The sequence below is a fragment of the Talpa occidentalis genome, unplaced genomic scaffold (assembly GCF_014898055.3).
Source record: "Talpa occidentalis isolate TD23 unplaced genomic scaffold, MPIMG_talOcc4v2.1 talOcc4.9, whole genome shotgun sequence".
NCBI lineage: Eukaryota > Metazoa > Chordata > Mammalia > Eulipotyphla > Talpidae > Talpa > Talpa occidentalis.
The window spans coordinates 40,820,897-40,881,923 of NW_023605305.1; the positions used below are offsets into that span (position 1 = coordinate 40,820,897).

At 37.3% G+C, this 61,027-nt stretch overlaps 1 protein-coding gene across 1 annotated transcript; it reads left to right on the forward strand.

The window, feature by feature from the left end:
* Positions 1-19,456: 19,456 nt before the first annotated feature.
* LOC119235749 (calcium-activated chloride channel regulator 4-like) lies at positions 19,457-45,199 on the forward strand. The gene is made up of 14 exons (XM_037499298.1): positions 19,457-19,615; positions 23,499-23,639; positions 23,785-23,932; positions 27,884-27,992; positions 29,635-29,812; positions 30,118-30,336; positions 30,893-31,120; positions 35,390-35,564; positions 36,796-36,902; positions 39,749-39,964; positions 40,872-41,139; positions 42,962-43,132; positions 44,040-44,282; positions 44,751-45,199. Exons 1-14 carry the CDS (start codon positions 19,457-19,459, stop codon positions 45,197-45,199), a joined length of 2,811 nt encoding a protein of 936 aa, XP_037355195.1.
* Positions 45,200-61,027: the final 15,828 nt, after the last annotated feature.

Consider the following 61,027-nt stretch of genomic DNA (forward strand, 5'->3'; position numbering starts at 1 on the left):
TCAAGACCAACTGTGAAAAGCATAATGAGAGTGGTGCCCAAGGAATCAGGTTACAGCTAGAGAAATGGAGAATTCTAGGAGCCTGTAATTATTCTTTGGGTTATAAGCTAGGAAGGTGAATTTGTCATACAGACAAATGAGGGACCAGTAAAAGAAATTGAAATGTCTATTTCTTTGCATATGTAACAACTATCCCAGAAAAAAAGTAGTGAGTAATATTTCTCTGTATAATTTTCTTGAAAGAAAATCCTAAAAATTTTCAAAAAATTGCACTTTTGTTTAAAACACTTACGTCAATCTTGTGAGCAATTCCATGAAATACCTTCTGTGTGGTGTCAGGCAACACTGCAGTGATAAAGAAAAGAAACAGGAGTCGTGCAGCAGGCTGAAGGATGCAGGATCCTCTCAAGAGCAGGAACCAGGCCTCTTTATTGATAGAGAATGGTGGGTTAAACTGAACACTAAACTATGGACTTTAGGGAGGGTGAATATACACCTGACTCCCACCCAATCTTAATAACAAGGCTTCGGCTTATCAGTCCCTTGGATGCCAAGCACATCAGTATTGCCCCAGGACAATCAAGCATCCTGCCTTGTACACTACACCCCCACTTTTGGTAAAATTTAAAACCAGTGCTAATTTTCCCAGCCTCAGAGAAGAAACAGAGAACAGTTGTTCCTCATTTTGTGTCCTGCGTTTCTCAAACATCAGGGTTCACATAAATCACTGGGTGAGCTAGTTAAAATAGATTCTGTGGCCTCCTTGGTGGCACAGGCGGTCGAGCGCCGCACTGCGAAGCAGTCCGCAGCCTCTGCAGCACAGGTTCAATCCCGGCCGGCCAGCGAGAATCCCACATGGCGTGGCCGACCTCTCCTGTCTCACCCGCTGCTCCCCTCAGCAGTGTGTTTCTGTCATCTGCCTGTTCTGTTCCCCACTCTGTCTCCAGTGAATCCTCTTACCCTCCCATGCATCTGGCCTGTACCCCGGTTCTTGTATAAATAAATAAATCTTAAAAAAAAATACAGATTCTGGTTCAGAAGGTCTTGGATCCCAAGGTTCTTTATTTCTAACAACTTCCAGATAATGCCAGAGGGCCTTAGCATGAGTGAAAAGAATTGAGACATGTTCCCCACTTCTCATATCTTTGCTATCTGACCCTGCCCTCTGGCTACTGTTGAGTCACTCAGAATGGACACTTGACTCAGAGAGATCAGTGTTTTTCTGGCTCTAGCTGATTCACTCAGAATAGGCATCCAATTTAAAACAGATTTGATAAGCTCTTCTCCAGAGCTTATCAAAGCTCTTAAGCCAGAACTAGGAAAGATGATCTATGTCCCTCTTGCAATAAAGCCATGTGTTTTGAGGCTCAGGACTAATCTCTGCCCATTTTCCTGCTGAAATAGGGAAGCTAATATGAGCTGATGAAGCCAACAGGCAAAAAACCTGGCTACATTCACATTCCTAAATTGCCCAGTCCACATAGAATCAGAGCTCTAAGGCCAACTTCACCTTTTTAGATGTACCTACTCTCCTTCTGAAACACAAACAAAAATGTAAATATCTGTATATTTAGCTAACTTATTTGAGTGGTTTCCTGTCACATGCCACGAAAAGTTCTCCCTAAAATACTTATACAATAGAAATTAATATTTCATAAAATAACTTATATTAAATCTCTTTTTTGAGCTGAATAAACCATTTATTATGACCTTATACAAAGAAATTATTTCCTAAATTTTTCTTTCTTATCAATTGCCTGAGTCTAGCACCATCATCTGGAACCTAATATTTGTTGATTATTCATTGAGCACAATTTGTAATGTATAGTGGGCACCATGCTGGAGGCTGAGACTATGTAGTCCCTGCTCTTCTAGTGCCTTGGAATTTAGTTAGGGAGACAAAGGAACTTAATGTGATGCGATTTGGTGTCATACAGTTACAGAAACTTAAAGGAGAGAGCATCTTGCAGAGGATAGTACCTCACCTAAGTTTTGGAAGACAAATAGAGATGAAGGAAATTCTAGTCAGAAAAGGCCAAATAGGCCGGGCATAGAAGTGAGCAATAAAATGTACGCAAAAATGCAAAAGTTTCCGTATGCCCAAGGGAGAAAGAAGAGAGAGCAGGAAGCTGAGATATGAGGCTATGAGGAAGTAGTTAAGCTATAATCCAGGTTGAATACAATAATAAATTGAGTAAAATGCCAAAGATCTTGGACTTTACCCTGAAAGCAATGGGGGAAGTATAAAAAGGCTGCAGCAAGATAAGATCATATTTTCTTCAGAAAGATTATCCTGCAGATGGGCCTCCCTGGTGTCACAAGGTGTCAATAAGCATAGCACTGTGAAGCTATCTGCAACCTCTGCAGCATGAGTTCAATCCCCGGCAGGCCAGGGAGCAACCCACATGGCGCAGCAGACCTCTCTTGCCTTGCCCGCTGCTCCCTTCAGCAGTGTATTTCAGTCAGTCTACCTGCTTTGTTCTCCACTCTGTCTTTGGTGGATCCTCTCACCCCTGCACCTCTGGCCTCTACCCCACTTCTTGTATGCATAAATAAATAAATTTTTTAAAAAAGATTATCCTGCAGAACATATTGGGAAGTATCAGGATAGAGACAAGAATCAGGATATAAGTTCTATTAGATCAGCGATGGCAATCTTTGTGCTAGTGAGCTACTCAAAGCTACAGTGAGGCAAAAAAAAATTTTTTTTTTCAGGGTCAACTTATATTTTCACTGCCTGTTACAAATATCCCATCTTTAGAATTGTTTTAATAGTTTCATTTTTTTCTCTTCTAACAGAAATGCCTTAACAAGACTCTTGTCTTTTGGACTTAAACACCAACTACCTGCATGTTGGATTTTCTAGAGTTTAAATTATGAATTAATAGATTGTTGTTATTGTTTATTGTGTGTTTAGGCAAGAAATTTTACTTAATTATTTACTACATTTAGCTCCCATAACTTATTGGTTTCTCTTTATACATTTTGCTTCTGGCTAAAGAACTTTAGCTTGTGTGTTAGGTGATCTGAGGCCTAATGATTACCTGTGGAGAGGTAATTACTAGTGTTCTTTGAGACTTGAAAAGGACAGTCCAAGACAAAGATGTACTGTAGATGCAAAGGCAAGCACCTGAGGGTGTTCATGTCTAAAAGCACCTAATTTCTTTGTGAAGCATGAATCAAGGATTTTGATTGACTAGTAAGCAGTTAGGTAAAATAAAAACATACATTAAAAAATTAAATCTTTAGAAGTTCCTTTAAAAAATAAAATAAAAAGACTAATATTATTGGATATTCCTTTAGATGAGACCCTAGAACAAACAAGTTTTAAGTATACAGTTGAAGTACTATATATACATGTGTGTGTGTTTATATATATATATATACATATATATTCATAACTCTTTTTTTTTAAAGATTTATTTATTTGTGCATATCAGAGCTGGGGTACAGGCCAGAGATGCGGGGGTAAGAGGATCCACCAGAGACAGAATGGGGAACAGAACAGGCAGATTGACTGAAATACACTGCTGAGGGGAGCAGCAGGTGAGACAAGAGAGGTCTGCCTCACCAGGAGGGTTTCTCCTGGCTGGCCCAGGGATCAAACTCATGCGGCAGAGGCTGAAGATTGCTTCATAGTGCTGTGCTTAACCCCTTGCACCACCAGGGAGGCGCCTATATTCATAACTCTTAAAGATAATTGAAGAAACACTATTTTCTCTTAAGTGTATTTTCATTTGTTTCTGGTGAAAGAAACTTAAACTTAAGTCCTGTTCTTGGTTGTTTCTCATCATATGGACAAGGTCAGGCTTCACAGGGGAGAATGGAAGTGGCTGAGAGAAGTAGAAAGAAAGGGAAAAAAGAGAATATTTCAGACTCTGGTTTTTGCAACTCCTGAAAACTAGCTGCATCTTGACCTTCCTACAATTCATGTTCAGTCTTTTTCATAGATTCCCTGAATCAAAAACTTCCACTTAATTCCTTAAGCCAATCTGAGGTAAATTTCTGTTTGTTAGAACCAAGAGTTCACACTAGTAAATGACTAATGGAAATAAACACAACAAATAGAAGTATTATCAGAGTTCAAAAGAGAGAGATTTACTTGAACTAGGAAGATTCTAAAGATTTTGTAATCTCTCTTGAAATGAGACAAGGCCTACATCAAGTACGGAGAGCTAGGTAAATAAGAATGATAAATTGCAGAGGTACATAAATAGTAAAAATGAATAAATGCAAAATAAATTTGAAATCTACAAATAAAAGTAAATGTGGAAGACAGAATAATGACCTTGCAAAGATATCCATGTCCTCGTCCCCACAATTGTGAATGTGTTACCTTACATGGTAAGAGGAAATTTACATTTGAAAATAAGGACCTTAAGTTGGGGAGATTATCCTGGATTTCCAGGTGAATCCATTATATACAAAGGGGTCATTTTATGGAGACAAGAAAGCCTGAGAAAGAGATGTGATGATGGAAACAAAAGGCAGAATTGGAAGGACAGATGGAGGGATGGAGATCAGGAAGGAAGGAATAGAGAGAGAGAAAGAGAGAGACAGAGAGAGACTTGAAGATGATATATGTTTGGCTTTGAAGATGGTGGAAGTGTTTACAAGACAAGACATGCAGGTGACCTACAGAAGGTAGAAAAGGCAAGACAACATTCTCCCCAAGGTCCTCCAGCAGAAACCAATCCCACTGAAACCTTACTCCAGTAAGCTCCATTTTGGACTTCTGATTTTTAAGTCAATAAATTCAGGGAATGAGTTACAACAGAAAGAAGAAACTAACTTAGAGTGACAGAAGTGACTTTATTTAAAAAAAAAAAAAAAAACTTCCCTCCTTTAATCCTAGTCGATATTGAGAATTTGAGACCTATGCCAAGATGCCACACGTATCCATAATCAATGACTGTACCTATCCAGCTTGAACAGAGTCCAATTTATCAAAGGAGATTAAGAAATGCATTTGCTGGGCCTCTCCTGGTGGCGCAGCAGTTGAGCACTGGGCTGCGAAGCTGCCCGCAGCCTCTGCAGCGCCATTTCGATCCCTGGACGCCAGCAAGGGTCCCACATGGCGCGACAGACCTCTCCTGCTGCCCGCTGCTCCCCTCAGCAGTGTGGTTCGTAAGTCTGCCTGTTCTGTTCCCAGCTCTGGCTCTGGTGAATCCTCTCTTGGATTCTTTGATCTTTTGGATTGTTTTTTTAGTTTCAATTTCATTTATTTCTGCTTTGGTTTTTCTTATTTCTTTTCTTCTACTGGCTTTGGGGTTTTTTTGTTGTTCTTTTCTAGATCTTTGAGCTTTGAGATTAGGTTGTTTCTTTGAGTTCTTTCTTGTTTCTTGATGTGAGCCTCTATTGCTATATATTTTCCTCTTATTACTGCTTTTGCTGCATCCCATACATTTAGGAAATTGGTGTCCTCATTGTCATTCAATTCAAATAATTTTTTAATTTCTTCTTTGATCTCCTCATTAGTCCAGTGGTCCTCCAGTAGTGTGGGTTTCAATCTCCATGAGGTAGGAGAGTTCTTTGCCTTCTTTTTATGGTTTATTTCTAGTTTGATGCCTTCATGGTCAGAAAAGATAGTTGGTATGATTTCAATCTTGGTGTATCTGTTGATGTTTGTCTTGTGTCCCAGTATGTGATAGATCCTGGAGAATGATCCGTGTGTGCTTGAGAAAAATGTGTACTCCATTTTTTTTGGGTTTAGTGTTCTATAGATGTCTGTTAAGCCCAAATGCTCTACGTCCTTATTTAGAGCTTTAGTGTCTTTACTTATTTTTTGTCTCATTGATCTATCCATTGTTGATAGTGGTGTGTTGAAGTCTCCCACTACGTATGTGTTTTCCTCGATGTCTGTTTTCAGAGATGACAATAGTTGTCTGATATATTTCGGTGCTCCTTCATTTGGTGAATGTATGTTAATGAGTGTTATTTCTTCTTGAAGTATTGTCGCCTTGATCATAATGTAGTGACCATTGGGGTCTCTTTTATCTTTTTGAGTTTGAAATCTGTTTTATCTGATATAAGTATAGCTGTTCCTGCTTTCTTTTTTTGGTCCATTTGCTTGTAGGATTGTTTTCCATCCTTTAACTTTGAGTCTATTTTTATTTTTTGTAGCTATTTTTTGTGTTTCCTGGAGACAGCAAAAGGTTGGGTTTTGTTTCTTAATCCAGCCTGAGACTCTGTGTCTTTTTATTGAAGAGTTTAGTCCATTTACATTTAGAGTTAATATTGATATGTTAGCATCTGTATTTGCCATTGTGTTTGTCTTTCCTTTGATTTTATTTATTTATTCTTTTAATAACTTTTTTTTGGCCTTCTTTTGTTGTTATTCATCCCTCTGAGGTTCTGGCTTTAGGACTCTTTATAGTATTTTTTGGAGTGGGGGTTTAGTTGTAATGAAATTCCAGAGTTTCTGTTTGTCTGGGAAGGTCCTTATTCTTTCTGCATAGAGGAAGGAGATCTTTGTGGGGTAGAGTATTCTTGGTGGCATCTGTTTTCTTGGAGTCTGTTGACTATGTCCCTCCACTCTCTCCTTACCTGTAGTGTTTCCTCGGAGAAGTCTGATGTCAGCCTGATTAGTTTTCCTTTGAATATTATCTGTTTCTTCCTCTTGTCAGCTTCATTATTTTTTCCTTGTCCTGGATTCTTGGGAGCTTTACTATTATGTGTCTTGCTGTATTTTTCCTTTCATCGTGCAAGTTTGGTGTTCTTCTTGCTTCTTGTATATCAATTTTCAGCTCCTTCTTCACGTTTGGGTAGTTCTCTTCAATTATCTCCTTGAATATTTTCTTTGTTCCTACATCTCTCTCCTCTCCTTCTGGGATTCCTGTAACTCTTATATTTCCTTTCCTCATGGAGTCAGATAGTTCCTGAAGTCTTTCTTCGGTCTTTTTCCTTCGTACTTCTCTTTCCTTTTCTGTTTTGGTTCTTTTTATTTCTGTGTCTTCAAGAGTTCTTCCATTTCATCTATTCTGCTTTCATTGCTTTTCCCAGAGTTCTTTAGTGCCTCCATTAATTCTTTGATCTCCTGCATTTCTTTTACTTCCCTCTTTAGGGACTCAATTTCATTCTTCTGATTGTTGATTATTTTTCCCTTATCATTGTTTTCCCTTATGACTTCTGTCAGTTTTTTTATCATGGCAATTTTAAATTCTCTTTCTGGAAGGCTCAGAAGTTCTTCCAAGTTACTGTCGTTGCAATCTGGGGGGTGGTTTTCTTTTTGTGGTGTGATTTTTTCCTGAGGAGTTGCTAGGTTGTGTGTGGTTCTTCTACTCCCTACTGTCTGTTTTCTAATTTGCCGTATGCATTGGGACACTGTGTTGCTGGGACTGGCCGGCATCTTGGGTTAACTTCTCCGCTCCCCTCTGGCTCCTCCAGGAGCCATCTGTCGGTTTCAAGCAGTCTTTACTGAAGAAAGGTCCCTGTTCTAAAATACCGATGCGGGGACACACTCCCCTGCACACCTGGTCTGCCCCACCCATGGGTGCCCGTTCCCCCTCTGGGCTCGGACTGCTGGTCAGAAGGGGCCTGGTGTGGGCAAACTTCCCAGCTCAACACTGGCTCCTCAGGGAGCCTTCTGCTGGTTTCAAGCAGTCTTTACTGAAGAAAGGTCCCTGTTCTATGGGGTGTTGGTGATTTTTTTTTTCTGGTCGCTAGGTGGCGCCAGAGATCTCTCCACATGTCCTTGGGGAACTGCTTTTTCCACCCCGTGGGACTGGGAACAGAGTGGGAGTGGTGGGGAAAGCCTCAACGGCTTTGGGGTGCTGTATCTGCCCTGTACCCCACCGTCATGGGGAACCCACGCCCCTAATTTTGTGCCCCGGGTCTCTGCTCCAAATCCCTCAGGTCAAGGACATGGGCTATAGCCCAGTCCGCAGAAATGGAGCCTTTTGCACCCCGCTCCTGTGTTTGGGCATCTGGTTTCCGAACACTCAGCGAGGGACATTCACCTCAGTGAGGGCCCCCGCATGCCTCCCCGCAAGCCTAGGTCGCAGGCATGGGGACCTGGGCAGCCACAATCTGCGTTTGCTTTTCAAGCGCTGCTTTTCAGCACAAGCTTACCAGCTGGCCTGGGGCTGTTTGTAGGTCTCTGGGAGTCTTTATTTTTATCTAATGGTGCCTGGAGAAGTTCGCGAATCCTGAAGGGTTCTCCACAGCTCCAGTTCACAGGGTGTGGTGGCTGAAATAGTTCCTTTCTACTCACAGTCCTGCTTGATGCGTAGTTTGTTCTTGTTGGTTGTTTTAGGTTTGTTTTTTTTTTTCCTCTTTTCTGTTGGCCAGAGAGTGCCAACTTTGTGGGTGGGGGAGGGTAGCAGGGTTCTGAGCTTTCCTCCCTTCTAGTCCTCTTTTATGGCAACCTTCTTCTTCAGGTAGTTTGCTGGAGTCGTCCGTTTATCTTCCGTGTCCCAGTTCTCACTGGGACCTGCCGCTTTTTCTCTCTATTAACTTTTTTTTAATGGAAGATATCTTACCGGCAGCGTTTCCTCGCCGCCATGTTGATCCGCCCCCTCTGACTTACTTATTTTAGTCTGACTACTCCCAGATCTCTGCTTCTAGGAACTCTGGCTAATTGTCAAGGTATTCTCTCTTTGTCTCTGTCTCTCACACACACGGTTCTTCATAGGTCTTTTCAGTCTAGATGAGCCTTTGACACCTCAATTTGGCCAAAACTTAGCTTCTGAGTTTCCATCTACCTCCTACTCCCTAACTTATTCTTTTTCTTATTTTCTTGTTTGAGTGAGTGGGAATAGGAATTTCCAACTCCCTACCCAGGTAGCCAAGCCAGAAACTGGGAGTCATCTAACTTTCTCTCTTCCTTCTCAGTAACCAAGTTCTAGAGAATGTATACTATAATTATCTCTCAAATTCACATACCTTTCTTCTATTCCCATCAAAACTACCTTAGTTTGGGCACTATACATGAACCAGGTAGAGCTTCTCTTAGAAGTTTTTCCAGGTTTTTCATCAACTCCATGGTTGACCCCAGAAAGCCTAACCCCGTTGCGTGTCATTTCAAGTCTTTCAGTTAAGCTCCTGAGGACTACACTGTGTCATAGTGTTATAGGGCAGCCCCAATATTGAACGGGTTGCCTGGCTGTGGGTCCTCACCCTCGATCTTAAAAGGGACTTATTAATACTCCACTACAGGCACACACACAAAAGGTTAATAAAAGGTTTATTTACAAGGGAAAAGGAAATAAGGAAAATGTACAACTCAGGGAAAAAATAGGGAAATAAAGTCTTTAATGCGTCCTACCCGATCCGCCAACCTGGAAACCCAAAGGCACTCTCAGAGCTGGCCGGACGCTGCGAGCTGGCGGAGAGCCAAAATGGGGGAACCCCTCTAAAGCCCACGTGTCTGGCTTTATACCAACCTGGCTGCTAAACCCCAACCTCAGGTCCCAGCCACCTTCCCTTTGGTGGTGATGGGATTTGGAGTTCCCAGTGTCTTTGGCTTTGGCCTGGGGTGGGGGTGGAGTCCACAAAGCCTGTATGGAATTAGCTTTAGGACATCCTTTTCCCCCTAACAATTGTTGTTACTGCAAATCCTGACACCTGGAACAGCTTCTGGCATATAGTAATTGCTAACTAATTTTTTAAATAAACCTCTCTTTTTCCAGCCTCCTCTCATGTCATTTCTCACCTTATCCTTCACACTCTGACAGCCTCTAACTAATCATTGCTCCCAGGTGGTCAAGACTATTTCACCTTTATGGCTACAGTCCTGTTTCTTTGTCAGGGGTACCTGCCCTTCGTTGTTACAAGGAAACATCATCATCTGTCAAAATCCTGCTAAGGCATTGCTGTTCCTTAAAGTTCTTCCTAACCACCTACTCCACTGACCTCAACTCTCTTTTCTGTACTTGCTCTAGGCCTCTGTTTTTCATCTATAAAATAAAAATATTTCTAAACAGTAACTATCAATAATCTCCTGGAAAGTAGATACTTGGCAGTGGAAAAAAGGAAACAGACAAAATCTCTACCTTATATTCCACTAGTGCCACTGTCCTATATGATGCTGAAGCTGGCTAGATTTAAATGAATTCACCATGTTCCATACACTTTATAATATAAACTCATTCATCTACATAATAGCCCTATAAAATAGGAACCACTTTTACTCCCATTTTACAGATGAAAAAAACAGAAGTACTGATTTAATAACTTGTTTAAAATCACACTACTGGTAAAAGTGATCAATCTAGGATTCAAACTCAGGTACTTTGGTTCTAGAACCTGCACTCTTTTTTTTTTTTTTTTTTGTGTGAGTGTGAGTGTCTGCGTGCGTATGTGTGTGTGTAGAAGAACTGGGGTGTGGGCCAGAGGTGCAGTGGATGAGCAGATTTGTCAGAGACAGAGTGGGGAGCAGAATAGGCAGATTTACTGAAATTTACTGCTGAGTGGAGCAGCGGGCAAGACAGGAGAGTTTTGCTGCACCATATGTGGGTTAGCTCCCTGGCCAGACATCAAACTCAGGCCGTAACAGTGATATCGCTGAGACTTAATCCCTAGGCCACCAGGGTAGCCCCCTAGAACCTGCACCCTTAACCACAATTCACATGTATTTCTGTTACATATTTTATTGCACTAAATTGCAACCAATGATCTTCATATCTTTCCACCATAGCAATCTATGAGTTTATATAAATCAATGGTTATAATTAATTTATTTTTGTATCCTGAAGACTTACCACTGGTTTATAGTCATTAGGAACCCAGAAATGTTTGCTGAACTATTCACAACTCTAGCTTCAGTCAAGCTACCTAAAGAAAGAAGAATACTGTGGGAAGTGCTGAATTTATTAAACATGTGAGAGAAAAGTTCCTTATTATTTTACTGAGGTAAAATACACACAAACATAAAATTTATGATTTTAACCACATGCATGTGTACAATTCAGTCACTAAGTACAAAGTACTTCCCACTGCTGTGCGACTATCACCATCATTCATGTCGAGCATTTTTTTTATTTTCACAAATTGAAACTCCGTGTTCTTAAAATAATAATGGAAATCCTCCATTTCCCACTCCTCTTGGTCCCTAGGAAACACAATTCCATTTCCTGTCTCTATGAATTTGACTCCTCCAGAATCATACAATATTGATCCTCTGTGACTGGCTTATTTCACTTGGTATCCTCTTATGCAAGGTTCATCTGTGTTGCAGCATGTGTCAGAAATGCTTTCTGTTTCCACACTGAATAGTACTATTTCATTGTGTGTGTGTGCATATACACTACATTTTGTTTATCTTTCATCCATTGATGTACACTTGGGTCACCTCCACTTTTGGCTACTGTGAATAATGCTTCTATGAACATGGTGTACAAGTATCTGTTCAAGTCTCTTGTTTTCAATTCTTTTGAGTACCTAACCAGAATATTTTTTTTTAATTTTATTTTTTTTATAGAGGCATGTTTTATTCATTTATTTATTTGTTTGTTTGATGGTTTGTTTTATACATGCACTGGGTACAGTCAGAAGCACGGGAGGGTGAGAGAATTCACCAGAGCCAGAGCAGGGAGCAGAGCAGGCAGAAGGACCCAAGTACACTGCTGAGGGGAGCAGCGGGCAGCAGGAGAGGTCTGCGCGCCATGTGGGACCCTCCTCCGGTGGCCGGGGAGCAGCCAGGGATCGAACCGGCGCCGGCAGAGGCTGCGGGCAGCCTCGCAACCCAGCGCTCAACCGCTGCGCCACCGGGGAGGCCCTAACCAGAATATTTTTGAGGAGCCACCACAAGTTTTTCATAGCAGTTTTCAAGTTTTTCACATCCTCACTACCAGTGATTTTCTGGTTTTTTTATTTCGATAGCAGCTATACCAACAGGTGAAGTGACACCTTATAGTGAAGTTCTTGGGTTTTTTTTTGAGCAGCCTTTATCTTTTTTGGTCACTCTAAATCGTCCCTAAATCTTATACTACTCTTGAGTAATAAACTGAAAGAAATTCTCTGCAATCATATGAATGAGGGACACTTCACACAGGACAGTATTTTCTTCATTTGTTCATCGTGATACAGAAGTGTTATAATACCTGAGATTTTATGTTTAATACACAAAATTCAATCTTTGTTACCCTAAATTAGTCTGTCCTTTCTTTCTTTGTACAGTTTATTTTGACCCTACTTTGTTTAAACCTTCATTATTTTGTTCCAGCTCTCCAGGCAACCTGAGCTAAGAGTCATCAGCATGTTAAGGAAGAAATATATTACTTACCAACACATTTTTTTTAAATCTAGGGACAAATTTTAAGTCATTTTGTATTTTGCTGTTACCATAATAACTCTATGAAGTTTTCTCTTTTACAGATATGTCCCTATTAAACACTGTCTTAAGGAAATTTACTTTTGAAAAAGAATGAAGCAAATATTTTATTAATTCATATGTGAAAGCATTTTGCTGAAAAATTCAAATTGATCTGTTCTTAGACAGCCTTTCAAATAAAGTATCTCAAAGTATGTAGGAACGGTTAAATTTTTACATTCCAATCTAGAGGGAAAACCCAATGCACAAAACAATATATTTCACTAAGTAAGGCAATCAAAAACAACTTTGAACTTGATTACATGGAAGCACATATATGCAGAAAGATGAAAAGCAATCGACCCACAATAATTGGGCAAGTAATTTAATGAAAGAGGAAACTCCCCACCCAATCTTTCTTAACCCAGAAGGCAAGTATCAGCCTGGAAGAAGAGAAGCATCTGAGCAGGTCTGACAAGAATATTTAGAAAAACATAAAACATTAATGGCACAAGCTAATTCTGTACCAAGAATAAAGGACACACCTACCAAAGAAATGCAAAGGTATAAATGTCTAGCAAAGAAATTAAGTTAAGCACGAAGTATTATGTCGGTACCAAGGCTACCTCCATAAACCTTGTTTATCTTAAATCAGATAGTTCATTAAGAATCATGCGTTTGCATCCAAGTTAGACATGTGAAGTCAAAATATACCACTGTGTTCAATATGGCAAACAGCAATATTTCTCAAAGTTTAATGTGCCTTTGTATCACCTGGGAATATTGTTAAAATGTAGGTTCTGACTTAGTACATTTGGGATGGTGCCTGAGAGAGTCTGCATTTCTAACAAGCTCCCAAGTGACGCAAAGGCAGGTGGTTCATAGTCCACTTTTAATAGCATGAGATACATAACCAGAGGGTCTGGAAAATTAGATGCAAGCTAAAATCTCTTGGGCGCTTGGGAGAACATGAATTTCTAATATCAGATTGTTGAAGACAACACATTCCTGTTTACAGCCACTTGTGATCATTAGATAAAAGTCACCAATGCACAGTTAATGGAGGGGCCACCCTGGTGCTACAAGGGGTTAAGACACAGCCCTATGAAGCCATCCACAGCCACTGCATAACCAGTTCAATCCCCGGGCAGGGAGGTGACCCACATAGCACAGCAGACCTCTCCTGACTTGCCTGCTGCTCTCCTCAGCAGTGTATTTCAGTCAATCTGCCTGTTCTGTTCCCTGCTCTGTCTCTGGTGAATCCTTTCACACACTGCACCTCTGGCCTGTACCCCAGTTCCTGTATGCATAAATAAATAAATCTTTAAAAAAAAAACAAAGTTAATAGAAAAGTAATAAAGACACAACTTAAGTCCTTGATGCCATCCAGCCACAGCACTCGCCCTGAACTGTCTTGTAAGGAAAGATAAATCCATATTTGGTTAGGCCAATATTAATTAGGTTTAATAGTGGAACACACTCTTAATACATATATATATTATATGAATACATATATATATAATATATATTAAAGATACCAATGTGTAGGGCTTCCCTGGTGGCACAAGGGGTTAAGTACCACACTATGTCGCAATCCGAAGCCTCTGCAGCACGATTTCAGTCCCCGGCCCACCAGGCAGCAACCCACATGGCAAAGCAGATCTCTTCTATCTTGCCTGCTGCTCCCCTCAGCAGTGTATTTCAGTTAGTCTGCCTGTTCTGTTCCCCACTCTCTCTCTGGTGAATCCTCTCACCTCCTGCATCTCTGGCTTGTGCCCCAGCTCTTGTATGCATAAATAAATAAATATTTTTTTAAAAAGATACCAATGTGTAAAATAGAGATGAAAAATTTAGCAGGGGTGAGAGGAGGAGGTAAAGACCTAGGTAATACTGAGACAGGCATCTTTGAATTGACAAGAATTACTGAAATTAGTGATTCAGAGCTAAAGATAATGATTTGTTATGTCAAGAGACTGCCTCGTCTGCTTTCTCAACTCACATACATGATAATAACAGACATTTCTTGAACATTTATCATATCTCAGTATTCTGTTTCCCATGTGTATGTAGACGTATAGATGTGTATATACACCTATACACATATCTACATACATACACATATATATTCAAATTCAAGTCTTGTAACTATTCTTCAAGGCAGCCTTATAATTCATTCTACTGATGAGGAACTTGAGGCAGACAGATTAAGTGGCTTAACCAATTTCACCATCTGACTTAATGATGAAACTGAGATTTGAACTCAGGCAACACAATTCCAAAATCATATATGTCTGTGGCTTGGAAAATGAATGTGTATATACATATAGATTGAATACACATCTCAATAGACTTGAGTCATCCTGAAGGTCTTAATTCACAAAGTTGAAAATCATTCTCCTTTATCCAGTGCTGTCATTAATAATCATTCCCAAATTATGAAACATGGAAAAGTGTAACTTCAATTTTAGAGTCACATGTTTTATACAGCTATGAACATCTGTGAACATAAAAAATCACTACTTGGAAAAATAACATTCTAATTGTAAAATAATTCTGAGTTATTTTAAAGACAACAGTGACACAGCCTACTCTATCAGAGAAAGACACAAACACTGATCACCAGAGCAAGTACTTTGGAACCTAGGTCCTTGTGTTAGAATTTTAATTAGAATAAGTAGAGCTAGAGGTTGTTTTGTATCTCTGTGATTTTGCCATCTATTTCAAATACAAATCTGGTATGTGTTCTTTCTTTGTAAAATGATAAAAGTAAAAGAAAAGTAAATTAAATTAAATTAAATAAGATAAAGACATTAAAGTCCTGTCCATTCTTTAAGGATCAGTTCAAAGTCATTCCCTAACTCTGCCTCGATCCCTGACTCAGAATTCATTGCTTATTCTTTTGTTATTGCATATTTTTATCATACACAATATAATATGTTTATCAGAACATATTATACATCATCTAAATCAGCATGACCCATGATTCACTGAACTGTAGGGCAAGCAATTTTCCTTAAGGGCAAGCAATTTTTATTTTCTTAGCTCATCACAAAGAAAATATTCCATACATATTGAAGGGACTACACTAAATATTATGTGACATGTTATACAGTATGTTTTTCCCAGACAAGATTTCTTGTTCTTCCCAATTACAGAAATCTAGACCTCCTGGATTTGGAAAAGAAAACTGCAAAATATGTAAGAATATATGTATTTTGCATGGGAATTTTCACCACTTGTTTTTAAGATTCTTCCAACATATTAAGGAATTGACCTCCTTACCAGGAGTAATGATGTGTCCTCAAGAAATTTAGAATGGGGAGTATGAATGCTTGCTCATTTTGCAATCTCTATCAGTTTCAATGGCATTTTTTAAAGAGACAGACCAGGGCCTCCCCGGTGGCGCAGCGGTTGAGCGCTGGGTTGCGAAGCTGCCCGTGGCTTCTGCGGTGCCGGTTCGATCCCCGGCTGCTCCCCGGCCACAGGAGGAGGGTCCCACATGGTGCGCAGACCTCTCCTGCCACCCGCTGCTCCCCTCAGCAGTGTACTTGGGTCCTTCTGCCTGCTCTGCTCCCCGCTCTGGCTCTGGTGAATTCTCTCACCCTCCCGTGCTTCTGACTGTACCCAGTGCATGTATAAACAAAACAAAAACAAACAAACATATAAATAAATAAATAAAAACATGCCTCTATTAAAAAAAAAAAAAAAGAGACAGACCAAATATTACTGAAATTTACATGAAAGCAAAAAAGGTGCCAAATAGCCAAGGTAATCCTGAAAAAAAGGACAATGGAGGTATCATCATTCACCCAGACATCAAACTACACTATAAAAATATTATAATCAAATCAACATAGTACTGAAATAAAAACAGACACACAGACCAATGGACTAGAATGAGAGCCGAGAAATAAACCCATATGAATATGGTCAATACCTCATTTTCTTAATTTGGCATGTTCATTCTCCCTTTGTGAAATATAATGAACTTCTCTCACTGATAAACTTAAAATAGGAAATTACAATTTGCCTTCATTTATGGCTCTTGGAAAACAGTGTTACTCATTCAAGTGTAAATAAACTGGTTTATCAAAGTCAATAAATTTGTTTAAAACAAACAGATGTAAGAGAATTATTTGCACAGTAAATATAAATGTAAGATTCTAAACTTTTATACTATATAATAATATCTGTTACCCAGTGGAATCAATTTCAAATCAAATTTTATCAACTGTTTCCCTATTTTGATTATGAATTAAAAACTCAATCTAACAAAAACTATATTTTTTAAGTTGAATTCAAGTTTTACACATAATTAGAGTTTATACAGAAACAATGTAATTATATTTGCAGAAAAACATATTTATCAATTTTGTAATATTGTTTATCAATGTAGAGATCTTATTAAAAAATAAATTTCCATACAACCAAATATGAAATTACTCTATGATATTTAAGAATACTGGTAGGATTCAAAAAGCAATTTTAGCATTAAATATTCCAAATGACTCCAATCTGGTATATAATGAAAAAGGAAATCAAAATTTAAATTATAGTGACCATACATAGCAACAAACATTAAATACTTCAGTGGCAGGAAATAAACTATCTAGATTGAAACATAATTAAAAAAAAACTTTTGGGACATGACCTAAATAATATTCAATGTATTCATTTTAGATTTATTCTTAAGCAATAATAAAATAAATAAAAGTGAATCCACCAATAATCAAAAGAAGCTCAAAAAAGAATTGCATTATAAACCTAAAATTAATGAAAGCAATGACTAATGATAAAATTAATGAAAGAATGCGCACCACCGGTCCTCCCTGGTGGCACGGGCGTTAAGACGCAACTTATGAAGCTATCCACATCCACTGCAGCACAACTTCGATCCCTGACCAGGGGGCTGCCCACATGGTGCAGCAGACCTCTCCTGTCTCGCCCACTGCTCCCCTCAGCAGTGTATTTCAGTCAATCTGCCTGTTCTGTTCCCCACTCTGTCTCTGGTGAATCCTCTCACCCTGCCCCCATATCTTTGGCCTGCACCTCAGCTCTTATATGCATAAATAAATAATTTTTTAAAAAAAGAATGAGTACCACCAACAATAATAACCAAAAGCAGAAAAAACAATTTTTAAATAAATAATTTTACTTCTTCAATAACCTAGATAATCCCTCAAACACATGAGAGAATTTAAGACCCCATTCCTCTAGCATTACAAAGGCCTTGACTAGCTTCTGTTCAGGCAGTGTGATATGTCATTATTTGGGATAAAATGAAAATCATTCACTAGTTAACACCTTCTTTTTATTTATTTATTTATTTATATATACTTTACATCATTGTTCATTTTTAAACAATGTTTGCTCCCCCCCACCTCAGGTATAGTCCCCATAGAATTTCCTCCACCAATTAACACTTTCTATCAGTCAAAAGAACTTTCCCGAGGATCAACTCTATAGGATAGAAGCATGCTTGGTCTGTCAGAAGCCTCCAAGCTGAAATGCAGGGAGATGCAGGAGGTGCTGGGAAGGACAGTCAGTGAAGAAAGCAAGGTGAGACTGCACAGGATGTGTTTGTTACCCAGTCCCACCACCACCAGCTAATCACAAATTTCCTGGAGTTTCCAGTGTAACTGTTTCATCCTGTTTCTTGCATGATATATTAATTCTAGGAATGCACAATTATCCCATAATATTCCTGAGGTAATGGAAAGGAAATGTAGGACGCTGCCTGAGAGGGCAGTGTCTGGGTACATATAATAAACTTCTGCATTGGAGATGTTGTTTATTCAGAATACAACATAGGTATATTCCTACTTAACTCTTGATTTAAAGATAATTTCTATTTTCAGGTCCCTTTTGGGTTTCTGATACATCCTGATTCCTATTGCTTTAGGACTGGATATTCTTTTTTTTTTTTTTAAAAAGATTGATCTATCTATCTATCTAGATATCTATCTATGTAGATATCTATAGAAGCACTGGGCACAGTCAGAGGCATGGGAGGGTGAGAGAATTCACCAGAGCCAGAGAGGAGAGCAGAACAGACAGAGTGACAAAGTACACTGCTGAGGGGAGCAGTGGGCGGGCGGCAGAAGAGGTCTGCGCGCCATGTGGGACCCTCGCCCGGTGGCTGGGGATCGAACCGGCGCTGAAGAGGCTGCGGGCAGCTTCGCAACCCAGCGCTCAACAGTTGCGCCACCGGGGAGGCCCTAGGACTGGATAGTCTTGATTCATTATCACAACTCCTAACCTGACCCTGATTATCTTGTATTTAAACAACCTTACTATATTATTTGTCTTATAAAACAATATTGCCATGTTATGGAATGGTTATTTCCAAGGCCTCTTAAGTAAGCAACACTAGCTTCAGATACTAACTCTACCATATATTAGCTATGCTATCTTGGCAAGTTACTGAAATTGTGTGCCTCAGTTCCCCCCAACCTAAAATGAAGATAATAGTCATACTTACATTGGAGATGTGTGGTGAGGATTAAGTTAGAGAAGCACTGCCCTAGTAAGCAGTGAATATATGTTAAATATTAATATTATTCACTTTCCTTCAAATGTATCAGACATTTTTAATATACTTGTATAAAAACAAATTCTATTCATTCTTTAATGGATAGTATTTTAAAAAATTTCCTTGAATAACTATCAAATCCTCCTTAATATAACAGTTTAAGATTTTTTTTAATTTAAAGATTTCAACACTATCTTAACTTATTTGGTATTATTTATTTTTAACAATATTATTTCCTTCCATTATTTCTACCCTTGGTAGATAATCTAAATAAATAAATTGCTTTGTAAAGTTGAAGACACTGACATTATCATTTCTATTCATTTCATTATAAAATATTAATTTTCACATTCTACTCTACAGAATACACAAAGTTTATTTATATTTAAGACATCAACCAAAGTTAGAAAGTATTAAAAATACTTCCTAGGTAAAAATGTGCAAAGTATTATATAGACACATCTGATTAGCCCTGTGTTTGTGATCACTTTTACAATAACATACAATAAAAGGATTGTGTAAACTGGTCGAATATTTTCCTACATACGTAATGTTAACATTTTATATGGTCAAAGTCCCAAAACGAGATAACACTGATAATGTTTTGGAGTATATATAGAGAGCCAGAAGGTGAAAGAATGCCTCTTGAGTTGGTGTAAAACTCAAGGGGGACAATGGGGTTATTCAGAGGTTTTGTCTTTTTCTTGGTCCTGTATCTGCTGCAAGGATCCAATACTTCCTTTGTTCGAGTGAGTGACAATGGCTATGAAAATGTCATCATTGCTATAGATCCAAATGTGACAGAAAATGCAACATTAATTGAAAAAATAAAGGTAAGGAAGTAATGGAATTTCTTTTTTGACTATGGAAAAGGAAAAAAGTTAGTATTAATAATCGTTATGGAAATTTCTGAATGTTTGAGGAAGTTTAAAAGCAGCATGGGGGAGTGAAGACAATGCTAGAATGGGCAGTGGGAATTGGAAGACGTAGACAGAGTTCTGCTCTGTCTCACCATAAGACCAAATAGAGGGAACAGGACCCTGTGATCCTCAGTTTCTTCATGTAAATGAGCAGTTGGACTAAACAGTTCTTTAAGCAAGTGCTTATTGAATGCTTCTGGTTCATCAGAAGAATTGTGACCTAAGAAACAACAGTGAATGAGCAGGAGGAAAGATGGGAGAGCTACTTGGTGAGGTAGCAGGACCTAGACGAAGTAGACAGAGTTGGGCTTTTACTCTGAGCGCCATGCATGGGAAGATTCCAGGCAGAGGAGGGGAATGTTTTCTTTTGCATGTTCAGGAATCACTCTGACTGCAGTGTTGGGGAAACTCTGTAGGAGGTCCACCTGTTACTCATCCTGTATAAGCTTTGTGCGGCATAGAGGTATAGAAGGACACCAGTTTGGAAGTTGTCATGGGTGAGAAGAGATGGTAACTAGGAACAGGGATACAGTGGTAAAAATCAGTTATGAGGGGGATCATGGACAAATCTGCTGATGGTTTATCTAAGCATGGGTATGAGTAAGTAAGAGGGAAAAATAATAGCTGAAAAGAATTCCAAGATTTTGACCCAGTCATTTGGAAATATGGGATTATTATCAACTGAAATGGGGAAGACTGTAAGTAGAGAATATTTTGTGGTTGAAATATCAGGTATTAGTTTAGACATTTTGAATTTGCTGCTTATTAAACATCCACATAAATGGAGATAAGAATCTGAATTCAGGGGGAAAATCTAGAAGTCATTGTAGATGAGATTTCAATCCATAAAAATAAATTAATTCATTAGGTAGTACAGATGGAGAAAAGTCCCAGGTCTGAACTAGGAGCTCTGATTTCTAAAGTTTCTTTGAACTTTAAGTTTCATGCAATAAAGAGCTTATTGCTATAGCTATGTAAGGTAGTTCCCTCATCCCAAACATCAATTTATTCCTTATACTCAATCCTTTCACTAGTATGTCTTTATGCTCACTGTTTTATAACCTTCTACATGATGTTAGTATCATCTATCAGAAGCTAATGAGCATAACTTGCATTGTGAGCAGATGATTCTCTGCTTGCTTTATATCACACTTTCTGTATAAACTCTTGCCACCTAATAGCTTTCATTTATTGATATCTTTTGAATTTTAGAGGAAGTAAAGATTTTTCTTTACTAAGAACATAGGCTTAAATAACAGCTAATAGAGCTAGTTATGAATGATGACATTTTAGTCCAGAGAACTGATGCATTTCAAACTTTTCTGAATCGCAAAATTGTAGAATGTATATATAGGGGCAAAAAATTGTTAATATGGTCCTTTATTGAAGGCTAGAAGTTCACTTGCTAGTAGACATCCTTAGATTACACAATCTTTTCTGAACATTCCCCCAGTCATCTATACTTATATTTTCAGGCAACCTTGTGAAACACTATCATATACATTATACAAAAGAGAACTCATTTCTTTTCCAAGGTCACTTTACGTAGTACAGTTATAATGGAGATAAAGCACACTGGTTATGAAGGTTGGCAAGACCTTGATTTAGCCTCTGGCTTATATGAGATGGCAAAAATCACTCTTTTTTTTTACACTTATGCACATAATCTTACTCTTAGGATACTACCTGACCATAATATAATTTGTGCTGAATTGGTTTATAACTGATGACCTAAGATGACAATATCAAGTTTCCTTATTTCTTTTACTCATGTATATTTTTCATTTTCGTTTTTGTTTTATATGAGAGTACCTGTTTTGGAAATTTTATTTTAATCTTTGTGTGTGTGTTTTTTGAGAGTACCTGTTTTAGGAAATATCAATATTTTAATCTGATCCGAATGGGATATTACAGGTATACAGAGAAGGAATTTGGAAATAATATTAAAGATAGTCTGCTTGGAAAGCATATAAAAATAATAACCGTTAGTAGACAACCTTGTCTTCTCTAGAGAATCAAAGTCATCTCACATAGAGTCTGAGAAACTCCTCATGACTTGAGAAATACCTATCCAAAGCAGTTGCATAGAGATATAGAAACTATAAAGTAAGTGGAATTACTTGGGTTGTACAATATACAACCCATATAACTGTATGCAGAACTCCTTCCTTTATAATCTGTCCCACAATGTAAGCTGCCACGCACACTTTTATCTCATAATTACAGAGACGGATAGAGGGCACTTTAAGTAGATGGTAACTGAGGTCTAAGTATTCCCGTTTCTCCCACCCCCCGCCCCCAAAGAGCAGAGACATCGTAGGGAACAAATAGAGTTCTTCAGTCTGTTTCCAGCCAGTGATGAAGTAATCTTAAATGAAATTTAGGGGTCACTGACTCTTTTGCTAATTTCTAACCAGTCTTTTGGGACTTCTGTTCTCTGCACCCTTGATTCTGAAGGATCCAATGGCTCTGAACCCAATTTGCTCATCTCTTCAGACATGAGTCAGCACACTGGACTCTCGTCAAGAGAAAAGATTAGCATTCCCTGGAATTCTTGAGAGAATAATTACACTGTGGAGTTATGTTAGGTCAGGAAGCATCATGAAGGAGTAGAGACTGCCTGGAGGAAGAAAGCACTGTGGACTAGGCAGCTGTTAGCAAGATAAAGAGGTTGACACAGTGTGATCTAGTATCCAATATTGCTCAATTATTCACTGGGTTTGATCTTATAGAAAAGATGACCCATTTTCTCCACTAAATAGTGGAGTTCTATAGTAGGGGTCTAGAGTAGGCCTATGTCTCTTATTAGGTTCAGGATACTGAACAATATATTATTGTCAGCCTAGGAGCAAAAAGGGCTGCCCTTCCTATGAACTTTTCCATCAGCCAACCCCTAATCCAGCCTCTCCTGGAAACTGCAAATATAATAAAAAAATGTCTATGACACATCCCCACAGAAGTTCCGTTCTCCTTAGCTTGCATCACTTAGGGCTATTCTCATTAGTAATGATAACAATCGGTTTTATAAATATGCGAGTATAGAGTACTTCATAATTCATTCCATCTTTATAACCACTTTATTTTTTTTTTTTATATTAAATTTTATTTTTATATTCCCCCATACAATTGCAAACGCCCCATTCTGACCCCAATCCTTCCCCTCCCGCCCCCCACCCCCCAAAAAGTGTCTCTGGTTCATAGTTTTTTGTTGATTTTGATTTTCACTTTCTTATATTCATTTTCCTGGTCCCTTATTTAAGTTTTCTAGATTCCTGCTATGAGTGAGACCATCCGGTATTTTTCTTTTTCTTTTTGGCTTATTTCGCTGAGCATGATCCCTTCCAGCGCCATCCATGTTGCTGCAAATTTATAACCACTTTAAAGATAGGTAGTAATAGTTTATTTAAATATGTGGAAACTGAGCCTGAGAGTGTTATGTAAATTGATCCAGATAAATTGGTTATATAAATTACCCAGAAAGTGCTAATGCTAGTATTCAAAGGAGATGAGTCCAAACTCTATACCCTTTATCCTATTATATGATTCCCTGAACACCAAAAAGAAACACTTGCCTTTTGATGAAGGATTATAGAAGACAAATCCTTCAAATATGCAAGATTAAGCTGTAATTTTGATGGGACAGGTGGCAAAATAGGAATTATGAGGTAGAGACCCTGTTCATTAGCCTGTTGCTTTTTCTCTTCACTCCTAATTTGGAATATGCCTGAGATGAGCTCCTGCTCATTTAGTCAACTCTCACTTGGTCATCCTCATATGTTTTTCTCCTAAACAATAGGAAATGGTGACTGAAGCTTCCACTTACCTGTTTGAAGCCACAGAAAAAAGACTATTTTTCAAAAACATATCAATATTAATTCCTGAGAAGTGGAAAGCAGACCCTCGGTACAAGAGGCCAAAACATGAAAGCTACGCACATGTGAGTCAAAAACTTTTCTTAAAAGATTGTATTTTCTGTTGCTCCTCAATTTTGCTGCAAATTGATCATTTCAAATTTTTTAGGCTAAACGTTATCATTTCTGTTTCTGATAGAAATGTTTAAAAATCTTTTTAAACATTCTCAGGCTGATGTTAAAGTTGCACCACCAACCGTCCCAGGTAGAGATGAACCATACACCAAGCAGTTCACAGGCTGTGGAGAAAAAGCAGAATTCATTCATTTGACACCTGACTTTATCCTTGGAAAAAAACAAAATGAATATGGACCAGCAGGTAGGTTGATTATATTCTAATAAGCAGCTTTGTATCCAGGTTAGGTGTAACAGTCCTTGGGACCAGAGTTCTAAGGTTCAGGTCCTGACTCTCCCATTTATTAGCTGTGCATTATTAGGTCATTCGAACCAAAGATCTTAAAATTTAGATTGGAAAACTGAGCTAGCCTATTTGTGTTCATTTGCTATAAAATGAATAGAGGACTTCCTAGTTTATGGATTTAGGAACATTAAATTAGATAACCCATATAACTACAATCAGTACAGTGTCTATAAAATTTGAAAACAGTAGCAAATAACAGGGGAATTTCTTTTTTTTTTTTATAGTTTTTTTTTTTTTTTAAAGAGGCATGTATTTTTATTTATTTATTTGTTTGTTTGCTTGTTTGTACATGCACTGGGTACAGTCAGAAGCGCGGGAGGGTGAGAGAATTCACCAGAGCCAGAGCGGGGAGCAGAGCAGGTAGAAGGACCGAAGTACACTGCTGAGGGGAGCAGCGGGCGGCAGGAGAGGTCTGCGCGCCATGCGGGACCCTCCTCCGGTGACCGGGGAGCAGCCGGGGATCGAACCGGCGCCGCATAGGCCGCGGGCAGCTTCGCAACCCAGCGCTCAACCGCTGCGCCACCGGCGAGGCCCAACAGGGGAATTTCTTAAGGCATACTTTTTAGTTTTTAAGTTTCCAGTTCTCCACATCTGGACATGAATCAATCATATCTCACCTCCTTGGAAGGCAGATGGTTAACAAGATGAAAAGAGGCAAAATATCCATTGCCAGTGAAGAGAAAACATTTACAGGCTACCAGTTGTTGATATTAGTATCCAACTTGTCTCCAAGAGATTATGTTTACCTATAAAAATGGCCGCTTCATCTACTTCAATCTAAATGTTCAGATCTTTGTTTCAAATGATCTAATGCACACTATTTTTCATATAAAAATGATATTTTTTAAAGGCGAGCACAACTCACATGTCATTAATAAGGAAATTAATGACCTTCCTCACTCCACACACCCAGGATCACCTCTTCCACTGCCTCTTCCATGAGCATTCATTAAGTCTCTTGTCTGTGACAATCACTCACCTAGTCCTGTTGCTTATTATTGCCTGGACCAGTTCCCCATTCCAATGGTGAAAGTTCCATCATTCCACCCCAATTTTACCCCTCCCACATACACTAACTGACTATTCCTCTCTTCCTTTGGGCCTTTCTAGCTAAACTTCCTATCTGGCATGTCCAGCAAAGTCAGACATTTCATCTAAAAGTATAAATAGCTTGACTTGCTCAACACCTTATATTTAAATTTCATTCAACTTACAAATACTCTGTGTTGAATTTCCAGCCAGATTTCTTTGGCTCATGTTACTAGGTTTCCGCAGATTATAAGGAAAATTATAAATCATTAGAAAAAAACATTTTCTCATCTCAGGGAAGCCCTCAAAGCTACTCGACAATATTTTTACTTTTCTAATCCCAGCTCCTTTCTCAATCTCTATAACAATTGTAAAACATCTACCACTATTTTCCCATTTTCTAGCCATTCTTTTCAATCCAATCAATCAAAAGATGCCTTGAATGAAGAAATAGATTTCCTAATTCTTCCTCTCTATTACCAAACTCATTCCTACTTTCATCTCTATCTCACCTGTCTTAGAAAAGGAGGATTTTCTCTGACTTTTTAATTAAAAAATGCCCTCCTGAGCTCTTGTTCTTTCCCCATGCCCCTACCTCAGCCATTTCCTACAACTGACAGTTCCCCCCATTAGGTGTTTATGTTACTATGTGACTCAACAAGGCTTTGGGGGAACAAAAGATTGAAAGTCCTCAAAATCTATGCAATTTACAATAACAATGACAACAACTATAACAATAGGTACCCAGAAGGATCATCTGGGACATACAGGCAGCTGCTCAGTGTGGCTGGAGTATGCCAGCATAGCAGATATTAAAAATAAACATACCATAAATTTCTTAAAATCAATTCAAATGTTTTTCAGCTTTTCAATAGTCTGTAATGACTTCAAAATGTCTATTTCTTGAAAGTTCAGTTGCACTTGTCAGTGGAATTTGTGAGAAAAATTCTAAGAGATGAGAAGAGAGATTCTGGCCAGAGATCTAAAATCCAGGTAGTCCACAGAACAAAAAGAAAATATCTAAGTCTCAAAAGGAGCCATAAGGGTAGAGATTCCTTTTAGTGAGCCATGATGAAATGTAATGAAAAGTGATTAATGAGAACCACGACTGCCATTTCACCAGTATGGACTGGTATATCTAAACCATTTTGACCATTTCCATCAGTGTCCATGCCAAAAGGATCTCACCAATATTTTCATTAACATTAACAAAATTGATATGGTGAAGACTGGAATATAAGGTAGCAATTATATTATTAAATTGTTAGGAACAGTTTAAAGTTTAAATAATTTCAAAGTTACCTTGTAACTTTCACTCAATCTGGGCACAAGCTTATGAATGAGTCTAGAAATATAAACCATCTGAATCCAATTACTATGCCTAAAAGACACACACACACACACACACACACACAGAGAGAAAGAGAGAGAGAAATGATATTAGAAACGAGACCAGGGCTAGAGGAAACTAAGATACTGACAGAAATAGGAGTGGAATTCTAAGTCTCGGGGGGGTTGGGAGGGGGCTGTTTTTCAAAATAAAAATTATACATATCTAAGATGTACAACACAATGATTTGATGCATATACAGGTAAAATGATTACTACAGTCAAGTGAATTAACAAATCACCTCCTTACACAGTTATATATATAAAACTGTTTCCATGTTTGCAAATCCCTATGGCAGTAACTGATATAAGGGTCTTTTCCTCCCATACTGAAGATTATATAATTCCAGTTTACTACTCTGGCTCCATTAGACTAAGAAACCTCAAGTCAATGTTTTCAAAACTTAACATGTAGAGGAATAACTTAGAGATCATGTTAACTTGCTGATTCTAATTCAGTGGGCCCAACATTCTGCATTTGTTAGATCTGGGTTTACTAATGTTCCTTGAGTGGCAAGAACTTAAAGAAGAAACATGACTTTTGCATAACACTGATATCTCCCCCTCTATTTTCATATCTCACAAGCTTTTAATTTAAGTGAGAGAAACATGCATTGTAGCAGAAGAGACTATATTTCCAATTTCTCCAATTCTATTTCCTCTGAAGTTTTCCCTAATATTGTTACAACAAAATTTCCATTTGTTTCTGTTTCTTGCATTTCAAGTTGTGGATTTACCTATATTCTTCCATTTGCCTTAAAAATGCTAGGTAGAATTTTATTTTTATTTTGCTTACTATAAGCTTACTATATTTCCTCTCTCTAAGCTTATTATATTTTACTCATCTTTATGTTTCCTAGTAACTAGTATTGTGTTAAATATATACAATAATAATTGTTTTCATAAAATTAATGATATGTGTTAAGTACCAAAAAATATTTACCTCATTTTGTCACCCAAAAATTAAATATGTCCCACAGCATTGAAATTATTGTCAAACTTTTCTTCATTATCACTCACTTAAGGAACATTTATAGACATTTTTAACACTTAATTGCCTTGTGAAATTTTATTACCATAGATAGGTATTTATGTTGTTGGGAGGAGTGAGTTTTGTAGAACCAAACCATTGTAATATCTAAGTCTTTCTGTTCCTTCACAACCAAAACCCAAAGTCCAGTCTATTCTACCCATATCAAATACATGATATGTTTAATTGATTTAATATGTTATGGCATAAAAAGACATACTATATTCTATATCAGTAACAATACTGTTATGCAATATAAAGAAATGTTTTTATAAACAAAAGTACAAATGTTTGCAGTTATTTAAAGCCTAAATGTTTTCATTGAAAAAATTCTTAATATATTTTGAGATTCTATTTTGTCACTTGAATGATGACCATGTACTTGAAATATTTCCCCACAGGCAGGCTGCTGGTCCATGAGTGGGCTCATCTCCGCTGGGGAGTGTTTGATGAGTACAATGAAGAGAAACCTTTCTATGCTGCTAAGTCAAAAAAAATCGAAGCAACAAGGCAGGACCATTTAACTTTTCTTAAATTATTCTAGGCTGTAACTTCTTATTTCCTTACACTGATTTCCTTCAAATATTTTTTTTTTTTTTAAAGATTTATTTATTTATTTATTTATTTATACAAGCACTGGGTACAGTCAGAAGCGCGGGAGGGTGAGAGAATTCACCAGAGCCAGAGCGGGGAGCAGAGCAGGCAGAAGGACCGAAGTACACTGCTGAGGGGAGCAGCGGGCGGCAGGAGAGGTCTGCGCGCCATGTGGGACCCTCCTCCGGTGGCCGGGGAGCAGCCGGGGAGCAGCCGGGGATCGAACCGGCGCTGCAGAGGCTGCGGGCAGCTCCGCAACCCAGCGCTCAACCGCTGCCCCACCGGGGAGGCCCTTCCTTCAAATATTAATCATTTTCATTCCAAAGTAGACAATATATGCTTTCTCACAAATCTGTGCTTTTCTGGTTATTTGAAAATGTAGTTCAAGGTAGCTGGCTATTCATTTATAACATATATATATATAACTTTAAGAACATTTGGTATTCAGATTAACATGTTTTCACACATTTTCACCATAGCTGACAGAACTCATTTATGCTGGTGGTATATTCTGTATAAGGGATGTACTATATGCTGGAAGATCAAAATTACTTAACTACAGAAGAATGAATAAAAATGACTAAGAAGGAATAAAAATATATAAAAGTATAAACAAATGCACATACCCAAAGACACATGATTTCAATTAAGACTCTTTAACAGTATCATAGCATCAGTTTCAGGGCACATATTTTAAAGGATGTTACAATGATTATATTTGTTTAAATCATATTCCCCCTAAATGTCTAGTCTATGTGGCAGAATATCTTGACTGTTAATATAGATAACATCATTACATTCACTGAGTTTCAGGGCAATAAATGTAGGCATATATTTAGAAAACTTCCCAAATAACTGAAAGAAATCAAGTCATTTGAATTTGAATGGAAACACATTGAAAAGCTGGGCTATATTCATACCCTAGCATAGTCCCTGTAATCACTGTCACCTGTGGCCAATTTCAAACAAAAAAAAAAATATATATGTGTCTAAAGTGCCTCCACCATTCTGTACTGTCTTAGGCAATACTTAGTCTTTCCTTCAAGTGAGATTTTTGTCACTTTGGATATAAAAATGCTCTTTGAATAATCAAAACATTTGTAGTTATGCCACATCCCACTCTTTTGGGAACATCTTATGAAAGAGATCTATAAAGAACTTTAAGCTAAAGTAGTACTGGGCTTACATGATTTCACAAGATAGTCCAGGTGCCTGCAGTGCATTTATCACCACGAGACCTCCTCCAGAAAGATTTTGGAAAGGGGAACCTATCTATAGCCATTTGCACGAATAGGTCAGCAGGAGCTTGAATCCAAGCAGCAAACTCAACCAATGTATGTATATTGATGATCTCACTTGAAATTTCCTTCTGCAATTTCTTGGGAAAGAGATAGCTCTTCTGGTGGAGCTCTTAAACTTTGCTATCAAAGTAAGATTTGTGATAAACAATAAAAATTAAAATCTTTATATAAGGATCATTGTGAATAGCAACACTAAAGGCTTTCAAAAAATGTTAATGGTTAAATCGTTTCAGAGACGAACTGTCAAATATTTTCAGGTGTTCCACAGGTATCACTGGTCGCAACAGACAGCTTCACTGTCAAGGAGGTAGTTGTACAGATAGTCCATGCAAAATTGACTCAACAACAAATCTGTACGAAAAAGGTTGTCAATTCTTCCCTGATCAAGATCAAATTGAAACAGCATCAATAATGTTTATGCAAGCTATTGACTCAGTAAGTATGACAATTGTTACTTCGGAATTGTATGTTTATAATTCGAGGATATGCTTGGAAGGTGACCTGATGGCTTCAACGTATTAATATAGAGTTCTTGCAACATTGACTGGCACACTGAGTAAGCATTCAATTAGTATTACCTATTATTACCATTATTGAACATTTACCTCACTATTTTATGATTCCTCAATGAATTATATTTCATTAAATGAATAGAGCAGATTTTTCATTTTTTTTGAATTTGTAGTTGAATTTTTAAAGGCATCATATATACTATTTTTTCCATTTTATCAACCTTTTAGGTCACTGCATTCTGTACTAAAAAGAAACACAACCGAGAAGCTCCTACCCTACAAAACAAAATGTGCAATGCTAGAAGCACATGGGAGGTGATCAGCGCTTCTGAGGATTTTCAAAACACAACGCCTATAGTTGCACCACCCCCTTCACCTTTCTTCTCACTGTTGAGGATCAGTGAAAGAGTTGTGTGCTTGGTTCTTGATAAGTCCGGAAGCATGGGGGTAAGTTCATGGGTCCATTTTTCCTGTATGTAAGGACAGGAATCTGGTGTTGAATGCCTGAGAGCACTCTGAATGTTACCTCCACCTGGGTTGTTCTAAATTGCATGGTGGCATAAATACCATCATTCCCTGTCATCATAATCTCATAGAGGCAGTGAATATTATAGTAAAAGAGGGTGGTAATACAGTTGAAAAGACCTAAACCTAGAGTCTGTTTATCCAGAAAATTGAGGGGACTTTAGACCTGTTAGTAAAACTTTAGTTAGAAGATCAGAACTACATATTGAAATATGGGTGGTTTTCTAATCCCTGCCCTTGAAAATACTTCACAGACGTGAGCAGAGAGTGGCTTAGGGGCTTCTGAAGGTACGATATCAGCAGGAGAATTCTTAATATGGTTTATTTTATTTGCATCATCTACATAAATGACTATGTTCAATGACAAAGGTTAAAAGCACCACCATAAAGAAGATATGGCCAGTTTCAGCTGTTCCTTTTCTCCTCATTCAATGAATGGTAAGCATTGTGGTTGTTTCTCTCATCCTTTTTTATGTAGAATTATGACCGCCTAAATCGAATGAATCAAGCTGCAAAACATTTCCTGATGGAGATCATTGAAAGTGAGTCCTTCGTGGGAATGGTGCACTTTGATAGTTCTGCTATCGTCAAAAGTGAACTACTCCAAATAAAAAGTGACAATGAAAGAAACACACTCATGGGGAAATTACCTACAGCAGCTGGTGGAGGAACTTCCATCTGCTCTGGAACTGAATCAGCATTTGAGGTGAAAATTAAACTAAGAATATACTTTTTAAAAAATTATTAGGACATTTTTATGTTAAGTGCTATTGCATATACTTGCTCCCTAATTTTATTTTATTTTTTTTCTCCCATACCATATCTTTACCCAGACTCCCTAAATTTAACGTCTTCACAAAATCACAGTACAATGATTAAAATCAGATGATTGACAATGATATACTATATTCTCTAATCTGCAGACCTTATTCAGAATTTGCTAGTTGTCCCATTAATGCCATTTTTTCTCATTCAAAGTTCAAATCAGGTCCCATATAGCATGCATGTCTTCTAATTCTCCTTTACTTTGTAATAGCTCACCTTTTTCTTTCATCTATTTCATCTTTTATACACTGATCCTTTGAAGACTGTGAGCCAGTTATTTGTAGAAAATTTTTCAGTTTGCATTTATTTGAGGTTTCTTTTTTTTTCAGAAAGTGAATTTTTTATTTTAGAATTTTTTATAAATTATCTTAATTTTTAATGAATTATTTTATTTTATATAATTCTTACATCATTTTTCATTTTTGCATAATGTATGAATTTTCATTTTGGTTATATTCCCCATACAATTCCCACCCCCTTTTTCTGACCCTAATCCCTCTTCTCCCCCCACCCTCCACTGTAGTGTGTCTCTGGTCTATAGTTGCTTGTTGATTTTGATTTTTACTTTATTGCAATTAGTCTTTTTCCGGGTCCTTTATTTAGGTTTTCTAAATTCCTGCTATGTTGCTCCCTAATTTTAATATAAAAAATTCTAAATAGTATAAGATTAATAAGCACATAGAAAAAATTCACTTGATGATTTTTTTAATGGATTAGTGAATCAATAACGGATGAATGAATAAACAGCTTTAAGTTCCACTAAAGAATAAACCCAATGAGGTCAGGGACTTGTCTAGTGTTACTGTAATAATATTTGCTCAGTGAATGCTATTAAATAAAGACATGTGCTTAGGAATCAAAAGTCATCCACTATTAAGGAAATGAAATAAGTTGTATGTATGACTCCACTTTGGACCAGTCCTTCCTTTTATTTATGTGCCATTCAGTTAGGAAAATTAATGTTTATATATTAAAGCAGATGTAGCAGGGTCTGTTAGTCCTAGAGTAAGGAATACAGGTCACAATATGATTTCTGACATCAGAGTAGTAACTATTCTCTTATTTATTAGCGATGTGATCAAGGCAATTTTCAGTCTCTTTGGACTCTCAATGCCTTGGCTATAAAACAAGAAAATAAGAATGCTTATCTCATAGGGTTACTAGAAGGATTAAGTGAAATGATACATTGATACACTTATTCATTATATAATAAATACATCATATACTGTTATTATGATAAGGATATCTTATTTTTATTTAAATGGTCATCTTGAGCTCAAAATTAATGTCAATTATACTATTTTCCTGCTTAGAAATAATGACTGCCTACTCATAGTGTATAAAATTATCTGAATTCCTCAATCTGATGATAGTCAAAAACCTCTCATCCTCCAATAAAAGTATCTTCATCTCTCTTGCCAGCCTTCTCAGTTCAACACTTATGATGTTCTAACTTCAACCAATTTACGGCATACATTGTCTACCATGCCCTGAAGTTACCAACAACCTCCATACATTTGTCTAGGCAACCCATCTGCCTAAAATGTTTCCTTATTTCCATGTTAAAACTCTACCAATTCTTTAAAAGCCCTTTCCTTCTTATAGCTCTTCCTCTCACTCCCAAGCCTATTGAATCTCCCTCTTTTATGAACAGCAAGGCATTTCAGTGTAGGTTTCTAACATGAGTCCTGGGTTCAAACTGCAATTATCACTTACTAGCTTTGTGATCCTAAGCATGATTCTTAACTTCTCTAGTCTTCCATTTTCTTATAGGTAAAACGGGGTAATGTAAGCAAACACAAAGGGTTGTTCATGTTTCAGTATATTCAAAATATACTTATGAGCCTTGCAAAACTTCTCTGCTCTTATAGTACATGTTATTTAATTGAGAAAAAGATAACACATAAATAAATAAATTTAAAAATTACAGATTGTGGAAATAATGTTGTGAAGAAACCATACAGGGAGACGTTATAGAACAACTGGCAAAGGAGGAACGCTACCTGTTTTATGTAGAGGAACCACTGAGACGCTCTCTGAAGGGTGACATTCAAGCTAAGATTTGAATACTCTTTATCTAAAGAGTAAGTGGTTCATTAAGAAAGAAAAGTGCAAAGTCCATTTGGAAAGAGGTGGAAAATAACTAGATTATTCTATGACGTGGTAAAAGCTAGTGGCATGTGAGCTTGACAAACAAGGATCTGAGGAATGTCATATACAATGATTATATCTTTCAAAATTTGAAAAATAAAGAGATTTGAATTTTATCTTAAGCACAACAGAAAGCTAGTGAAGGGCTTTAAACTGATAGTCAATTTATATTTAGGAAGATGATTCTTGTTGTCCCATACAAAATAAATTGTAAATAAGAATAGCAGTACAGTAGTAACCTATGGGCAGGTTGGAAATCTAGATTTGGCTCAAACTACACAATATATAAAACACATTTAAACAAATGTTTAATACATGGTAGCAATATTACATTTTGTTGCTTCTATTGAACTGTAGAATACATTAGTTGTGTCTTTGCAACTTACTTCTAGATCTCCTCAGTCTCTAGCCCAAATCTCAATATTTTAAAATTTAATTTAATGGTTTCAATGAATGCAGGAACCATGTAATTCCTGTTAAAACATAGCAACTATGGTTAGATTAACACATCCTAAGTCCTCAGTGAATAAACTAATACATACAAGGGAGAAGAGAAGGAAAGAGAACTCTATTTCATCTTTGAATCTTCAGCTTGCACTCAGCTGTGTAGAAAGGTATGGTGGGAGTACTGTATAAATGCTGTAAATACATAAAAGCATTTTGTATTTTTCAGTTTGATTTTAACGTATGTCAGAATATATTTTGCATATATTACAATAGATCTGCAACAGTCATCCTCTACTTGAAAACCTGGGAAATTTGTTTTTTTTTAATTTTTTAATTAATATTTTATTTTATATAATTCTTACATCATTTTTCATTTTTGCACAATGTATGCATTATCTTTTTGGTTATATTCCCCATACAATTGCAACCCCCCCTTATTTTGACCCTAGTCGTTCCTCTTTCCTTCCCTCCCCCGCCCCCCGTAGTGTGTCTCTGGTTTATAGTTGCTTGTTGATTTTGATTTTTACTTTGGAGTAATAAGTCTTTTTTATGGTCCCTTATTTAGGTTTTCTAAATTCCTGCTATGAGTGAGATACCATCCAGTATTTTTCTTTTTCTTTCTGACTTATTTCACTGAGCATGATCCCTTCTAGCTCCATCCATGTTGCTGCAAATTGCATGTGTTTATCTTTTTTGATTGCTGAGTAATATTCCATTGTCTATATGTACCACATCTTCTTTTATTTATTTATTTATTTATTTATTTACACAAGCACTGGATACAGTCAGAAGCGTGGGAGGGTGAGAGAATTTACCAGAGCCAGACCGGGTAGCAGAGCAGGCCAAAGGACTGAGTGAACCACATCTTCTTGATCCAGTTATCTATTTTGGGGCATTTGGGTTGTTTCCAAAGCTTAGCTATTATAAATAGTGCTGCTATAAATATAGGGATGCAGGTACCCTTTGGAGTTAATGTTTCTGTGTCATTTGGGTAAATACCTAGGAGTGGAATTACTGGATCATATGGAAGCTCTATCTTTAGTAGGTCAAGAAATCTCCACACAGCTCTCCATAGTGGTTTGACCAGTTTGCACTCCCACCAGCAATGCAGGAGAGTTCCTTTTTCTCCACGACCTCGCCAACAATTGTTGTTGCTAGGAAAACCTGGGAAATTTGAATTGAAGCTGATTGTTTTGTTCCCTGATACCAGCTTTATTAGGGGTTTCTACTTTCCAAACTCTCTTCTACAAACCTACACATACCTCCTCTCCAAATCCAGAATAGTCACTGATAATGTGGCATATTTTTCTTCTTGTCTTGGACTCTGTTTCTTAAAATGTTGTACTAAGAAAGAAATAACAAAGTGACTAGAGAAGAGGAAATAAAGTGACTATCCTGGGATAAATTATCTGTACCTTCTTTCACAAGCACTTAGATAGACTTACCTTTCTGGACACTTTTGTTTTATTTTCTCTGTACATTTTTTTAAAATCTCCCATCAATCTACCTGATCTGGGAACATTTGTTAATTATACTGTCATTTTGTTTGCAGGTAATTCGCAAACAGTACCCACTAGATGGATCTGAAATAGTGCTGCTGACTGATGGGGAGGATTCCACTGCAGGGAATTGTGTTGACAAAGTGGTAGAAAGTGGGGCCATTGTTCATTTGATTGCTTTGGGACCTTCTGCTGATAAGGGAGTCACAGAGATGAGCAAACTAACAGGTAAAATATGACCTACATGTTCTAGCCTTTTGATAACAGTGCATGTCTAGAAGCAGACAATAATTCCTCTCAATCTCTTCTGTAGGAGCAGGGGGGCAGAGTCAAACCAGATCCATTCTCTGTTCTGAAGGTGTTCTTAATCCAGTTGGCTGGGGAGGCAAAACTATGAATCAGAGAGCATAACCAGATAACCTTCCTCATCACAGGGGGCATTTATAGGAGTCAGACACTATGTGAACAGAGGAAGTCTTTATTTTTCCCAGAGTCAAGATAGAAGACGAGAGAGATGAGGTGACTCCTATGTTGGACCTTGAAGAAGGTGTTGATTTTTTCTGGAGAAAAAGTGGTGAGAAAAGATGATCAGGTCATGAGCAAAGTAATCATGCTGGAATGACAATGTAAGAGGCACATGGAAGATAGTGAGAAATTCATGAGACCAGGACATATGCTACAGGATAGGGGTAGAGGTTCAACAGAAATGTATACTGAATAGATCTAGAAATAACATAGTTTCTAGAATAACTGCTGGGTAGTTGTTATTTTAGATATAGAGACAGGTGATAAAAATGATCTACATTTTTAGTGTGTTTTTAAACATACTGAGAAATAAAATATTTGCAATTTTGTAACATTGATTTCTAATGTTACAAAACTTGTACTTGCTTTTCAATACTTAGTTGTACAAACTCCCATTATTTCAAGGTGTTTTATGGCTATTGTTATTTATTTTGTCCCAAGTGTACCTTCACAGTAATCATTTTCTGATTTGTCTCTATCACTTTCCGTTTTCTCTCCTTATTACTAGCAATTGTCAGAATACCTTACCTCATTTATCTTTCTAATTCTCTGATTCTGATATACTCTGACTAGAAAATCTAAAATTCAACATTGTTAGGCATGTATGTTAAAGTGAATAATTCCCTGAAAGGGCTGTGTGAAATCTGTGAACATTAATGCATTGCATTATAACATCTTCTTTTATATTTCATGGTTATTTGATCCATATCAGTCGAGCAAGATTTCTATAAATAAGGTATAAAATTAGTTTACACTTATTAGTTATGGCATTTAAGTGAATATTTCAGAGTTAATTTTTATACCTTCTGATTTTGACCTATTTTAATAATGCATACAGAAACTATGATTTTTTTAACCATTACCTTATTAATCACTGTATGTGAAAACTACTTACTTCACAGAAAGTTACCAAGTTAATATATTTACATTTTAGGTGGAGTACATATATTGGCCTCAGATAATGTCCTCAACAATGGTCTCATTGATGCTTTCTCAGCCCTTACATCAGCAAACGCAGATGTCTCCCAGCAGCCTCTTCAGGTCAGAATTACCATTCACTCAGTTTGTGTGTGTGCATTTAGCCATAATCACAAAAAATGGTAAGGTCGCTATAAGTTTTACATTCTATATTTTTCACAAAGTAAATTTATAATTAAAATCAAAATTTCAATCTGAAATAGAAATCATTCTTCAGATATGACCAAAGTGGTGAAATAAGTAATGAAATAGCAGATGTATAGTTTTACTTTTCCCACAGGCTTGGTTAGAGGTAAAGTTAAAATCCAATAATGTTGTTTTCCACCAAAAAATAAGCTTTGTCTAATAATGTAATGAATGCAAAAATATGTTTCTATTAATATATAAAAAATATCTTGTGCTTCTAAGAATTTCCCCACCCTTCATTGCTATGAAATAGATTTAAATTAGTCAACTGAATTCAAGAACTTGGTTTGCAAATGAAAAAATATATATGTATATCTTGGAAATAAATTTATCAAGAGAGTGAATATCATTGCATATTTATATTCCTTAGGCTTCTCTTACCTTTCAACCACTTTTCCCACTGGCATTCATTTTATTCACTTCTCTTCTGAACTCAACACCACCATTTTCTCTTACTTAAAATCAAAAACTTTGAATAAGCTCTGATACTTCTTTGTTTATGTCCCATGTAAAATGTCAGCACAGTGTTTTTCCTTACAAATATTTAAAAAAAAATTCTGTTTCTATCCTTATCTAATTCTACCGAGTTGATGTCATGTCACTTTATACCAACAATTTTTTCTTCCATCTTCCAATTTAAGTCACCGCCTACATTAAAACTTTCCTTGATCACATAAACAGACTGATTTTTTTCTCCTCTCCAACAAAGAGAAGCATAGTAATAGGATACAAGTTCGGGATGATACGTGAAGATTGATTTGGAGATCTGATATAGCCTTGCCCTTAAAACGTATTAAAATTTAGCCTGAGGTCTAGTTTGGCTGTGTACAGAATACAAACTTAAGGAGAATAAAGCTCATTTTTTCAGATTTTCTGGTTGAGTGAGAGAATGACACTTTTTTCCAAAAATGATGGGTCAGAAGGGAGAACTACTTTTGAGGGTATTATTTTATGTTATTCTTTAACCTTAGAAATTTTGAGAGGATGGTAAAACATTAAAATGGAACTCTCCAAAGAAATCTAAAAATATGAGAAGAATGTGAGAAATCAGAAAGAAAGATGATAATTGCATATAGGAGATGCTCAACATTTTGAGAATGGAGTTTTTTAAATGGTGTGAAAGGGGCAGGAAGACAGTTTGAGTAACCCTCACTTGAAAAGTCTATAGATTCTTAGAGAAATAATTTTTTATTAAAGGGTAAACTTTTGGAAAGTTAATCTGGATTCATATACATGATAGATTGGTCTTGGGAGAGAATTTCTTGTATGTTACAAGAATCTGAGTTGATGGAGCGTGGATTTGGATGGTGGCAGCAGGAATACAGAGGAGAGACAGACCCCCCGTTTACTCAGTGATGTTCCCATAGTATTTCTATGTAGACGAAACCTTCAAACTTTCCTAGATGCTTCTGATGGAGAGTCTAAAAAAAGTCATTTACATTCATATTTAAGTCAATAATACCTTCTTTAGTCAAAAGCAAATCCACTTAAATAGGATGGGGACTTTTGTCTTTGTAAAGATGTTTCAATGTTTGACTCCCTTCTATCAGCACTGGGTGAAGGCTTCTTGTTTATGAATGGGTTGGAGTAGAAGTGGGATTCCCCCTCATTCCTAAAATGACACGTCTGTACAAAGCAACTTGTTGGTCAGTAGATGATATTGACTCTCCTGACTAAGAGCTATTCATGAAGACTTGAAAAACATTCCATCAAGCTCCTCTTAGAGAAAGAACCTATGTTTTATTTCTTCTCTTCTCAAGATTCCAATATTCATTAAGTTTTCCTTTTTCCACTCTGGTTGGATTTGTTTACCATCCAGTGCCATTTACTCTATTATGTGTCAAAATATCACACATGAATATTGGACATTTCAAGATTTCAAACAGGAAAATATCCATTAGTACTTCTCTCATTATCTGGTAGTCCTGATTTTCTCTCTAGAGCTGCTTCTCCCATACTAAGTATATTCTAGCCACCATCAAGAAGTTTACTAAATGCCCAAAAACAGATGACTGGATCAAGAAGATGTGGTATATATACACAATGGAATACTATTCAGCAATCAAAAATATAAACTCACTCCATTCGCAGCAAAATGGATGAAGTTAAAAGGGATCATGCTCCATGAAATAAGCCAGAAGGAAAAAGAAAAATATTGAATGGTTTTATTTATAGGAGGAATGTAGGGGAAACAAATATGGGATCAGGAAAAAAAAAATAATATAATAATAATAATAATAATAATAAACTAACAGGCACCCATGGATGAGAGACATTATATGAGGAAGGGGGAGGGAAAGGAGAAGGAAAGGGAAAGCGATGAGGGCAGGGGAAAGATGAGCACAAGGATCTATGGCGATGGTTCATGGGCAAACTGGTGGTGGGAATTTTATGGGGAATACATAACTATGTAAAAGATAGAAATGAAAAATAAATATATATAAAAAACTGTAGTTTTATTGAAAAAAAGTTGACCAAATTAGATGGATAAACTGAGAATAACACAAACACACACACACACACACACACGCCTTACAGCTGATTTCTTCTCAGAAGTTGTAGTATCCTTTAATACTAAAATCTGGAGAAAAAAATAATAGCCATATATACCCCATCCTTTCCTCATATTCTATATTTACAGATATTAAGGATTATATTTAAAAAGAAAAAGAATAAAATTATTCTCTTCTCTGGTCATTAATTTTTAAAATATATTTGAACAGCTTGAAAGTAAGGGATCAAAACTCAACAATAATGACTGGATGAATGACACTGTAATAATTGACAATACAGTGGGAAAGGACACATCTTTTCTCATCACCTGGGCACGAAATTCTCCTGCTATTTTTCTCTGGGATCCCAATGGAACACCATCAAATCAATTCACAATGGACCCAGCTTCCAAAATGGCCTACCTTCGTATTCCAGGAACTACAACAGTAAGCAATCAGCTTTTAGACTTCCTCACAATTTTTTTTTTTTTATATAGAGGCATGTTTTCTTTCTTTCTTTCTTTATTTGTTTGTTTTTTGTTTATACATGCACTGGGTACAGTCAGAAGCGCGGGAGGGTGAGAGAATTCACCAGAGCCAGAGCGGGGAGCAGAGCAGGCAGAAGGACCGAAGTACACTGCTGAGGGGAGCAGCGGGCGGCAGGAGAGGTCTGCGCGCCATGCGGGACCCTCCTCTGGTGGCCGGGGAGCAGCCGGGGATCGAACCGGCGCCGCAGAGGCCGCGGGCAGCTTCGCAACCCAGCGCTCAACCGCTGCGCCACCGGGGAGGCCCTTCCTCACAATTTTTTAATAGCTGAAAATACATGTCATAATTGAGTGCCAATATTTGCATGGTTGTCATAATTAAGGTAAAATAAAATGTAATTTCTATGCCTGTATGGTTCTGAAAATTATGGTGGAAAGAAAAGGAAAAAAGAACTTATGCCCTAAGAGTAAGGAAAACAAGGGTAAAAATTAGGTAGGCTAAGAATAACTTTGAGGAAGAAATGTAAGAGTCTGTGCAGTTTAGTGTGTAGATAGCTACAGAATCATTCCTTATTAGCACTACCAGATCATAGACTATAAAACATGAGGTAAAAGAATAATAACAAGACTCACAAACTTTCCAAAACTTGTTTTTCCTACTTAATATTTCACAGTGTTTGGACACCCTGCATGACAACCATCAGTATGTCCTATCTAAAGTGCCTCAACTCTCATCCTTTTACCCTCAAAAACACTCAAAACCCTGTTTATTCTGCAACACAAATAAGACTTATTTTAGAGTAGGACAATGAAAACACAGAAAACATACTGATCTTATTAACCCATTGTATTTTCATTGAAATTTTTAGACTGGAGTTTGGACTTACAGTCTTCAAGCCACATCAAACAATGAAATATTAACTATTACCGTGAATTCTCGGCCAGCAAATCCCTCTGTGCCTCCAATCACAGTGAATGCTAAAATGAATACAGAAGCAAACAGTTACCCCAACCCAATGATTGTTTATGCAGAAGTTACACAAGGGTATACACCCGTTCTTGGAGCCAATGTGACTGCTTTCATTGAATCACAGAATGGACATACAGAAACATTGCAGCTTTTGGACAATGGTGCAGGTAATTCACAGGATTCCATGAATAAGCCTATATTTTTGTAACAGGATATTTTATGGGTCATCATGAGTGTGTTGAGCAGTAGGACACACAGCAGAAAAATTGCTGCAGATTAATGATGAACAGCAGAAACAGCAGGAAATTCTATCCAAGTGAAACATACAAAGTGATTAGCAAATATCTTGCATATGGCAAGCACTCAAAAATGGTATTTACTGCCATTATTGTCTGTCATCTAGATATCTGATGTCAGTCACCCGTTAGGAAGGTCTTATTCAGAATACTGAGGACATTAAAGATATTGAACAATGTTTCTTAGGGATGTTTGGTCAAGAAATCCTGGCCAGGAACATAAAGCACACGCAATCATATGGATGGGCTTTAGTAGTAAATTTGTGTCCCTGGCAGTGTGAGGGAACAGGCAAGAGCAATTCCCAATATCTGGAATAATGTGCAAATGTGGTTCTGAGAACTGAGGATCAAGGGCAGGCAGAGCTGCCACAGGTGAGGAGGACATCACTGGGGCATCAGATACCAGGTGTGACCCAAGATACCCTGTTGGATAGCCTTGTCTGCCTGGTCTGCATGGATGTTACTTAAGACCTTTTTCCCAGGTTCTGAATTATTTTAGGAAAGAACCTTCTTTTGAAAGGTCAGTGAGCAAGAAAATTATCATGCTGATAACCATGTGAGTTATCAGAATTTTCTATCAATATCTTCTATAATGTAGTTAATTCAGCCCATTTATAATACTGTCATCAACGAGACAGCCCTGCGAAGAGTTAGAAGGCAAAATTGTTCTGAAGACACACGTATGAGAGCCTTCATCTGATATGACAACACATTCTTCAACTATTTGAGTAGTTCCTTTACCCCAACCCTTCCATATTATACTAAAACTTACCTGCATCCTTTCATTTCTCAAGGTTTAACAGATAATTACTTAGCTAATTTCAAATGCTCTTACATAAGAAGGAATTTGTGATTTACAATGACTCTACAGGAGATCTCAAACTTCAGCATGTGAAAGAATCACCTAGAGGCTTGTTAAGACAGAATGCTGGGCCTTCCCTCAAGAAATCTGCTTTCTTAGTAAGATATATGGGGATGCAGATGCTGCTGGTCAAAGAACCTCATTTAAAAACCTGCGCTAGTTTCCCTTGAGAAATGTGTTTCAATTTAATAAAGCTATTATTGGTAATATCAAAAATTACATGATATACTTGAACTTCCCTAAATATTTATTCTAATAGCAGATGGGATTTTCTATTGTCAGACTAGTGACTTAATGGATGATAGAGCAAGCGGTGAGGATTTAAAAAAAAATGGTGGTTGGATATAAGTAATTTATAGGTGATTGTAGTGAAACTTAAATCCAATGCTAAGATACTCCCTCTTTAGTGGGGATGAATACAGATGAGGACAAAATGTGTTCAGAAAAAGTAAGATGTGCAAGCAAACCATTTGGCTAAGAAATGGTAAGAAGAGTATTATAATAATCCCCATGTAAGTTGATAAGTTGAAGACATTTATTATACATACATAATTATCAGTGATGCACATGTGTAATATTATGCACATACATTATAAAATATTGCAATCATATATAATATTAGTATATATAATTAAATATACTATTATTGGTATATTTATAAATTTCAAGGATATCAATTAAACAAGATAATGATTGGCAGAGGGGTAAATATTCCTCAAGGAGTCAATCCCAATCAAGAGACTATGCTAATAAAAATGATATGTTTGGTTTAGAGAATGCATAATTTTCTCTATTTCTTTATAATAATTTATTTTTCACTTCTATAACAAGGTGCTGATGCTTTCAAGAATGATGGGGTCTACTCCAAATATTTTACATCTTATTCACAAAATGGCAGATATAACTTAAAAGTACGTGCTCACGGAGGTACAAGTGCCACACGAAGAAGCTTCAGACATCCCTCAAACAGAGCTGCATTTATCCCAGGCTGGGTGGTTAATGGTGAGTAATTTATGATATCAAAATCCCATGATGGGTTGAATAATTGTGAGTTGATATGACTATAGCTTGAAACATTTTATAATTCAAAATATAGCTTTTCCCTTTATAAAATTTCTCAGCCATGCTGGGATTTGCCACCAAGTTAACCTAAACTTCAGTGCACTGTGTGGCATATAGTAAGCTCTCAATTAAGGTGAGCCATTGTTATTTTAGTCTCAAGCACCTTATCTATATCAACAATTGTATTCCTAATTTTTAGCTCAGGATGAAGGAAACAGGCTAATATGTTATGTGCCCAGACACAAGCCAATGTTAGAAGTTATCTTTCAGGTTACACATGCTGTAAAAGATACATACATATACATATATTTTTTTGAAGAAAAATGTGCTGAGTAAGGTGATGATAAGATTTAAGATGCATTCTTTGTTGGTTTCCCTTTTTCCTTGTCACTTATCTTGCGACTTTTAGGGGTTTTCTATTAGCAACTGGAATATAACCTAAAGTATTATTCCTCAGCTCTTGTAGTAGGGAGGGAGGAAGATTTGCCAGGAGTGATTCGAAGGGAAACAGTAGCTATTTCCCCAGGTTTTTTCCAGCTTGGAGATCATTTGAAAGATAAAGAATTTTTTTTTGTTTGTTTTTAAGGCATATATTGAATTATATAGCACTATTCCCCTTCATTACAAAAGTCTTTCATTATCTGATTATATCCTGCAATAGACTAGTCCATATGCTAAAAAAAATTCTTCCATTAACTAGTGATTTCTGACTTTGTCACTGAACATAGTAAAATGCAGGGAGGGAGTAGGGGTAAGGGAAGATATATGGGATAGAGAAGTCAATTCATTGGTTTGGAAAATTCAATTACAGTTTTTCTCATTAAATACGATGAATTTTTTAATGCAGGGAAAATTGAAGCGAACCCACCGCAACCTGAAACTGAAAATGATACTCAGACAACCTTGGAGAGTTTCAGCAGAACAACAACTGGAGGTGCATTTGTGGTTAACAATATAACCACAACACCAGGTGCTCCCTTACCTGACCTGTATCCCCCAAATCAAATCACAGACCTTGAGGCTACACGTGATGAGGATGAGATCAGTCTAACATGGACGGCACCTGGAGATGACTTTGATATTGGAAACGGTAAGGATGATGTGTCATGAATGGTTGATTAAGTGAAAGGTACTCATTATGAAAGTAAGCACAATGGTGAGTGAAGGGAAACCATTTTGAATTGATAGTACATTAAAGTATTATATTAACTTTATAATCTCATGTTTTGGATCAATTATGACACATTTTTTTCTTTTATTGAGGTTGGTAGCATATTAGTTTACATCTAATATGTGGGTTTCAGCTGTTCATTTTCTAACCTCAGTAACTGAGTAACTGTGTATGCTACACCACACCCACCACTAAATGAAGGGTAACACATTTTAACTGGTCCCAATTTCATTTGGCAGAGACTAAAAAAAAATTCAGCTTGCCTTAGAAAAATTAGTCTGTGAATATGAATATAGCTTTGCACAAATGAGCAATGTTTTTCAGAACGAATAAAGAAGAATTTACTGTGATATAGTTTCTAAATTAAATATAACTTTTTTTTCTTAGTTAAACAGTACATCATAAGGATTAGTGGAAATATCCTTGATCTACAAGACAATTTTGATGATGCTCTGCAAGTAAACACCAATAATCTGGTACCAAAGGAAGCCAACTCCAAGGAAACCTTTACATTTAAACAAGGAAATACAACCGGAGAAAACACAACCCACGTATTCATTGCCATCCAAAGTGTGGATAAAAGCAACTTGACATCAAAAGTATCCAACATTGCACAAGTAGCCTTGTTCATTCCTACAGCAGACACCAGTCCTGATGAAAGTAATCCTAATCCAGGTCCGAATCCTGATGGAAGTCACCCTAATTCAGGAATTAGCATTTCTTCTTTGGTGTTGATAGTGGTTGGATCTGTGGCAGCTGTTTGTATCATTATAAGTAGCACCGTTTGTGTCTTAAAAAAGAAAAGAAATTCAAGTAGACCTAGTACAGGGTTTTAAAAAGCAATGGCATGACAACGACAACAGTGAAGGTTATTTCTGAATTTTAAAATTCATCCAGTATGACCATGAACTCATAAAAATAATGTTAAACATTCTAGAAAGCATATAAATTGAATGAATATAGACATCCAGAGGTATTTGAAAAATTGTGAATCAATGTTAAAGTTTTAAATTTTTATTTATTAATTTCCTTTTACATAAAATGTGATAAAGATCCTCTTGCATATTGATAACTAGCTGTATATTATTTGTTATAAAAGTTTTCTAGAATGCTAATTCAAATTTTATCAAGAAGTTAAAATCTGAGTAATCAATTTGGATAGTCAAAACACTGCATAAGAAAATAAACAATATTTGAGAAAAAAATTAATTTGGTCTTGGTATTTTCAAATATAAATTGATGTTATTGTTTTTACCTCAGTTGTCCACTTACATACTATTATATACAACAATAATAAGGTGATTTTTACTGCAATTGATGTGGAAGATGCTAGCAGAAAAACCAAATTTCCTTACTTCAGTTAATATAATCATATACATAGACAGCCTTTTCTCTTAAAAAGTCCTACTTACATAGTACTTCTTTTTTTCATTATAGGCCAGAATTACTGAAGCAACTATCATCATTATTTTCAGATTAAAAAAAATTTTAACATTTTAAAAGACAGTATTTTAATTATTACTCAGCCATAGCCTAAAAAAGACAACCATAGTAATGAATGAGATCAATTAAAGAGAGAATGGAGAATGTAGGTAAAGAGCAGTTTCAGGGGTAGGATATGGCCAGCATACTACAAGAAAAGTATGGTCGATACACTCAGAAATGATTTCTAAAGATACAAGACTTCTATTATTATATTGTTATTACTATACAATGTGGTTTTACAATCCCACATGGGATCTGGACTAATCTCATGACTTGCTTTAATCAGTAGGGGGTAGCAGAAATGATGACAGCTTCCATTTGGGGTCTTGGGAACTCTGAGCTTCTATCAAAAAAATTGAGCTATAGTGATGCAGAGGCTACCAGAGAGATTCTGAAACTCCAAGGAGAATGAAAGACGTCTGTCTCAGCTTCCCAGACAAAACTAAAGATATTCCATCTGCACTTGGGAGACTCCAACCATGACCAACAAAGGAACTTCCCATTTAATCCAATCAACCAGTTGAACCATGGAGAAAATAAAATGGTTGTAATTTTAAGTGATTATAATTAGTTTGACACTAGATTACTGAAATAATTGACATTAGTCAGAATTCTAACAGGGAAATTTTTTTTTTTTAGAGGCATGTTTTTATTTATTTATTTATTCGTTTGTTTGTTTGTTTGTTTATACATGCACTGGGTACAGTCAGAAGCGCGGGAGGGTGAGAGAATTCACCAGAGCCAGAGTGGAGAGCAGAGCAGGCAGAAGGACCGAAGTACACTGCTGAGGGGAGCAGCGGGCGGCAGGAGAGGTCTGCGCGCCATGTGGGACCCTCCTCTGGTGGCCGGGGAGCAGCCGGGGATCGAACCGGCGCTGCAGAGGCCGCGGGCAGCTTCGCAACCCAGCGCTCAACCGCTGCGCCACCGCGGAGGCCCTAACAGGGAAATTTTTATAAGAGTTAATCTGAGAAGTAAAAAACTGAAGAAAGGAATTGGGGGATCAGAAAAAGTTACTACCAAGCCTCTTTGAAGCACTGATTTGATGATGGTATTTGGGTGGTAGGTGTTAGACCAGGAACTGGAGTGAGACATGAGTGAAGGGGGCTGGTGTAGAAGTTTGTGGAAAACTTGTTTCTGCATAGCTACCCTCTCTGTGAGCTTGTTGCCAAGCATCTTATGTAGGTCTGGTTCACTAAAAGAGGGCAAGACCAGCATTCGGGAAGGAGAGGTGGATATGGAGTAGACATGGAGAAGAATAAGGATGCCAGTCTCTTTGTATCTATTTCTTCAGCTTCCTATCACTTCATTTTTAGCAATTATGACTACATTTTTACTTCTGCCTTTCAAATGTCAACAAATATCTTTTTTGATCAACTCTAACCCTAATGCAAAGTTTCTGGGAGAAGTAGTTTTAGTTTATCCAAGTTGCCTCAGTTAAATCAACTCAAACATGGGAGTTTGCAATGGTGACTTGTGGCATAAAAGGAATCCCCTTAAGAGCCTCCCCGGTGGCTCAGCGGTTAAGCGCTGGGTTGCGAAGCTGGCAAGGGCCCCACATGGCGCAGACCTCTCCTGCCACCCACTGCTCCCCTCAGCAGTGTACTTCGGTCCTTTTGCCTGTTCTGCACCCTGCTCTGGCTCTGGTGAATTCTCTCACCCTCACGCACTTCTGACTGTACCCAGTGCTTATATAAATAAATAAATAAATCTTTAAAAAAAAAAAAAAAAAAGGAATCCCCTTATGTGGTAGTAAATGGGCCCTACCGTTAATCTAAAAACAAAAAAGACAGCAAGCTGGAATCTCTGAGCCCCTGTTACCTGGTAGATTACTCCATCCATATTGGATGTAGTGACTACACAAACCCCCGGCCTACCCCATAAGAAACCTGGGACACGTGGCATTATGCCCACTTCCACTTAAATCCATATCTTACAACTTTTTAAAAACTGTTTGTTTGCTGCTTTAATAATGAACCCAAGTAAAAATAACTTAAACTGAATCCAAGATGCCATTCTCTCCAATCTTCCAATGATAAACAAACATATTTTTAAAGTTGAATGGAAATGGAGAAACTGAAAAGGAAAAAAAAAAAGCATTCTTTGAGGGTATCTTTGAAGACAAAAGTGAAAAACTAAGAGTGTGAGGTTACGGTAAGAAAACAAAGAATGATTCATGAAAAGGGAGCAATCCTTTTCATTAATGCTTAAATGTGGCTATTGAACTTTAGCAACACAGAGCTGTTAAGACCTTAATAAAAGCAATTTTAATAAAGAAAATACAGTGTGTGCGTAGAAAAAGAAAGTGTATAAACACAATTATTTCAAGAATCCTGATTGTGAAGAAGACAGGAGTAGAAAAAGGAAGTAACATGTGGTTAGATAATATGTGTACAATATTTTAAACTCTCTCTATAGTTTATTTTTTAATAACTATGTATGTGGTATAATGCCCAAAGAGATTAACCCTCATTTTTCTCCACTTGAAAGTTGGGATTATAGTAACTGCCTCCAAGTGTTATGTGAATCCCATTATGTAATAACAGGTGCTGGCCCTGTGCCTACATACAGTTAGTGCTCAATTCCTGACAGCTCTCATGTTAAGAAGCTTTCCGCTGCTGTCTCTGAAGCTCAGGGAGCTTAGCCATCCGGCAAGCAGGCTATTAAGCCACTACTATTTAACAATGCTGTACAGGTAGATGTTGTGAACAGAATTTTTAGTAGAAAGAAGGAAAGCAGTCTCATTCTCATAGAGGTTAGAGTCTACTAGAAATATTAAATAAATCACGATATAAATAAATGTTTTAAAAGTAGTCTGAAGTTTCATTCATATTATATCTCCTTTGACATTCATTGAGCCAATATGCAGTAAAATTGTCATCCATTCACAACACTGACTTTCTATCATATTCATATCCCCCAGGAGTACACAGTTTTTGCCCTTGATATGATCCTTATCATGGAACAAGACAGTATGTATGTAATAACTATCAGGATCCCATTTTCCTAAAATTAACTATGCAGGCCCACACTAAACACAAAAGGTACTATGTATCCCAGATTCCAAACTTGGAATGTTTCCAGTCACATTTCTTCAAGATGAGGTGCTAGGTAAGTCAAAGTTATGCTATCACCATGCACCAATCCTACCACCTACACACCTCCCAATATAAGAAGAGGACTCGGCAAAATGCAACCAAGTAAAAAGTAAATCTCAGGGGGGCACAAAATTCAAAAGACAGTAATCTTCTTACACAAATATTGCTGAACAATTGGGAGAGAAGTGTTCTTGATTCTGCTGAGATTAAAGAAATGGTTAGGAGAGAGAAGGTGGGGAAGACATTTGCCAGTGGGACTACTTTCAAACTTTAAAGATATCATGCATATTTGATACAGTTGGTGCAGAATTTCTAACTGACTGAACAGAATCGTAGACAGTGGCCAGGTTCTCCCATGCCAAGAAATCATGCAGAGAGAAGAGCCTTGTTGCATCATCTAAAAAACCTAATAGAGAAACAGCTTTCAGGTATCTACTACCCTGAGAGAGGCCTGGAACCACCCTACAACAGGCCAGGGTCATGAGGATCCACTGATCTCCCCTACTCCTCCAGCTCAAGACCAAAGTAGAAAAGCACTCGGAAAAGGGAGACCCAATTATTTAAGGCCATAAATTCCCTGTCTTCCATTTCAAGCCACTGGAGACATAAGTCTTACTAATCAGAGGAAGGGAAAGAGGAGGGTTAGCTCAAATAATACAAGTTTTCAAAAATGAGCAGGGCTAGGTTCTTAACTATCAAACCAAGGTAATTTGAATATAGTAATAGTAATGGAGTTGGCAGAGATAGCACTAAGAAAAATTACTGCACAAACATTAGGGGAAACACAACTGAACACAATTTATTGTACTACTATAAACTGTAGTGTTTTTCAACCTTATATCCCAGTAAGTCGAGACTGCTCAGTAAACTGGTCTCACAGCAATCACACTGAACAAAACCACTGCCACACATTTGTGATGACAAATCCAGTGTCAGACCCATTCTTGAGACACCAAATTCCTACTCATCTTTCATTTCCTTCCTTCCTATGGAGATATTCCTATGGTGACATTCCCATCATCTATTCTCCCTTGTTCAGGAAATAGTCTGGTTATTTTCCAGTTTGAACTTCTTGCAAAGTGCATTATCTTCAGCAACAGTCTCTTCTACCCATTCACTCTCTACTTCAAGCACCCAGAAAGATTTCTTCCTTTGGATTGGCCTTATTTCCCTCTGTTTCTGTCTTCTGTTTCCATATAATCCTAACTTTATCTAGGAACACCATATGCCCAAACCTAAAGAGGGCCAAACAAATCATACATTAATGGCATTTTTGGAGTTCCACAAAGCATAGACTCTTCATCTTCATGTAGTGGCCCTACCTGCCACATGGAATTGACATAGAAAAAATAAGTATTCTCTGTAGATGGTTTTATATTGTTGTATGAAAAAAAAAAAGCTGTCCTAAAGCCTTAGCACCTATAAGAGTCCATTAAACACCTATTGAGACAATACTTATAAATTAACTGACTATGCCTATAGGTTACTGTTAAGCATATGGCACAAAAGCATCCAAATAAATATTTTCTAAATGAGAGTTCCAGGCCTGACATCATTAAATCCTTGTGTCCACTTCCCTCTCTCTTATTGCTCTCTACCCACCGGTCTCGCAACTTTAATCAGTCATAGGCTTTCATATTCCCCTGAAATCCACACAGTTGCTTATCTCCGGGCCCCTGTCAGGAACACCATAACCCCCTCATCCTTTTCCACTTGAAACACACCCTCTTTGGTCTCCTTTGTCTGCCTCTGACAACATGCCCCTTTTTGAAAATTCCATGTCTGCTGCCTCCCCCATCTGCCTTCCCCAGGCTCAGGCAGAATGCCTGACTCTTCCTCTGTGCCCCACTCTCCATTGTTCATGTGCTATTCCAACTCCCAAATACATTTCCTTATTTAACTGACTTAAGTCCTCCATTAGCTTTCTGGAGAACAGGACAGTATCCTGGGGAGAGAGAATAAAAGAGGAGAGAAGGAAGTATGAAATGCTGAATATTCAAACACACATACAAATATAGAAACGCTCATTCCTTTTTCTCCTGCATATCTCAAAAGTCCTCTCCCCCCGACGTCTCTATCCTTAGCTCATGCTCTCGGCACTGCTCCCCTGAATTCTTACATAACTTACTCCGTTTTTACCAAGTAGGGTTGTGTGAGCCACTGGGCAGGCTGCAACTGACCTGAAATACTCAGCCATATTGGGGGTAAGAAGAGCAGAGGCCAAATACAGTCCAAACTTGCTCCCAAGATCCGGGTTGAAGGGACACTATTTGATCATTTGTCTACCTACAGGGGACACATTTTTCCAACCCATAAGTTGTTTTTCTAATTCTCATAGGAGATATATCTGTACATATACTAGCAACATATATGCCAGCAACATAGCTCTGTTTCCAAACACTCTTCACCCTGTAGCCAGAATCTTTCTAAAGCACAAATCTGATCTTATCATTCTTCTCTTCAAGACTTTCCTATGAATCCCCTTTGCACTCAAGAGTGAGGATCAGGCCCCAGGAAATGACTGATGATGATTTTCCTGTTCTACCTCTGGCTTCACTCCAGAGTACTACCTGCTCCAGCTACTGCTTCTCACATTATAAACACTGGGCCCCAACTGCCCGCTCTTGATTTTCACAGAATCTCTCATTCCCAGTCTGTCAGGTGCTTTTCACTCTCTGGGAAAGTGCCCTCTACTATACTCTATGTCCACTTTCTACAGTCACATGATGATTCACTTCCTCCTTCAGATCTTAGCTATGTCGCTCCCTTGGGAAGCATTCTCTAACTACTCCAGTCCCCTTTCTGAGAGGGTAAACTTCCTCTCACATCACCTCACTCTCACACCTGGGTAACACTTAATCCTCTGTGCTTGACAATTTACTTATTTTCATTTTTCCTCCAGACGGCGAGTTTCTAGAAAGTAGGAGACAATCTCTTATCATGACATCCCCAATTTCTGTGTTCCAGGCTATTTATTCATAAACAAATACTTGTAACAGCATGAACTCTGTCTTTTCCAGGGTATCAATTATAGGAATCACTGCTGGAGATGAGAAAAAGGTCACAAAAAAAGAACTGGAAAAATGGTATGGTATAAACTTAAGTTATAGAAATGAAATATTTTTTAAAGATTTATTTTATTTAGTTAGGCACACAAGAACTAAGGTGTAGGCCAGAGGTGTGGGAGGTGAGAGGATTCATCAGAGACAGAGTTGGAAGCAGAACAGGCAGATCTACTGAAATACACTGCTGAGGGGAGCAGAGGGCGAGACAGGAGAGATCTGCTGGGTCAAGTGGGTTAGCTCCCTGGCCGGGGATTGAACTAGTGCTGCAGTGGCTGCCAATAACTTCATAGTACTGAGACTTAATCCCTTGCACCACCAGGGAGGCCCAGGAATGAAATATCTTAACATTAGATAAACATGCTGAGTCACCCCTCTAATGAGGAAAAAACCCTGATCAATATCCTCATAGTTATGGTAATAATTAACAGACTTAACATGTATTCTGCATTAATCCCCCAACGATCTTCAACCTCTCTTTAGATTGAGAAAAGTTTTATATGAATTTCCTTCTTCCTAATTTCTTTCTCCAAAATAATTCATATCAAGTAAATTTTTCAAATTTATTTGTCCCAAAGGTAGATAAGGAAATTCTTTACAAAGAGGATTAGAAATTCTACAAGAGATAATAAACAGTTAAAGGAATATATTGGTCTCCAGTTTCAAGGGGGTCCTTGTTCATACTCCATGAAGCATCACACTTTCTGTGCCACTACCAACAAGTGGGAGGGGCAACTATTAGAAATATTTGTCTGTTTTCCCCAGACGACCTCATCCACTGTCAGAAAGGAAGCTTTTTGTGATTTTGGGGGCAAAAATTAAGGATTTCTTTTTTGCCAGAAAAGTTTCTGGCACATGCCTTGAAGAGAGCATTTCCAGTTTTATTGAGGAAGTAATAGCGCCTCCTCAAAATAACCTAGATAGCCCCCAAACACTAGAGGATATCTGAGACTCCTGTTTCTCCAGTATCTCAAAAGCCTTAGGCGAGCTTTTGTTTTGGCGCTGTGATATGTCATTATTTTGGTTAAAATAATGATTATTCACTAATTCAGACTATCAGTCAAAAGCAATTTCCTGAGCACCAATTCTATGGAATGGGAGCACACTCGGGTTTGTTTGAGACCCAGAGACAGATTTCGGGGAGGCACAGTGAACAGTAGGAAAGGAAATCAGCAAGGGGAGCAGGGCAAGACACCTAGGAAATGTCTGCTGATACCCAGTTCCCAACGCCCTCCAGGTAATCTCCAGTGTAACAGCTCCATCCAGAATCTTTTACAACATTCATTCTATGAATGTACAATAATACAAGCTTTTTCTGAGGGAATGGAAAGAGGTATGATTGCAGCCTACTCGGCAGAGTCTGGAACACAAGTGATAAACTCTCCATCTTGGCAATGTTGCCTGTTCATAACTTCACATTGTGTTCTCCTATCTAACTTCTTAGTTTTAAGATATTTTATATTATTCTAGTTTCAGTTCGCCTTTGAGCTTCTGATAAGTCTTGGCTCCTTTTGCCATACCTAGACATTTGTGAGTCACCACTGCAACTCCTAAACTCACCCTATTTCTCCTTTTATTTATTTTTTTAAATAAAGATTTTTTTTAAAGATTTATTTATTTATTTATTTATACAAGCACTGGGCACAGTCAGAAGTGAGGTAGGGTGAGAGGATTCACCAGAGCCAGAGCAGGGAACAGAACAGGCAGACTGATGAACTACACTACTGAGGGAGCAGTGGGCATGGCAGGCGAGGTCCCACTGCGCGCCATATGGGACGCTCGCCGTTGGCTGGGGATTGAACCAGCGCTGCAGAGACTGCAGGCAGCTTTGCAACTCAGCCCTCAATCGCTGTGCCACCAGGGAGGCCCTCTCCTTTTATTAAAAGATTATCTTCACTGGATGGTTTCACTTATGTGTGCAATAGAGAGAAACCAAACAAAGGGTCAAATACAAACCTGGAAAGCTGACAACAGATTTAAGGCATCCAGGAGCAGAGGAGGAGAAGGAGGGAGAGACAGAATGGATGAAAATGGGGGAGTGGGAAGAGCACAATGACTATATTGGAGGACTATGGGCGGTTTGGGAAAACTATGGTGACCACACACGAGGGGAGAAATTTTATACTGTCAAAAATTAACAGGATGTAAGAAGAAGGTACTTTGTTTGAAAAAAAAATAAATATATTATTTTCCTTACAAAACACATTACCTTAATGTGGACTGATTAACAATTCATGGACTCTGGGGTCAAAATGCTGAGTGATTTTGGCAAGTTACTTAACCACTGTATGCCTCAATACAACAAAATTTGGACTTGCCTTAGAGTTGCTATGAGGAATACATGCGGGTATATCTATGTTTCTAAGCATATGTTTTTTATCCTCTGCCTCAAAGGTAAATGGAAAACTATCAGACATTTGATATTTATATCAAAACATAAAAATATTGCAGGTTTTCCAATTGCATTTTTAAAAACTTAAAAGTTAAAAAGATATTCTAATCTTTATCAGATATTTTAGAATTTGCTCTAATGACTTGATTCTATGAAAGCTTCTGAAATTTATCAAAATCTTTTAAAGTCATTCAGACACAAAATCAAAGTGATCTAAGTCTCCAAATTAAATTATCCAAGCTGGTATTATTTACATTTAACAAAATTACATTATTTATACACTTGGTAAATAATTTAACAATGAAAAACAATGTAAAACTGAGAAATACAACTAACATCACTGTTTTTATTAATTTTATTGTCAATTTTTATTAATTTTTTATCTCTGAATCAGAAAATAGCAAGCATTATGTGTATGCTTGGAAATTAGCCTAAATTAGAAAATATGACCCAAGAGAAAATGTGCAATGTATGTTATAAAAAGGTCTGAAACCTACTTTGACTCCAAATCACCTTTACAAAAAACAGGCAATAAAATGATTATGAATAAACTGAAGCCGAGAATTTCTGTATATTCAAGATTGACCTTTATTCTGTCAATATCTCCGTAACTAGGCAACCCTGATGATGTTTAGGACTATAGGTATATATTGAGACAAAGTGACAGAAAAGTCTCTTTAATAAATCATTATTTGGGCCAGGAACAACTTGAAAGACACAATGGAGTTATTCAGAAGTTTTGCCTTCCTCTTTGTCCTACACCTGCTGCAGGGATACAATACTTCTCTTGTTCGACTGAATGACAATGGCTATGAAGACATAGTCATTGCTATTGATCCAGCTGTGCCAGAAGATGAAACATTAATTGAAAAAATAAAGGTAAGGAAGTAATGGAATTTCTTTCTTTTGACTATCAAAAAGGGAAAAAAAGTTAGTAGTTAATAATTAAGGAAAGTTCTGAATGTTGCAGGAAGTTTAAAAGCAGTGTGGTGAAGTGAAGAAAATGCTGGAATGGGCAGCAGGAATTGGAGGACCTAGGCAGATTTATGCCTTGTCTCACCATTAGACCAAACACAGAGAACAGGATTCTCTGATTCTCAATTTCTTCATGTAATGAGCAGCTGGAGTCATCTGTTCTTTTTTTATATGGAATAAACAAAGAATTAAATATTGTATTATGAAAAATATCAAATATTTACAAAAATCAAAAATGGTATAATGAATTACCCACTTCAACAATGATCAATAATTTGTCATTCTTGCTTCAGCCATCCCACATCTAATCCTTTTGTTTAAATTGTTTCTTTTTTCATTCTTTGGGGTTTTTTTTTTTTAAGTTACATGTATTGAGATAATGATGATTTACATCACGGTGTATGTTTTAGGAATATAGGTTTCCATCTCTACAATTGCATGTTATTTTACCACATGCACCACCCAAGACCCCCCCCCCATATTACTCCATTAGATTCCCCCATCCCCTTGACCCATCCCTCAACCTCCCACTTCTGGTAGCCTCAGTCATAGTCCAATGTGATGTTACCCCTCCTGTTTTCATCCCTACACCTCTTCCTCTCCCTTCTTTTAATGCATTGCTAGATCCAGTTTGCTATGATTTTATTGAGGAATTTTGCATCTGCTTTCATTAGGGATATTGGCCTGTAGCTTTCTTTCTTTTTGTTGTCTTTGTTTGGTTTTGGTATTAACACAATGTTGGCTTCATAAAATGTATCCGGAAGTATCCCTTCTTTCTCAATTTTTGAAAGAGTCTGAACATGATAGGAATTAGTTCATCTTTGAAAGTTTGGTGGCACTCACTTGCAAAGTGATGGGTTCCTGGACTTTTGGATTTGGGGGGAGTTCTGATTACTGTTTGAATTTCCTTGCTTGTGATTAGTTTGTTCAGGTTTTCTTTTTCTTTCCCTATTATATGTTGGATGATTGTATAATTCAAAGAATCTGTCCATTTTGTCTAGGTTGTTGAACTATGACATATAAATGTCCATAGTAATCACTGATTATCCTCTGAATTTCTGCAGTGTTGTAATTTCTCCTTTTTCATTTTTTGACCCTATTTATTTGAGCTTTTCCTTCATTTTCTTAGTAAGCCTAACTAGAGCTTTATCTATATTGTTTATTTTTTTCAAAGAACCAGTTTTTTGTTTCATTGATTTTTGAACTGTCTCTTTGGATTTCTATTTCATTTAGTTCTGCTCTGATTTTTATTATAGCCTACCTTCTACTGACCTTTGGATTTTTTATTCTTATTTTTCAAGTTCCTTGAAATAAGATACCAGATTGTTAATTTGGGCTATTTCTGTCTCTTTTTTTATAGATTTACTTATTTATGCATACAAGAACTGGGGTCTAGGCCAGATGTGGCGGGGGGGAGATGGGCGAGAGAATTCAACAGAGACAGAGTGGGGAGCAGAACAGGCTGACCTACTGAAACAAACTGTTGAGGGAAGCAGCAGGCAAGACAGGAGAGGTCTGCTGTGCCATGTCGGTTAGCTCCCTGGCCAGGGATTGAACTCATGCTGCAGTGGCTAGTGGGAGCTTGATAGCTCTGAGACTTTAACCCCCACACCACTAGGGAGGTCCTATTTCTGTTTTTTGATATGGACCTGTATTACCATATATGTCTCTCTTAGTACTTCTTTTGCTTTGTCCCTAAGTTTTGGAGGATATTTTTCCTCATTATCGTTTACCTCAAGGTATTTTTTTGATTTCTCCTTTGATTTCTTCATTAACCCAGTGATCTTACAATAGAATGTTTTTCAGTTTCCACATATTAGAGAATTTCCTTGTTTTCTTATTGTAGTTGATTTCTAGTTTGATAACTTAACAGAGAAGATACTTGCTATGACTTTAATCTTCATAAATTTCTTAACACTGATCTTGTGATACAGTATGTAGTCAATTCTGGAGAATGACCCAGGTGTACTTGAGAAAAATGAATATTCAGCTTTTTGTGGGTGCAGTACCTTATATATGTCTATTAAATCCATGTGATCTAGTTCTTTATTTGGGGTAATTTTTTCCTATTTATTTTCTGTCCCATTGATCTGCCCATTGGTGAGAGTGGGGTGCTGAAGTCTACAATCACATATGTATTTCCTCCAATGTCTGTTTTCAGTTTCAATAGTAATTGTCTAATGTATTTTGGTGCTATTGTTTGGGGAGTAAATATTGAGTGTTAAGTCTTCCTGTTGTATTTTTCCCTTAATCATTATATAGTGTCCATCCGGTCTCTTGCTACCTTTTAAAGTTGGAAGTCTGTTTTTCTGATATATAAGTATGGCTATCCCTGGCTTTCTTTGGGTGTCATTTGCTTTTAAAATTCTTTTCCAGGGCCTCCCCTGGTGGCGCAGCGGTTGAGCGCTGGGCTGCGAAGCTGCCTGCAGCCTCTGCAGCACCAGTTCGGTCCCCAGCAGCCAACAAGGGTCCCACATGGTGTGACAGACCTCTTCTGCCGCGCTTGCTGCTCCCCTCAGCAGTGTATTTTGTCAGTCTGCCTGTTCTGTTCCCCGCTCTGGCTCTAGTGAATTCTCTCACCCTCCTGCGCTTCTGACTGTACCCAGTGCTTATATAAATAAATAATCTTTAAAAAATAAAAACCACAATGAGATACCTGTTTTTTTAAAAAAAAAATTGTTTTCCATCCCTTTACTTTCAGTCTATTTTTATCCATGGTGTTTAGTTGTGTTTCCTGGAGACAGCAGATGGTTGGATTCTGTTTCTTGATCAAACACAATATTCTGTGGCCTTTCATTGGGGAATTTAGCCCATTTACATTTAGAGTAATTATTGCTGTATGAAAGTTTGCTACTGCCATTCTGCTCTTAGTTTTGTTGTTCTCTTTAATTGCTTGTTCAGTTGTTTGTGTTTATTCCTCTCTTTGGTTAAATAGTAAGGTTTCTTTCAATATTTCTTCGAGAGGGGATTTGGTACTTATAAACTCCCTAAGAATCTGTTTAAAAAGTTCTTTATTTCTCCCTCATATCTGAAGGATAGCCTTATAAGATAGAGTATTCTTGGTTGGCAATTTTTATCTTGGAATTTTTTGAGTATGTCACTCCATCCTCTTCTTGCGCATAGTGTTTCTTCAGAGAAGTGTTATGTTAGGTTAATTGGGGTTCCTTTACAGGTTATCTGTTTCTTCCCCCTCATCAGCTTCATTATTTTTTTCTTTGTCTTGGACTCTTGAAAGAGTTACTACTATAGATCTTGCTGTAGATCTCTTTTGGTTTAGGTAATTTATTGATCTTTTGGCTTCCTGTATTTGTATGTTCATTTCCTTCTTCAAGTTTGGAAAGTTTTCTTCCATTATTTCTTAAAATAATTTTTCAGTTCCTTTCTCTTCCTCTTCTTTTGGGATGCCTATGAATCTTATATTTCCTTTACTCATGGTATCAGATGACTCTCAAAGTGTTTCTCTATTTTTTTCCCTTTGTATCACTATTCCTTTTCAATTTTGTCTCTTACCTCATTTGCATCTTCAAGCTCATTGATTCCTTCATTTATTTGGTTTATTTACTTCCTTGTTTTTTCCCAAATTTTTCATCTCTTCCATTGATCTCTTTACTTTTTCACATCTTGTAACTTCTTAGAGTTTCAATTTTGATCTTCTATTCATTGATTGCTTTTCTCATACCATTCGTTTGCTTTCTGAGTTTTCTTGAGTATCTCTAAACTTTTTCTGAGTTTTCTTTATATAGTTCCAATTCTTTGATTTTCTCAATTATAACAGTTTTGAACTCTACATCTGATAGGAATAAAAGCTCTTCCATGTCTTTGTAACTTGGTTCTAAAAATTTCTTTTCTCTTTGAGTTGTGTTGTTCCCTGGGGTAATTATTGACCATTTGTGTTTTTCTCTCTCCCATGGTTTGTTTGCATTTGTTCCTTTGTATTTGGGGCTTTTGTTGTTTGAGGGTCCTCCTCTCCCATTGTTCTGGGCATTTACTGTTTGGTGAGCAAGAAAGCCGAGGCCTTGTAGGGTACAGTCTTGTGCTGGGAGTTCACCCTGAGGCCGGATGGGCCTGGATCTGGACATCTGCTGGCATCCAAGGTTAGGCAGGAGGCAAGGCCAGGCCAGGGTGTCTGATTCTCACCCCGAGGCAGTGGGCTGGTCAGCATCTGGGAATCCATGTGGTGGCATTGGGGTCTGGGTAGGCAGGGGGCTGGACTGGTTTGCAGGCCTTTCAGCTCACCAGAGGCAGGCAGTAGGCTGGTCAGGGGTCTGGGATTAATTTGGGTGTCTGGCCTAAATACAACTGCTCTTTAAAACGACTTATTGAATGCTTCTGGCATATCTGAGGGAGAACAACAGTGAATATAAATTCATTTGCTTTTTTTTTTCATATGCCACACTAGAGAAAAATTATAGTGCCTGTTTTTCTCTTTCTGATTTATTTCATTTCACACAATCCCCTTAAGGTTTAACCATGTTGTAAATGGCAAGATTTCATCTTTTTCATATCTAAGTAGTATTCCATTGTGTATGTAAAGCACCTCTTTATCCATTCATCCAGAGTTGGGTACTTAGTTGTTTCAATAACTTGGAATAGTGCTGTAGTGAACATAGAAGTGCATATATCTTTAGGAATTAGTGTTTTCATATTCTTTGGATAGATACTTACAAATGAATTTCTGTATCACATAGAAATTCTATTTTTTTTTTGAGGAAACTTCATAATGTTTTTTATGATGTCTGCACTGATTTACATTCCAACAGTGTATGAAGGTTGCTTTTTCTCCACAACCATATCAACATGTTATTTCTTGCTTTTTGCTATAGAATACCTTCATAGGTATGAGATAATATCTCATTGTGTTTTGAAATGTATTTCAGTTTTGGTATTTCAAATTGTAGATGCTTATTAGATATCTACACAGCTGGAGATAAGAATCTGAAGAGGGGGTGGAATCTGTGTAGAGATCAAATTTTAGATGAGATTTCACACCATGAGAACAAATAAGTTCATTAGGTAGTACAGATGGAGAAGAAAAGGTTCAGGACTGACTGAACAAAATACTGTGATTTCTAAAGTTTCCAGCTATATGTCATTCCTAGAAATGAAGAGCATTGTGTTACAAGCATGTAAATTGCTTCTCCTGTCTCTGATAGAAACATCTACTCTCCCTATATTCAATTACTTCATTACTAAGTCCTTATGGTGACTGTTCAACATTATGAATGATGTTATTATCCATCAGAAGATGATGGGAATGACCTGAATTGTGAGCAGATTCTTCTGTGGCTGATACTTACTACACATGTTTTATAATCTCTGGCCACATAACACTTTAATTTATTAATGTACTTTAAATGTGGGAAAGAGAAAGATTCTTTTACTGCAGAACACAAATTTGGATAGTATATAATAAAGCTAATTCTGAATAAAGCTTTGATGGCTTTTTCACATCCAGGAACAGCCAGTTTTCAGACTTTTTTGAACCTAGAAATCAGTATTTGAAAGGACTACTTGTAGGAGCAAGAATTTGTCAAATATCCCTCTATTTAACAGTAGAAAAGAAATTCATTAGTGGTATACCTGGATTAAAAAATGATTCCTGACACTACAGTTTTCTGCAACACCTTACACTTACATTTCTTGCCTCTTGTGAAA

Excerpts from the sequence above, each read along its gene's own strand:
- LOC119235749 (XM_037499298.1), top strand. The coding sequence starts at position 19,457 with ATGGGGTTATTCAGAGGTTTTGTCTTTTTCTTGGTCCTGTATCTGCTG. Across the intron at positions 23,933-27,883 it reads AAATGAATATGGACCAGCAG|GCAGGCTGCTGGTCCATGAG; the intron begins GTAGGTTGATTA and ends ATTTCCCCACAG. Across the intron at positions 43,133-44,039 it reads CCCAGGCTGGGTGGTTAATG|GGAAAATTGAAGCGAACCCA; the intron begins GTGAGTAATTTA and ends TTTTTAATGCAG.